Source organism: Dasypus novemcinctus, chromosome 7, assembly GCF_030445035.2.
Source record: "Dasypus novemcinctus isolate mDasNov1 chromosome 7, mDasNov1.1.hap2, whole genome shotgun sequence".
Taxonomy (NCBI): domain Eukaryota; kingdom Metazoa; phylum Chordata; class Mammalia; order Cingulata; family Dasypodidae; genus Dasypus; species Dasypus novemcinctus.
This window is the reverse complement of record NC_080679.1, coordinates 121,875,629-121,947,717: the sequence shown is the minus strand read 5'-3', so window position 1 is coordinate 121,947,717 and position 72,089 is coordinate 121,875,629.

Genomic DNA, 72,089 nt, shown 5'->3' with positions numbered 1-72,089 from the left:
AGGTCCATCAACAATTGTAAGATAAACAATGTGGTACATCAATACAATGAATACTGCTTATCAACAAAAAGGGGGAAAAACCCTACTGATACATGCTATATCATGGATGAACTTCAAAAACCTTTTGCTGAGTTGATGAAGGTTGTTACAAAAGACCACATATTGCTTAATTCCATTTATATGAACTATCCAGAAAAGGCAAATCTATAAAGATATAAAATAGTGGTATCCAGGGGCTTTGGAGGTGCACATGAGGGATCTTTTTGAAGGTAGTAAAAAGATCACTGTATTGTACTAAAGGTTGCACAACTCTGCAAATACAATAAAGGTCATTGAATTCTATGCTTAAAATGAGTGAATTTTATGGTATGTAAACTAAATCTCAATTAAACTTAAAAAAAAAAAAAAAAACCCAAACAATCTAAGAAGCAATAAAAGAAGGCCCTTGGACAAAAGCAAAAACAAAGAAATAAATAAATGAAGTCTTTAACAAAAGGGTGGGGAGTAAGCATTAAATATTTAACTGTAGGAATAAGACATAAATGTGATTAGAGAACATGATGTAAATAGTACAAATCCTGACTGTATGGAAGTGGGAGAGAAAACTGGAGAGAAATGGGAGGAATGCAGGAACACTGATTTCCTTATCTAAGTGAAAGCATGTAAACGTGTTTATTAATTCAAAGACAAAACCCTAAGGTATTATAACCAAATGAAAATAAAAATGGGTAATCAAATAGAAGGGAAGACAGGAAGAGAAAGAAGAAATACACTAATTTCATTATTCTTAATAGTAGGCATTTGATAGACACTGTCTAAAGAGATAGAATAAGTATTACATAAAGGATTAGTGACAAATTTGTTCTTTTGGGATATAAGGTCATCTTTGTTTAACAGTCAACTAACAGTGGCTTTAATAGGATAGAAGAAAAGAGAACCCAGTAGCACATTTAAAATAATTCTTCTATAAACCAATACAGCTTAGTTTGTTTATTTCATATCAGAGAGATCATGTAGTATTTGTCCTTCAATGCCTGGCTTGCTTCACTCAACATAAGGTCCTCAAGATTCATCCATCTTATCTCATGTGCAGCAGAGCTGCAACTGCTACTCTCCAGTTTGTTGGACTTACCCAGGTCAGCTAACAGGGAGGTGAAGATGGTCAACCATCACAACAGGGAACTGAGAGTACCTACAACTCCAAGCAGGAGAATTGCATCTATCAACCATGTGGGATCTAAGACCCCTCTCGATATAGAGGTGGAGTGTACATCACCATCCTAGAGTCCACAGGATGGAAGAATAAAATATGGATTAGAGTGGACTACTGGTATTCTACTATAGAACTAAGTTGTAACATTGATGTGGAGAAAGGGGCCACAGCAGTTGCTGAGGGCAGCGAGAGGGAAGAAGAGATGTGATGTGGGGCATTTTTGGGACTTGGAGTTGTCCTAAATGATATTGCAGGGACAGATGCAGGACATTATATATCCTGCCATAACCCACTGAATATACTGGGGGAGAGTGTAAACTAAAATGTGAACTATAATCCATGTGGTGCAGCAGTGCTCCAAGATACATTCACCAAATGCAATGGGTGGTTGCAATGATGAAGGAGGCTGTTGATGTGGGAGGAGTGTGTGTGTGTGTGTGTGTGTGTGCGGGGAACCTCTTATATTTTTAAATGTAACATTTTTTATGATCTATGTATCATCAAAAAATACAATTAAAAATGCTCATTAAAAAAATGAATATATATGGAAGCAGACATGGCTCAAGCAGCTGGGTACCATCCTACCACTCAGGAGGTCCTGGGTGTGGTTTCCCATGCCTCCTAAAGAAGACGAGCAAGACGTGCTGATGTGACAGGATGACGCAGCAAGATGATGCAACAAGATGATGCAGTGAGATGATGCAATGAAGAGATCAGAGAAGATACACAATGAAAGACACAACAAGCAGGGAGTGGAGCTGGTTTCAAGTGATTGGGTGCCTCCCTCCCAAATGAGAGGTCCAGGGTTTGGTTCCCAGTGTCCCCTAAAATGAAGACAAACAAGAGAGCACACAGCGAGGGCAGACAACGGGGGTGGGGGGGTAGGGTGGGGGGGGTGGAGAGAAATAAATGAATAAATGTAAATCTTAAAAAGGAAATATTTGAATTAACTGTCTATTCATAGATGATGCCTTGGAGAATACAAAAGAGTCTGAGAGCTTTGCTTGTCTTCAGGGTAGAGAACTGCCTGACTGGGGACAGTGAGGAAGAGAAAAGATCTTTCACTCTGTTTCCTTTTCTACCTTTTAGATTTTGAGCTCTGTGAATATATTTCTTATTCAAATAATAAATACAAATGTAAATAAGAATAAAACAAATAACGTACATTGTATCTTCTCATGCCAAATTAAAAGAAAGTGTTAAAAATGGTATTTAATCCTCTGCAGCATGATTTGGGTTTTCCATTATAAAAATCGCATACAATTTTGTGCAGTAATGCAGAATGGTCTTTAGGATTTTAAGCCAATTTTATTCTCTAAATTGCTCTAGGATATCACGTTTTCGACAGTTCCTTTTGATTTAGGTTTTAGCTCTCCTCTCATTTTCATACTGACTATTGTAATTTCTTGTTGATTTCAATGTATCACTTTCTTTTATACTCTCTCACACATTTTCTAATTTGCTATTGTTCCATACTCAGTTTAAAAAAAAAGCTAAATGTAACTTTCAGGTAATAAGTAAAAATCTTTTAACACTGGCTTTAGGCCCTAGCTGGTTAATTGCGGTTGCCTGCAAGTTGATACACAGTGTTTGAATCAGCAAAGGCCTTTTCAGGAATCTATTTTCCTTGAGGTGAGGTCCTCCTAGATTGCAGAAATATTATGAAAACTGATCTCTTGCAAAGAGATCTGTTTCACTATTGTTTTCATTAATAAAAATTGTGTGTATTCTAGACACAGTTTTTCTTTGTTGTTCTATTTGTTTTTTTGTTTTTTTTTTTAGTGAAGTACACAGTCTGACTCTGAGACCATTAGGATGGATGAAATGAATTGAATGAGTAAATTTTTAGGGAAACAAAGTAATTTGCTGACTCGGAAATACAACTTGGAGCAGGGCTGGACAACACTGGGACTGCGTATGAGAGTTTGAAAGCCACAATGTCTGGAGTTAAGTTCTGCTTCTACTGTTTGACTACTTATTAGCTAGAGACTTTGGGTGATTAATTATCTTAGGTTTCTTCAACTGCGAAAGGGTCCCTCTCAGAGGCCTGGTTATGGCCACTTACAGGCTGATGCATGTTTCACATTTAGTAGCTTCCACTGCCTGTTATTGTAAATGTGCACTAAATGCCAGGCCAAATTATCCTAACTATTACTGTTCAATTAAATTCCATATTACTAGTGTGAAATAATCTTTAAGAAATAAAGCTGTGTTTTGGAAGGGTTATAAATAGCTTCAAAGCTTGCTTTCAGAAGAGCTCACTGTTAGAAAGTTAGAATAGTAAAACTAAAGGGAAGAAAGGTTTAGTAAAAATTTCAATTCATTACTGGGTCCTAGAATATGATTACTGTGCAGCAAGCAAAAAATCACCAGGAAGAGATGAGTGCTGGGTGATTCAGGACCGTGAGCAGGGAGCAGATGTGGCTCAGGTGGCTGAGTGCCTGCTTCCCATATACAAGGTCCTGGGTTCAATCTCTTGTCTCCTAAAACAAAAAGAAAATGAACAAAAAACCCAAAAAGAACTGTGGGATTTCTTATTTAAGAGCAGCCCCCCCCCCCCTTTTTTTTTTTAAATCTGTTTTCCTCTTAACAGATGGAAGACATGAAGGGAATAGAGCCAAAATGAGTCACAATAATATTTTGGAGAGAATGCAACTTAATACCAAGTCAGTCTAATGCAGGAACTGGAGCAAAGGAAAGGGGAAAGAAGAGCCGTCTCAGCGTGATAGCTCTATGACTTTGTCTCACAAGATAAGGAGAGAGGAGAGAGCTTGTACATGTGTTTTGCTTTAGTCTTTCAACAGGCAGCTGAGCTGTGCTGCTGTGGCCCCATGGAATAGCTGACCAGATTTAGGGGGCTGGGCTTGGTGGGTCAGCGACCACCTTGCGGTGAAAGTTCTGAATTGAAAATCCTCTGACTTGGGTTTCAGTACCAACTTCTGATATTAATATACTGTGTCATCAGGGGCTCTTCCTTCTACTTCCAGACCTCAGTTTCCCCATCGCTACTGTGAAGGGGTTGAAATGTTGGTCTGAAGGCTAAGGCCTATCCATCTGGAAAATTCCGTAATATATCATGGGTGTCAAAAGAGTCAATCCATAACCCCCATAATTTGTTCCTTCTCTTTCTGTACTGCGTTTTACTGGCCACCTTCCTTCTACTGTTCTTTAATTCTTAGCCCCATTGTTACAGTCAAACAGTGTACTTCTTTTCTGCTATCTGCTTTTGCCTAATCTGTGATCTTTAGTTTCACTGCTTTTGCTTTCCCACCTAAATACACCTGTCTTTGGGACTCAGTTAAAATATTTTTATTTTCCTCCCCAAGAGAAGTGATCTCCATCTCGAGGCTCCATCATATTCTGCATGACATTGCACTCATTAGCTCATACATTGCCTTCTGTATTAGCAAGTGACAAACTCTCCAGTGGTTGGGACATCTGGGGATACAAATACATTAGTTTTCACAGTGTTGAAAAATGTCCATAACATTTGGTAAACAGCCACTGCTCTGAGCCCCTCACAGAAAGCTCTGCCCCAGCTTTGTCACCTCTTCCCCCAGGGCATCTCCATTCAAACAACTAAAAGGCTGACAAGTGGCACACCAGGGTGTGCAGGATGCTAGCCCAGTCCAGCTCTGGCTTTGTCCTTTCAGATAGGTGAAAGCCCATGGTGTGCAAATTAGTAAATATTTTGAATGTATCCCTGCTCTGTCCACCCCACTGCCTGCTGCTTTGTGTTTTCCACATAATAAATGACAAATACGTGTTTGCTACATGAAAGAACTCAGGCTTGTTCCAAGGCTGCAAAATATATGGTAAAATAGTTGGGGGGTGAGAAAGGGTCAGAGAATGAGGTGTTGTTGTTCCATGAATCAATGTGTAAGGCTTATCCCCCGGCCTCAAAAGGTATCTAGCATTTTGGAGAGGGAGGTAAGTAGTGGAGATAAAATGAAAAGATATTAAACAAAACTGGAATGGAATAAAAGTATGATTGAGTGATGGACTGTGTAATTGATTCTGAGCTTTTCAAGAGTTTGGTCAAAGACTGTTTGTCAAAACCTATAAAATCGTGCAGGGCAGAGTGCAAACTATAATGTAAACTATATTCCATGGTTAGTAACAATGCTTCAATGTGTTCATCAACTGTAACAAATGTACCACACTAATGAAAGATGCTGTTAATGTGGAAGAGGATGGGAGGGGGAGAGGGAAGGGGTAAGGCATATGCGAATCCCTACATTTTGATGTAACATTTATGTGATCTAAATCTTCTTTAAAAGTAAAAACACAAACATAAAACCAAAAAACCTGTTTGAGTTAGAGGGATGTATTTCTACCTCCCGCTAATTACCCTCTATCTCAGATTCTTTGCTGTCTCTCTGAGAGGGCACTCATTTTCTCCTGTCTCCAAGTGAGAACCCTTCCCAACCTCTGGCCCATTGCCTTCTCCTTATAAATTCTTCTCTTATAAGGAATAAATGAGTTTAACAAAGATAAGACTATAGGTCAATATGCAAAAATCAGTTGGAAGTCTATATACTAACAATGAACAATAGAAAATTGAAAGTAGAAAAAATAAAAACAAGTGTGATTAAAAATAACACCAAAGTAAATGAATATTTAGGTATAAATCTAATAAAATCTGTGCAGGATCTCCATGCAGAAAACCTCAAAAGTCAGATGAAAGTTTTCAAAGGTGATATAAATAAATTGAGAGAGGTACTGGGCTCATGGATTGGAAGATGCAATATGTTTAAGATGTCATATCTTCCAGATTGGTCTACAGATTCAATGCAGTCTCAATCAAAATCCCATCAGAATTTTTTTGTAGATATTGACAAGCTAACAAAAAATTTTTATGAAATGGCAAAGAGCACAGAATAGCCAAAACAACTTTGGAAAAGAAGAATAAAGTTGGAGAACTTCCATTACCTGATTTCAAGACTTACCATAAAGCTATAATAATCAAGACAGTGTAGTGTTGAAGAAAGAATAGACATACAGATCAATGGAGCAACAATAGAGAGTCCAGAAATAGACACACAGAAATATGGCCAATTGATTTTTGACAACAGTGCAAAGGCAATTCAATGCAAAAGGTTCAACAAATGATGCTGAAACAATTGAATATCCGTGTTGAAGAAAATGGACTTCACGCCTTCTACAAAAGTTAATTCAACGTGAATGATAGACCTAAAAATAAAACATAAAACCATATTTAAATAAAATATGAGAAAAATATTTGTGGCTTTGGCTCAAAGAGTTTTTAGATAAAACACCAATAATATGACCCATAAAACAGAAAACTTGATAAACTTGTCTTCAACAAAATAGAACAGTTATGCTCTGCAAATGATACTTAAGAGAGTAGAAGGCAAGCCACAGATTAGGAGAAAATATTTGCAAATCACTGATAAGGAATTCTTAAAACTCAACAGTAATACAACTTGATAATGATTGGGTGAAAAATTTAAAGACACATCACCAAAGAAGGTATGTGGATAGAAAATAAGCACATGAAAAATGACAACATCTTTAATCACTTGGGAAATGAAAATTAAAATCACAATGAGATACCTCTAAGAATGGCTAAAACAGGGAAACAGACTTTGGCCCAGTGGTTAGGGCGTCCGTCTACCACATGGGAGGTCCACGATTCAAGCCCCGGGCCTCCTTGACCCGTGTGGAGCTGGCCCATGCGCAGTGCTGATGCGCGCAAGGAGTGCAGTGCCACACAGGGGTGTCCCCCACGTAGGGGAGCCCCACGCGCAAGGAGTGCACCCATAAGGAGAGCTGCCCAGCGCGAAGAAGGGAGCAGCCTGCCGAGGAATGGTGCCGCCCACACTTCCCGTGCCGCTGACGACAACAGAAGCGGACAAAGAAACAAGACGCAGCAAAAAGACACAGAAAACAGACAACTGGGGGAGGGGAGGGGAATTAAATAAATAAAAATAAATCTTTAAAAAAAAAAAAAAAAAAAGAATGGCTAAAACAAACACCTGACAACATCCAGTGGTGACAAGGAGGCTGAGCAAGTGGAACTCTATCACAGATTGCTGACTTCCACGCAAAATGAAGTAGGCACTATGGAACAAGGCCAGTTACTTACAAAATTAAACATATACTTCCTATATGGCCCAGAAATCCTACTCTTATATATATACTCTAGAGAAATGAAAACATTTGTCCACATTAAGATGTGATTTGAATATTTATAGCAGCATAAAACTATCAGATTTACCTCCAACTGGAAACAACCAAATGTTCCTCAATATTCTCTGATAAACTGTGGCATATAAAACAAAGTACACTCTTTTTATAATACAATTTTAGAAGTTTTGAGAAATGTGTAGGCATGTAACCATCACCACACAAGGTACAGATGTTTTGTCACTGCCCCCAAAAGCCCCTCAGTTATTTATCCTGATTAACAAATAAAAAAAAAAAATAGGCAAAATGAACAAAAATTCCTCTAGAAATGCTTTTACCTAAAATTCTGCATTTTGGAAACAGGCTGGCAATGCCCAATAAAGCTGAAAATACATGTATAATGTATAAACCAGAAACATCAATCCTCAGTATGCACCCAAGAAAAATGCACTCATGTCCCCAAAAGGACTTGAAGAGGAATATTCACGGCAACGTCATTCTTAATAGCCATAAATTTGAAACCGTTGAAATGTCCATGAATAGTAGAACAGATATAGTAGAATACATATTATGTTAGTACAGCTGTGGTCTGGTCACTATACCATAATGAGAAAGAATAATCCACAACTACACGCAACATAATGGATGAATTTCACAAACATTACGTTGAGCGAAGCAGCCAAACAACAAAAGGGATCTATTTTATGCTTCTATTTCCATCAGGTTCAAAACCAGGAAAACTAGTCTTTGGTGTTAGATGTTGGGATAGTGGTTAGTTTCCTCAGGGGTTGTGGGCAGTGACAAAAGGAGGCATGAGAGACATCTGGGGGCTGGTCTTGTTCTCTTTCATGATCTGAGGTCCAGTGACATGGACGTGTTTAGTTTGATAAACTCATCAAGTGCTACACTAGCAATTTGTATGTATTTCTGTGTGTACTGTGATAATAAGTTTACATTAGGAAAAAAACCAGCATAATGCATTTATCCTTTTAAAGTGTGTTTAGTTTACACCAACTTTACAGGAACACAGAAATTGCTTGACAGCAAGCTAAATTGACCTTTGATGTCATCCTTTTGATGAAGGGCCATTTCTCTGAAGTTCAAGCTTCTCCTCAGTTGCAGAATTGTCTTTAATGCATGATTAACATGGATCACGGAAAGAGTTGGGTTGCTACACTCCATCAGTCTGCTTCCCCTTCTGTAAGACCTGACCTGCCTGTCAGTTCCACAGCATCAAGCCAGACGTAGTCCTGAAAGGAAGGGCTTTTCTGGAACACATCTGCTGTGTGGTGAGCACATTACTTTACCGCATATACTCCAGGCTGTGCCCCTGTCAGACTCTTGACAAAAAAGAGTTGCTCACATATTCAGCTGCTATTTCTCCCATAGTCACTGCAAAAATTTTATGATCTCTGGGAGGAGGTTATAAGATATTACAACAAAAGTTAGATAGGAAGTCCATCAACCAGGATAGTCTTTCATTAGGCAGAAAAGCATGTGAACCCAAATGCAGGGGATGGTGGAGACAGTTCTCTCCCCTTTCCGTCTGCTATCAGTCCACACTGAATTCACCGCAGAGAGGCACTGGGGAGCCCCTTTCCTTCTTTCATTTTCTCACAGGCTCTTGGTCTTCGAATCTCCTCCCCACGGTGTCCTGTTTCTTGCTTCTCAGCCACTAACCCCACTGAAGTAATTTGAATACAAACAACTTTTCCTTCAATGAGGTAGGGTGGGGGAGAAGGATGGTCAAAGATTCAGATCTTGTCCCTGGTTTTGAAGGGTTGGAAGAAAAATTTCCTGTCAGACCCAACTTCAGATGAAATAATAATAAAAAGTCTGACTGGTGATGTGGACCACCACTTGGCCAACTCCAGTGCATTACTATGCTAACAGAGTCTAAGTCATTTTTCTCAGGCTTTTCTCCCTTCTCAAAAATGTCTGTCCTGGAACGACAGAGACTGGGGACCTAGAAAAAGAGGAGATGGTATTCACTACATCCATTACCAGGACACAGAAATAGTAGAATCCATCGTTTTGATTCCTGGAGATGCAGAGTTCTCGACACGTTCCATTTTTCAAAAAACAAAAGTACTAGCATTTTTTCTTCAAAGGAGTTCTGCACTCCACCAGAATGTGCAGAGTATGTCAGGGCTTATTGCCCACACTCGTCATTAAGCCATAATGATTCAGGAGTTATTATGAAGCTTTGTTCCCACACTGAATGTCCCTAATTATTATCTGCTTACAGTGATGGTGTCTTTGTTTTACATTTCTTCTCTTCTCCTGAAATGTCAGACAATCACCTGTCAGTGAAATGGACTGAAAATGTACGTAAGTCCTAGTACATGCTGGAGTTCCGTCAATGAGTATTCATTTCCTTTGTGATATTAGTTCATCTGCTTGCATTTCCTCTTTCTATCTTATCATTTTCTACTTCTAATTTACTTTGGACTAGAAGAAAATATATTTTCCAATTCAATTGACAATTTGTTTATAACTTTGCTTATTTTCAAACTGGATCCAAAAATGCAAAAGCCAAAAGGGAAAAATCAATAAATTTGACTGCATTGACATTTAAAATCTCTGAATTCCAAAAAGCATCATAAACAAGGTTAAATATAAAAGGCCAAGGGAGCAGATGTAGCTCAGGGGTTGAGTGCCTGCTCCTCATGTGTGAGGTTCTAGGTCTGATCCCTGGTACCTCCTAAAAAACAGACAAATGAAAAAACTAACTCTCATTGGGGAGCAGATGTAGCTCAGTGGTTGAGCACCTGCTCCCGATGTATGAGGTCCTGCATTCAATCCCTGGTACCTCGAAAAAAAAAATCATTATTAAAAAATAAATTGCCGGACTGAGAAAAATACTCGTATCATATTCAATAGTAATTAATCAAAATATTTGAAGAACTACTGAACATCATTAATAAAATTATGAATAACAACAAAAAAGAAAATGGCAAAAGACATGAAGAGACAATTCAAAGAAAGGGAAATAAAAATGGCCAAGAAATATATGAAAAGTTGCTTAAAATCACTAGTAATTATGAATATGCAAATTGCAACAAAAGTGAAATATTCTTTCTCTTCCATTAGATTAGAAAATTATGAAAGGAGGATCTAAAAATATTGGCAAGAACATGAGGAACTAACTCTAGCATGCATCACTGATGATGATATAAATTAGTACTATTTCTCTGGGAGGAGATTTCACTACATCTCTTGAAATTAAAAACATGCATTGCTTATATATGTAGTTATTTATTTTTTAAGTCACTACCATTGAAAAACACTTGCATATATGCATAAGGAGGCATGGAATAATATATAGCGTTTATTGACAAAGTGCTTCCACTGTGCCAAGTGCTTTTCATGCTAAAACTCTTCAATGCTTATGAGCACCCTATGAGAAAGTTCCTATTCGATTCCCATTTTACAATTTTTTACAATTTGAACCCAGCTGCTCTTGCTTCGGGAACTGTACTCTTGCTCATTATGTCACACTGTTTATCGAGAGACTCATTCTCCTGTAAAAGAAATCTCATTGTAACATTGTAACAGAAAAATATAGCTACATAATTTGGGATGTACCACAGTCAGTTGCTTCTATGACAGTGATTCTCACCCTGGAGCAATTTTATTCCCCAGCGAACAATTGGTGGTGTATAGAGATGTTTTTGGTTGCCACAATTGGGGGAGGGGAGTGCTACTGGCATAGAGAGGGTGGAGGCTGGGGCCGCTGCTAAACATCCTACAATACACAGGACAGCCCCATCCCCCAACTACGAATTATCCAGTCCCAAGCGTCAGGAATGCGGAGGATGAGAAACCCTGATCAATGTGCATTTGGACAGTTCTCTAACTTGTTCATTTCAAAAGGTAACTTGTAGAAGATGTCATTTATTTTTAAAAAGACACACACATACATACAAGAGAGAAATGCCTAACCTGGATATGTTTAAGCCTATCTGCAAGTATATATGTGCTTAGGAAAAGGTCTGAAATAATATATACAAAATCTTAAGTGTGATTATCCCTGGAGAGAACTTTATAGATAAGAGCAATGCTTTAAAATTGCTAAGAAAATGTGTTCTTATATGTTTGTATAATTAAAATTAATTTTAAAGTACTACTGAGTACTATTTATTACCTATCAGTCTTACCAAGATTAATGAAAAGGCTGTCCTAAAATTTGACCAAGCAATGTCCCTTCTAGGAAATAGTTCCCATGAAAAATAACTTTCTAAGGCCTAAGGTATACAACCATCATAAAAAAATTCCTAGACCATCCACTATGTAGATCTGTCTGTATGAATGGGAAAAGGTCTGGAAGGAAACATACCAAAGAAAGGACTCTTCAGGGAGAGAAATGGAGTTCAGGCAGGAATGAAAGGGAAATATCTCTTTAATCTGTCTTGGTTAAAGGTTTTGGAGCAAGAATACTTTAATGTGCTATTTCAGTAATTAAAAATTGAGACCAAATCAGTTTAAAGTGTATAGAAACAAGATTATATTTGTGAGGTTATTTAAATTTAAAAAACAGTGAAACAATGTAAATTCATAAGGTTAACTAAGTTAGTTTATATTAATTTAAACAAATTCTCTGAACTCACAAAGAATACCATTCTAAAAGTATGCATTAATATGGAAATATGATCAAATTACATGATAAAATGAGTGCTGGCTTCCAAAGTATGAGGTCTCGGGTTCCATCCCTGTTACCCACCCCTCAAATAAAAAACCAAAAAAAAAAAAAAAAAAAAACCCAAAGATGCCCAAAAATCATATTCCATCATTGCAAAGAATAAGATAAGTGGTAAGTATGAGTATAGAGGGGAAAAGTCGGGAAGGATAATTATCAGAATTTTAAGAACTATATCTCTGGGTGATAGAATTAGAAGTACTTTGGTATTTTCTTAATTGTGATTTGTTCTGTATTTAAATCTTTTGTATTTAAGTTACTTCTGTAATAATGACATTTAAAGAATAGAGAAAACTATGTGATTTAGATGGCATATACAGTCCATAAAATATAGTAATCAAATATATTTAAAATAAGTAAGAAAAATAAAGGAAAGAGTAAATGAGAGTATGAAAAGTAAGATGGAATCAGAAATAAAAAGCAGAATAAATTATGGCAGCCGGCCTTGAAGCAAATTTTTCTGTTGTTTAAAGAGCTGAGTGATTGTGGGCAAGTTACTTAAGCCCCTTGACTTTCAGGTTCATGTCTATGATACGCAGTGACAATAACTATTTCTTAGGTTAGCTATGACAGGTAAATGAGACATTAAATTAACTTCCTCTGAAGTATTGTTTAGAACAGAAAACCACTCTCAAAGTCTCAGCTGAAATGGATAATGTTTACTGAGGATTTTCCAAAGAATACAGAATTGATCCATTTCTCTAGCTACTCTAAAGGTGTTGAGTAACCATGTATTAGAGATTACACTATCTGATAACTACCCTGAGCACAGCTAGTAACCTTGCTGCTCAAATTGTGGCTGGAGTATCAGTAGTGTTTCTGGGAGCTTGTTAGAGAATTTACCCCCTTCAGACTTACTGAATCAGGACCCACAGGCCAGTAGTCCCAGGCGATTCATGTGAATATTATTCAATATAATGTTCTAGGTTAAGAACAGAATCATGTACTTTAATAGTTAGCTGAGTCAGGTTGGGACTGCATTCTCTTGTGAAATTTGAGGTAGCTAATAAGAACACGTGGTTTATGAGACACATCCCACCACATATTTTGGACTCAGGGTTAACTGCAATGATAAACTATGGTTCATTATAACCACACATGGTCACAGCATCTGCCCACCAAATAAATATTGATAACCCTGTGAAATATGTCAAAAACTGGGATCACTTAAAAATCTACTGTTCAAGTTATGAGATGTGAATAGCCGTCGAACTAAGGTGCATTGCCGTGTCCTCCAGTCAAGTGAAGTTCGATCAATAATTCCTTTAAAATCCAACAAAGATACAAAGGAAATGCTCAAAGATGGTCAGAGAGACTCCCTTCAACTGACCAGTAGTTAGTCAATAGCTCTTGTCTCAGGGTTGGCAGTCTGGTATTGTGTCAAAATCCCTACCCTCTTGGCTTCTGGCTGGTAGAGTTGGATTGTATTTGGTGTATCTGTTATTAATTGAAAAACTCTAAGTTCATTTTATTCTTCAAAAACAGTCCATATGCCCTTGAAAATCTGTGTCCAAATTAGAGAGGCAATCTTTTGATTAATCAAGATTAGCAGAGGGATCGCAAAGCTGCCATGACCAAGGATGTAGCAAAGGGTCTAAATTCTAGAGAAAACCAAACACCCTTTGGATATTTTTGTGATGGTGGTGTTTGTTTTTCCACTTTTTTGTTTTTCTTTTATGAGATTATGTGTTTCTGAATTATGTCTTAGGGTCTCCTCCAAGGAAAGTGCTTTTTGAACAAATGGAGGAAAGGAGATGGAGTTAGTTTGCCATAATAAAGTGATTGAGAAATCAGAGGAAAATGTCAATATAGAGTTTGGCCTGGGAGACAGAAAGAAAGGTATTCCTGGGAAAAGTTGGAGGAGGTAAATTTATATCTCTACTTGGGTATACATCTCTGTTACTTTCCTTTGTCCTAAAATAGTGCGATGTTGAGCAAGACACATGGCTTTTGAAGTCAGAAAAATTTAGATTCTGACCCTCTTCTGGCTGAGTGTCTTTAGTTTGTTATCTCTCTGAACTTAGTTTTCTTATCTGATATTGGGATTTTTAATAACTAATGGATGGGGGTTATTGTATTAAAAAAAGTAAATTAAACTGCCTGGTTTAGTACATTTTGGGTTCTATATAAATACTTGTTATTTATTGACTTCCTTTCCCTTAAAGACCAGCTGGTGACTTTTCCCAAGTCCTCCTTTGCAGCACCCTTGGCAGCATGAGTCACTGTACCCTCATATCTCTATTGACAATTATACAACTTGCTCTTGCACATTATATTGTAATTATTTATTTAACACTTATCTCTTTCTCCTCTTGTGAGCTCTTTAAACTCTGTCTTATTCATCACTGCAACCCCAGCGATACCCACCGGACCTGGTAATAATATTCTGCAATACATGTTTTTGGAATTGATATATCATTCCAAAGATTCCAAAGACTGTGTCAGTACTACAGGATGGCTATAGTACAACTGAAGAACCCAGGCATGAAGACAGCCCAAACCAGAGAGACATCTAGGAGATCTTTACTAAGAGCTGTTGACAGGCATGGGTGCTAAGGAATAGATAGAGCTGGTTCCCAGAAGAGGAGAGTTAAAAAAGCTACAGACAGGGAAACAAGGCTTTTTACTGTATATGATCAAAGAAACCAAATTTAACATTCTCTCCAGATGGTGCTGGAACCAATTCAAATAAAGTTGGGGACAAAAGGCCTTTTTTTACAAAGTATTTTGTAGGTCTTTCAACTTGATACATTGAAACCAAACCAAAACATTGAAGGAAGAAGCTGTCTTTATTTCTGGAGCCTTCTGAGGACTCATTCTCCACTGGAATGTCATCTGAGTGCCTTTATTTGACAAAACCCAAAAATTCATTAAGCCTAGAGCAATCCCACAGTCCCAGAATGCCTCGTTCTCAGATAACAAAAACAGCTGTTGCACACCCACCAGCCCAACACGGATGAAAAATCTGGCAGGTTTCCCTCATGCCCCAGCTAAACTCAATGAAAGCCCTTGGCATCCTCACACTTTCTGCCCCATCCATGTTGAATTAACCACCAGCTACAGCTATGGCTATTTCAGTTGACCTCAAAGGAAAAGTTGCTCTGTGTTTGAAGATTCTCATCACTGTTGTGCTTACCTGACTCCCTTTCAAATTCAGAGCACTTCCTCTGTTTCCGCTGTTCTGGGCTTTTGTGTACTTTTCCTTTATTGGAACTGGCAACATGAAGCTATTTAAACACAGTTCCATCTGTCAGAGTTGAGTCCTGCAGGTAGAGTGTCGTGTTTATCATTTGTTGTGTTGTCAAGAAGGGCTTGGGGGAGGAAGAAAAAATATGCCTGCATTCAAACTGTTTTCTGGTTAAACTGCACAAAGAACTTATTTGCAACCTTGGTGTGACTCAGATTGGTGTTCCTCATGTTTCCCAGCAGTCACAGCAACAAATTGTGTGATATTCAAAAGGTGGCCTCAAAAGAATTGTCCATGGTGTAAACTTGACCCTGAACTTTGGAGACTTCTTTGGGTTTTCCTCATCCATAAAGCAGTCAAAGAGAGTAAGGCTTGTCCTTGGTGGGTCAAAGCATGGAAATAAGTAGGACCAATGAAGTCTTGTTTAACTCTAACTTGGAGAGAGTACGAATACCCTCTGATGATTATTCGTAAAGGTGGGATGGACTATTTCAAAAATTCTGCTTCCAGGGCAGCGGACTTGGCCCAGTGGTTAGGGTATCCGTCTACCACATGGGAGGTCCGCAGTTCAAACCCCGGGCCTCCTTGACCCATGTGGAGCTGGTCCATGTGCAATGCTGATGTGCACCAGGAATGCCATGCCAAGCAGGGGTGTCTGTGCGTAGGGGAGCCCCACGCGCAAGGAGTGCACCCCGTAAGGAGAGCTGCCCAGCGTGAAAGAAAGTGCAGCCTGTCCAGGAATGGTGCCGCACATACAGAGAGCTGACACAACAAAAAGAAATGGAAATTCCTGTGTCGCTGACAACAACAGAAGTGGACAAAGAAGACTCAGTAAATAGACACAGAGAACAGACAACCGGGGTGGGGGTGGGGGAGGAGAAATTAAAAAAAAATTCTGCTTCCAGATATCTGTGTCAAGAAGATGTTTCAAACACAAAATATACTTTTAGCACTGTTCTTCCCAAGATTATTTATAATTGTGAGACTTTATAAAGAAGATACACATTCATTACATAATAGCAGGACAGGAGAATGCTGATAATTTTTGAAGTACAGGGGTACTTGGTGCATTAGTGTTGTTTTCTGTTGGGAAAATTTGAAATGATCTGTAATAAAAAGTTAAAAATAGAATGTTAAGTAATCACAAAAATAATAGTTATAAAGACCATGTAATGCAAATAATGTCCTACAAAAACAATATAAAATTACAGATACAGTGTGATTAACACATAATAAAAATATAAAGAAAAATGATGGATGAATAATATGTCAAAAGGAATTGGGAGATTCCGGTTGACCAAGATGATGGCATAAGATGCTCCAGGATTTCATTCTCCCACAGAATCTTTGAATAATTAGGAACAAATGGCAGTCATCTTCTTTGAATCCTGGAAATCAATTAAAGGATTGCAGTAACTGGGAAATTGTCAAAGCAAGAAAACACAGCTTTAAAAACAATGGGACCTGGCTCAATGGGCTCATCCAGGACAACCAAAGGGGAGGAGAATATGGACAAACAACATACCATGGAACAGAGAGTGCTACAACTGCAAGCATGAGAGTCCCATCCATCAGATCTATGGGATTGAAGCCTCCCTCCATTAATGGTGGAGTGGGCATCACCATCCCAGAGTCCTCAGGATTGGGAAATAAACTATGAGCTAAAATAAACTTACTATTTTACTATTATTCTACTATAGAATTACTGTGATTCTAACAATGGAAGAGATACCATTGTTGTGGAGGCAGTGACTCATGGATGTTCTGGGGTTAGGGAGAGGGAAAAACAGGTGTAATAGGGGGGCATTTTGGGGACTTGGGAATCATCCTGAATGACTTTATAATGACACATACAGGCCTTTATATATCTGGCCATAACCTACAGAGTCAAATGGGATAGAATGTATACTACAATGAAAACCATAATCCATGTTTAGTGGCAATGCTCCAAAATGTGTTTATCAATGGCGATGAATGTACCATACTGATGAAAGATGTTGCTAATGTGGGAAAATGTGGGAGATGTGGGGAATAAGGCATATGTGGATCCCCTATATATTCTCTGTAACGTTTATATAATTGAAATATATTTAAAAAAATAAAAAAAGTGAAAAAAATAAATGCAATACATGATCCTGGGCTGGGTCTAAGAATGGAGGAGAAAAGGTCCAAAGGATGATACTGGGACAGTGGAAAGAAATGGAAAACAACAACAACAGCAGCAACAACAACAACAAAAACAGTGGGAGAAGCTCATGGTACCCTTGCTGGCCCCACTCTACCCCTTCTCTTATGTGGTGTGGAGCTAGCCTGCACTCATATTATGGGTCCCTGGCTCTGCTTTTGTGGAAGCAGAGTCACCACTATGTGCACACTGAGGTGTCTGTATTTGGGTGTTAATCTATCAGATGGCTTTCTGAAAGACTGAACCAAGAAACTTCTCTGGCTCAACATCCCAGAATTTACCTTGCAGGCAGAAGCATTTTGCAGACAGCTAAAGCAGTGTAAGAAACAATTAAGTCAAAGAAGTCTGAGGCAAAATATTACCTGATTTAAGACATACAATAGAGCAGCTATGGGGAGATCTATTTGATAGCGAGTAGAGGGGGACATTTGAATTTCTGAAAATGGGGCAATACCTAAGTTCACAAGCCCAGAACAAAGGAGCACAAACCTAGGACAAGATAAAGGCTCAGAAAAGATGGAGAGGACCCTGAATTCAGCTTTTGCCTTGGACTAATCTTCTTGTTAGGAGGCCTGAACTCTGAAGGAGAGCACCAGACAACACAGGACCAATTTGTAAAGACTATGAAAATTGCTGTGTGTGTGTGTACATTTGTTAGCTCCTGGCAATCAAGGAAATCTCTGTCACTAAGTGGATGCAAACTTAAGGAACAGGCAGTTTGGGGACTAAATCCCAGATTTAACACATTAAAATATTAAGATATACACTGTACAACAAAAGGATACAAGACAAACAAATAAGCAGAGACTGATGGCCTACCCAAGGGAGCAAGATAAAAATTCTGAAACCATCAATGAAGAAGACCATTCTTTGAACACACTGGACAAAGACTCTTGAAATAATGATCTTTGATATACTCAAGGAGATAAAGGAAAACTTGGAGAAAGAACCAAAGTGCATCAGAAAAATGATGAATGAACAAAATGAGGATCTCAATGAAGAGATAGGACTTTAAAAAGCAAACAAATAGAAATACTGGTGTTGAAGACCATAGTCACTGAAATGAAAAAATGCCATTTTCAGGAGGAGATTGGAGCTGGCAGAAGAATCAGTGAACTGAGACAAGACAGTTGAAATGATTCTATGCTGAGGGAAAGAAAGAAAAAAAGAATGAAAAGAATGAATGGAGCCAGAGAGACCTGTGGGATACCACCAAAAGTAACAATATATGCATTATGGGAGTATCAGAAAGAGAAGAACTAAAGAAAAGGGCAGAAGGAATATTTCAAGAAATAAAGGCAGAACACTTCCCAGATTTAACGAAAGACATGAATAAACATATTCATGAAGCCCTGTGAGCTCCAAACAAGATAAACTCAAAGAGAACCATACCTAGACACATAATACTGAAACTGTCTAATGCCAAAGACAAGACTTCTGAAAACAGTAAGAGGAAAACAATGTGTTGTGTAAGATAAAGTGATGATTTCTCATTAGAAACTGTGGAGGCAAGAAGGCAGCAGGATGGAATATTTGAAGTGCTGAAAGAAAACATTTGCCCACCAAGATTTTATATCCAACAGGATTACCTATCAAAAATGAGGGCGATATTAAGACATTCCCAGAAAAACAAAAGTTGAGGGAGTTTCTTACCACCAGACCTATCCTACAGGTAATACTAACAGTTTTTCAGACTGAAAATAAAGAACACCAGAGAGTGGATTGAAACAGTGTAAGAAATAAAGAACTCTGGTAAAGATATCCACAGGAGTAATTACAAATGCCAGTATCATTGTATTTTTAAAATATAATCCCACTTTTTTATCTTATATCTTCTAAAATGAAAATGCATAAAAAGTAATGATGACTCTATGGTAAATCCATGCTCTGACTCTTCCTTTCCTCAGGAAGGCCACCCTTCTCCACAGCCCTTCCTGTTCTTTTGCAGTGCTCCTGCTCCCTGTTCGCACCTTAAGCTCTCCATTTACCCTGCTGGGTTGGTCAGTCTGCATGCTAATGCCCAGATCAATTTTCTACCCTCTCTGCCCTTCTCTATGCCCCAGGAGATTGACCTTTATGCACTTTATTCCTCAGTCTCCCTTACTCTCAATTCCAGGAAGATTCAGCCCACGGAGGATACAAGCAAGAAATAAGAAGGCAAGAAGGGAGAGAAAGCAGGGAATTTATTCCTCAAGTCCTGTCCTGCACTCTCCCTGTCTTATTTCACTCTTGGCAGTTCCAGCCTTCTATAGATGTAGCTGTGGTCCTTTCTTTAAACCGTCTCAATTTAAACATTTAGAGAGCCTTCAGTTAGCCGACACTCAAGTTACATTGAAATGATCTATTCTTTCATTCAACAAATAATGCTTACAAAGTGGAACGCACTGTGATAGACCTTTTTTTTTTTAACATTTTATTTTCAAAGAAGTTTTAGATTACATAAATGTTGCATCAAAAATATAGGGGATTCCTATATATACCACCTCCTCTCCCTCCCCTTCCCAAACTTTCCCCCATTAACAAAAACTTTTATTAGTGTGATACATTTGTTATACTTGATTAACACATGGATATAGTCTATTTTATTATTTTATTCCCCCCTTCCTTGAGATGGCTCCCTTGTCTGTTTGCTCATTGTTTTTGCTCATTGTCTGCTTATTTTTTTTTGCTCATTGTCTGTTTGTTTTTCTTTAGGAGGCACCAGGAACCGAACCAGGACCTCCCATGTGGGAGGTGGAAGCCCAACTGCTTGAGTCACATCTGCTCCCTAGATAGATTTTTGAGGGAGACAGGCCTGAATCAGGCAATGCAGCAATAACCAATCTAGACTAAAGATGTGACAGAGAGGTATATGATTCTATGACAGCAATGCCTAGGTGGGGATGGGGCAGGACAGTCCTCCTCAGGGAAGTGACACTAGCCTGAGACCTCAAGTTCTGTGGGAGTTATAATCTGGTTTGTATGGAGTGGGAGCACTTTTTATATGGAGGAAGTAGCTTTGGCAGGAAGAAGTAAGACATTTTAGAAGAACTTCAAGGGGCCCAGCTGACTGGAGGAATAAAGACACAGCAGAAGGAGGGCAACATTGTGATCTTTTGAAATCCACAGGACAGATTCTGGTCCTGTGCTGGCCAGACATTTGAGCCCTTGTAGCCCCATCATGCTCACTCACTGGGCCTCATTTGGAAAGCTGGGGTGGATCCTGAAGGCACCACAGAAGAAGGCTGTTGGTTAGCTGCACTCCTGGTAGAGGGGCTTTCTTGAGGGGAGATCAGGGGCCCAACTCTGTGGTTGCCCTGCTGTGCTATTCATTGACAAGCAGTCAACAGGAAGGCAGGCAGTTTTGACTGAGTGCCAAGTACAATCTGCAGGCCAGCAGCCTCGACCTCATTTGGGAACTTGCTAGAAATGCAGCATCTCAGGGCCCACCCACCCCTATTAGCAAGGTCCCCAAGTGATTCATAGACACATGAATGTTTGCAAGTCACTGATGGGCAAGATATTTTGCTGTCTTCCTGAAGATACCAAGACTCTTTCTTGGAGAGTGATACCACTCTACCCACGGGAAATGTTCTCCTCTCATCCTCTCCCTACAACCATTTTGGTACTTTTTGTACCCCTCCCTCTTTGACCACAGTTGTATGGCCTAAGGATGGACCTAAGCTGGGATTCTCTAATTGAAGAATTTGGATATGTAGATGAGACCTTTTACTTTATGGTGCACCGTGTTATTTTGATTTGAGGTTATGTAATCTTGGGAATTATGGGGTGGTCATATTCTACCATGTGCACAGAGAAGCAGAGAAAACCAGTCTATAAAGAGATAGTGAATCATGTACCTCTCGCCTTAATTCTCCTCTTTTTCCTCATCAGTTTTTATTATTTATAACCAAGGTAGTCTAAGAAGGATAGTAAGTAATATTGGAGTTAATGTGAAGAAGATGACATCTTAGCCAAGTATTAGGAAACCTTCCCAGGTCTTTTAGGTTAAGGTCATGCACTACTGAGTCATCTAGGTTTCTGGGTCTGACAACATTTCATACACAGAACTAAACTTTCCTCCTTTTCTCCTCCCTCCCTCCCTCCCCCTTCCCTCTTTCCTTCCTTTTATATTATTCAGGTTATGATTAGGCCAAGGAATTAATATATACTGATCAATATCACAATATATTGATTGATCAGTCAAAACACTAATTTATAAGTTTCTAAAAAGAAATGTAATTGCTAAATAGATTGTCATTAAACCAGAAAAAATAAAAAAGAGTACTTTACATTGATACACATCTGACATTTGCATAGCATTTCCAAAGCCATTGTCACCTTTTGTACCTAAGATACTATATTGCTGGTCTGTTAGACAACCCTGCCTGCAGAACGCTGGTAAATTTATGCTCCATGTTTCACTTTCTTCTAGAATCCATGATGATCCCCATCCTGCATCTTTATTTACATCTGTCATTATGTACTTCAGTTTTCAACTTCACTTTCAGACTGTTGATAAATGGTGTCTTTTATGAGGAATTGTATTTGTTTTCAGGCCATTTCAAGATTCCCACTTGCTTTTATGTGAATCATTATTGTTATTATTCAATTTAGAGATAGTTGCGAAACCTGTCCTTAATTTTAGAGACTGTATTCTATCTGAGTCCTCCAATATCCCCTTTCAAAATAATTTTTTTCCCAATTTCCATGTGAGGCTTATGTTATATGGCCACATTGTATGAGATACTAGCAAAAATAATATAAATAATTTGAGCTGACTCTTTCTCTGTTGTTATCTCTGTAAGTCTCCTTCCATTCATGCGGCTTCTTCTTGTTGTTTAGTGCAGCACCATTTCCCTGCATGCAGCATTCTTCCCAGCCTGAGATTCTCACATTTTCTTTTAGTTGCAATGGTGAGAATTCTGCTCTCTACACCTTTAAAGGGCTGTGCTTGTGAGATTAACAGAGCTTTCTTCCCCATTTTGAATTTATGTTCACTTTATGGGTGGCTATTCCCTCTTAGTTCCTTTGACAGGAAGACAGAGCCATTGGGGAGGTGAGAAGTCCTGTTTTTTCTAGAGCATCCATCGACATTACACCAAAGACTCCGCAGAGCTTATCTCTGATTTCTTTGGTCTTTTTCTACATGAGTGTGACTAAAAAGGCAATTGGTTGCCTTTAACCTTCTGTGCTCAATTTAGGATTATCCCCTTTGGACACTGTGTTTCTAGATATAAGCCATGTTCTTATACTGATCTTTAGTTATGTGACCTTACTTCCTCCTTTTATGTATTCATTACCTTTTACCCTCAGCGCTCATTGGAGAATTACCTGGACACACACATTAAGTTCTGATAGCCTATTTGAAATCATTCCTCATTTGAACTAAACTAGGAATCAATTTAAATATGAACTCTCTGGGATATCTCTTATTCCACTCAAAAAGAATAGGTTTCAAGTATTTACATATGGAGGCATAGCCCATCTTCATCATCCCAATATACCATTTATATAAGACTATGTCACCCCAATGACCAGGTAATTATTATTTGTGTCTCTAGGATCACTGACTCATCATTTTTTTTTAACCATTGAGGAAATTGAGGTGTCAGAAGTTCACATAGACTAACTGGCAGGGCTGGTCTGGATCCAGTACTTCCATGTGTATTTCCCCCCCATCACCCACTGACTCTTCTCAAACAGTTCATCTCATTTTTCCCTTCAAGAAAACACTCCAACAGGTGCCTCCCTTGTGAAAGGCCAGTCAAATGACAGTTTTCAGATTTCTTAACAGAGAAAACCTTGTGAGTAAGTTGAGAAAAATACCTATTGATTCTGAACAGTACATTGCCTTATGATGCCATTTTCCTTGGAAGACTCTGACTTTTAAGCCCTCTCTGTTTTCTTACTAAAACCCCACTACCCCTTCAAATGTCTTGTTTTCATATAATTTATCCAATCTTGTGCCCCCTTCTCTGTCTTTCCAGTTGTTCAGGTTTTCAAGTTATCCCTTTGTAAGGTAGTTCCTGAAATCACTGTAAAGAAAGTCTTCTGGGACTAAGTAGGAATTCCTTTTACTAATTCCTTGTTTAGATATCTCCTCTACAGTTCTTTCCAAGCTACTAAAACATACTCACTATTTTATGTGTGAAGATGGGAATGCCGTGCATTCACTTAGTTGCTGGGGGTTGGCATTGCATTTCTATAGCAATTGTATAGTTCTTTATTATTATTCTTTATTCTTTCAGAAAATAAGGGTCAATTTGTGAGTAACCAATTAGTGATCAGTTCTACTTTCTAAATTTAGGTATCTGTTCTATAATATGAGTTTGTTGGGAAGATGCATTTTAACACTCTAATCATTATGTACTTCTTCATTTTTCTGTCTCCTTTGATAATAATCAAACACTGTCTTATAATGTCTCTTTTATAATTTTGATGAACTGTTTTTATTGAGGTATAATTTACACATAAAATTTACCCTCTTTTAAGTATGAAGTTTGAGGTGTTTTGGTAAATGTGTACAATTATGTAACTAACATCATAATAAAAATATAGAATATTCCCATTGTCCCACAAAGATCCCCTATGTCAATTTTTAGTCAATCCCTTCTCACAGCTGTAACTTTTGGCAACTACTGATCTATTCTTTGTGCCTATAGTTTTGCCTTTTCTAGAATGTCATAAAACAAAAGCGTAAAGTATATAGGGTGCTGCATCTTGTTTCTTTCAAACTAGTTGGAAAATGTTTTTGAGATATATCCATGTTGTTGCCTGTATCACTAGTTTCTTCCTTTCTCATTGCTGAATATTATTCCATTACATAGATATACTCACAATTGGTTTATCCATATACAAGGTGATGGACATTTGAGTTGTTTCCAGTTTTTGATATTATGAATAAAGCTAAAATAACCAATTATGTACAGGTCTTAGTGTAGACATATGTTTTCATTTTTCTTGGATTAAAAACCTGAAAGTAGGAATTTTGGGTTGTATGGTATATGCTTAACTTCATAAGAAACTGCCAACTGTTTTCCAAAGAGGTTGTACCATTTTATGTCCCACCAGTAATGTCTGAGTATTAAAATTTGTTCCACAGTATTGTAAACACTTGGTATTTGTCAGTATTTTGAATTTTAGGAATTCTAGTGGGCGTGTGGTGGTATCTCTTTGTGGTTTTAATATGCATTTCCCCAAATGACCAATAATATTGGCTATATTTTCATGTGCTAATTTGTCAGCCACATGTCTTTTCTTTGAAGTACCTCTTCAAATATTTTGCCCATTTAAAAAAAATCAGGTTAATTTTCTTATTATGATTGAATTGAAAGAATTCTTTATATATTCTGGTTACAAGTCTTTTCTCAGATAGGTGCTTTGCAAATATTTTCTGCCAGTTGTGGCTGTATTTTTATTTTATTCGTCTTTGTTAAAGAGAAGAAGTTTTTAATTTTGATAGGTCCTGCTTGCAAATGGGTTCACATCCACTGACCTGGGGTTGGGACTTGAGCATGTCTTTTGTGGGGGCTGTGATTCAATCCCCAACTTCAGATGAAGATTTTAAGGCTCAGGGAGATTAAATAAATTGACCCAGGTCACATTTAATTAGTAAGTAGCAGAGTCAAGATTTGTACCCGAGTCATATTTCTCCAGATACTGAACACTCATCTACTAAGTTGCATTTATACCACCTCTTACTTATCTTTTCACATTTTTTCATCTTCCATTAGACTACCAATGAGGGCAGAAGCTAAATAGATATTGTGCTTGATTAACTCTCCCATAGTATTTAGCACAGGATCCTATGCCCAGGAATAAGACCTGTGGGTTATATTGAGATGTGGTCTCCTCTCTGGTGTTTTCATGACAGCCATATTCTCAATATTCTCATACTCCTGGAATCCTTGAAGCTTCAAAGTCTGGGTTGCGATGGGAGGCTCTGGAGCAGAGCTGAAAGGGCAGCAATGAAACTCTAATGCTAATAAAGTCCTGGGCCAGGGGCGTTTTTGCCCTGGCAGAGCATGATCTATGCTTTCAGTAGCCTCCAATGCCCTTTTCACCAGCCTCTTTACAGCTCATTGGTGGGTAATAAGTCTTGACCAGTATTGGTCTTTGACATAGGTAGTAAAATACAATATAAAAAGCACCCAGTGGAGTATAAAAGTCAGCATCAGGACAGTGCAGATGATTTCCAATGTAATATCTTTCCCATCTTGGATCACCAAGTACAGGATCCAGGAGGCAGGCATTCGTTCACCAGCCTAAATCATCAGTTGGACAAAAATCACATTGTTTCTTGGGTATAAATGCTTATAATTAATCGTTTTCTAAAGTTTTTCTCTTTTTTTAGCAGTTATGCTCAAAATCAACAAAATTACCCATCTCTGGTTCACAATGTAAATTTACAGATGCTTTTGAATATAACTTAAGGAGATTGAGCCAGATGGTAAATGTTGGAGGCCTGTGAATCCTATAATTTAAAAAGATTCAGTGGTACTCAGGGTGTTCAACCTGAAGGAGAAAAGACCATGGTGGGGGCGTAATATTACTCTTCAAAATTCATTCTCACCTGGAATCTCCAAAATTCACATCCATCTGAAATCTCAGAATGTTTCCTTATTTGGAAATGGAGTCTCTGTGGATGTGATTAGTTAAGCTTCGATGAGGTAACACTGGATTAGGGTGGGCCCTAAATCCAATGACTGGTGAGCCTATAAAAAGGGGAGAGAACACACAGAAACACGCACACTCCACTTCACATGAAGGCCCTGTGAAGACAGAGGCTGCCGCTGGGGTGACGCAGCTCTATGCCAACCACAGCACGCATTGCTGGGAGCCACCAGGACCTAGGAAGAGGCAAAGAAAGATTCTGCTCTAGGGACTTCAGAGACAGCGTGGCCGTGTGGCACTTGAGCTTTGATGGAGTCACTAGAAATGTGAGAGGATAAATGTGTCTTGTTTTAAGTGTTCAAGTTTGTGATAATTTGTTACGTCAGCCCTAGGAACTAACACAGGTTGTGATACTGGGGCTTGGGGTCTGCTGCACCAAATTTCTAAAAATTTGGCAGTGACTTTTGTATTGGGTAATGAATAGAGGGTGGAAGATTTTTGAGGTGATTGATTTTAAAAAGACCTTTATTGCCTTAAAGTGGGGGTTCTTAAGCTTTTTCATTCCTCTGACCTTTTTGCCAGTCAGGTGAAAATGACATACCCCTTACTAAGTCCACACTATACTGTGTGTTATTTAATAAATATATCATACCCACACCAACATGTCCCCACAAGAACAATGTTTTCTTTTTTTAAAAATTCCAATTCAAGCTCATGGACCCCTGGTTAAGAACCTCTGCCTTAAAGAGATGGTTGGTAGAAATATGGACAATAAAGGTGACTTTGGTGAGGGCTCAGAAAGAAGAGAGGGCTATAGAAAAATTTCTATCACCTTAGAGAATACACATACCATCGCAAACAGAATGCTTCTATTAGTACGGACATTAAATGTGCTTCTGATGAGGCCATGGACGGAAGTGCTGGATGGAAGTGGTTGGACACTGGAGAAAAATGTCATCCTTACTATGAAGTGGCAGAAAACTTGACTAAATTGTGTGCTGATGTCTGGTGGAAGGCCGAATAGGAGTGATGACTTAACAATATAGTTAAGGAGATTTCTAAGCCAAGTTTGGATAGTATGGCCTGGTTTCTCTTTGCTTCTTATAGTAAAATGCCTGAGGAAAGCGTTAACATTGAGGAAGAAACTGGTAAGCAGTTTGGAACCAAATCTTTCCAAACTTAATTTGGAAAATTCTCAGCCTATCTAGATAGCAAAAAGTGAGAAAGTGTATTCTGGAGAAAACACCCTCCATGTAGTAGACAGCCATTTACTAAAGAGCTTAGGCTTGTGACTAAAGGATCCAGTCAGCCATCTTAGCAGAAGCCTGGAATAAAGAAGAGACTTTCCAGGAAAGGTCTGTGGAGGGCCTGTTTGTCCAATGGCTTTAGCCCCCTTGAACTGCACCGGAGAGTGACGTGGTTTTTAAGAAAATAATCCAGCAGAAGTACTGCCAGAAGTACTGGACAGAAAGGGACACTGATGGGACAAAATGAAGAACGGCTATTAGACTTTTAAAATTTTACGTGCAGGAAATGGACTCATAGAGATGCTCAGCTACAACCAGGCACCATTCTTCAAGAAAAAGGAGAATGATACCCTGAGGACAGAGTATGGAGCCACAGAGGATTATTCTCAGACCTTAAAACCTAATGGAAATTGCCCTGGTAGGTTTTATTCTTACTCTGGACCAGTACTCCTTTTATTTCTTCCTTTTCATCCCTTTTGGGATGGGAATGTCAATCCTATGCCTGTCCCATCATTGTATTTTGGAAACACAATTTTTTTTTCTAGTTTTACAGGTTCACCGATGGAGAGAAAATTTGCCCCAACATGGCTCATACTCAGAGTCTCACCCATACCCAATACAGATGATTTAAAGGATAAGAATTGGAGCATGTTCAGCTGATATTTAGATGAGATTTTGGATTTAGAGTTAATGATGGAATGGGTTAAAACTTTGGGGCATGTTAGGATGGGATGAATGGATATTTAGTGTGGGATGGATATAATTTGGGGACCAGAGGGCAGGCTGTAGTGAGTTGAATAGTGTTCCCCCAAATTCATGTCCACTGGAATCTCAGGAAATGACCTTACCTGGGAAAGAGTTCGTTGCAGATGGATTGGCCAAGTTAAGATGAGGGCATGCTGGATTAGGGCGGGCCGTAAATTCAAGGACTAATGTCCTTACAAGGCATGTTAAGGATACAGAGACAAACAGGAAGAGTCATGTGGAGAGAGGCAGACGTTGGAGTGAGGCAGCTATGAGCTAAGCCACACCAAAGACCTCCGGGAGCCCCAGAGGCCGGGGAGGGGCAAGAAAGGATCTTCCTAGGATCTCCTCCAGAGAAGCCTGGCCCTGCTGACTTCAGGCTTCTAGCCTCCGAAAGTGGAAGAGAATAAATTTCTCTTAAGTTTGTAGTAATTTATTATAGCAACCCAGGAAACTAATGCCGTTTTTTAAAAAGATTTATTTTATTTATTTATTCCTTTCCACCCCCTTGCTGCCTGTGCTCACTGTCTGCTCTCTGTGTCAATTCACTGTGTGTCCTTCTGTGTCTGCTTGTCTTCTCGTCTTCTCTTTAGGAGGCACCTGGAACTGATCCTGGGACCTCTGACGTGGGCGAGAGGCACTCAGTTGCTTAAGCCACCTCAGCTCCCTGGTCTGCTGCATCTCTCACCGTCTCTCCTCTGCATCTCCCCTTGTTGTGGCATCTTGCTGTGCCAGTTCTCCGTGGTGGAAGCTGTCAGCTCTCTGTAGCTCAAGCCATCAGCTCTCTGCAGCACGGGCCAGCTCGCCTTCACCATGAGGCCCTGAGAACGAACCTGGGACCTTCCATATGGCAGACGGGAGCCCAGTCATTTAAGCCACATCCACTTCCTAAAACTAATGCAGTTTTGCAATACAATTAGCAGAACTTTCTCCTGGTTTCAAGAATTAGGTGTTGTGGGGATTAAGATGTTAAATTAATTTTGCCAGCTAGATCATGATGCAATGGAATGAACTCCCTCCTGAAGATATGACCATCACACCACTAAAAGTATAGTGTAGAATGTGTTTATCTGTAAGAAATGCAGCAGAAAAATAATTCCTAGACTTGGTTGGATTTTGGAATAGATAGGATCACAGAATACTTCTGCTTTACAATTCTTTGCAATAAATAAACACACTATTCCCAAATTTATTTTAAAAATATAAATCACACATTTCCAAAAGTATTTATAAATATCCAGAAACCCTTGATTATATCCCATTATTGGTCTAAAGTTCCCTGAACTAAACCATGAAGCAATTTTCTTTTCTTATAGGAAGAACATAAAACTTGTCAGCTGTGAACCATAGGTTTTCTTGCAAAAAAGAAAAAAAAAAAAGATGTTTCATGCATCCTTTCAAAGAAACTTCTTTGTTTAGAAATTATGCTATTTTATTTTTAAATGTTCCTATTATATGATATATTAAAAATGATCTTTCATGCCTTAAACAGAAAATGAATCTTGTGATTAGATATTTTCACTGAACATGCTTAAGGTAGATTTGATTGTTGGCCTAAATTCTTTACCCCACACTGTACCTATACCATTTTCTATGTGTCTGTAGAATTTTTCTCTAAGGAAGTGGCATGCGTTTGGGCTCAACTATGTGATTTGTTCTTGTCAGTGTGACATTAGCAGATGTGATACTGGCAGTGGCTTGTGATTGCATGGCTGGTTATACTAGTCCAAGGAGGATGACAGGCATATGGAACAGACAGGGACCTTGCAACCTGGAGCCAAGACTTACTGAGTCCAACCTATATTATCTAAGTCCCAGGCAACCCACAGAGGTAGGAGAATAAATGATGGTTGTTTTATGCCACTGAGTTTTGTTATACAGCACTACTCTGATAATAAATAACTGCTTCAAATTGTGAGAGAATAAACTAAATGTTATCATGACTCCATATTTTCCCCAGAGTATGTAGAAAAGGATGATCAGATCATCTTTTTCCACCATACCTTTCTTGAACTCCAGTGTCCCACAGGACTTGGCTGTAGTCCATAAGACAAACTCTCTTGATCTACTTCATCATTCAAATGGTTATGCCTGCTTAGGGATATTAATAAATATCTGTATCAGATATTTATTAAAATATCTCTTCCCCCTTCTTACTTACTAAGAGAATCTCAACATTGGTGGCAGGGTATATGGGAATCTCATATTTTTTGAATGTAATATTAAAAAAATAAATAAAGACTCAGTTCTATAAAGGAGCCAACTTTTAATTAAGGATGAAAGCCACCTGCTGAAGATGACTCAGCAGAATAATGGTACCCTGGTTCTCTGATGGTATTAAGACTGTGTTATTTGATCCCTTTCTTATGAGAAATATAAGAATTTTGTTTAAATCACTCTTGTGATTTCTGTTATATGCAAATATATGCAATTTTAACTAATCTAGAATTTGATGTCAGGGGTCCATGGGGGATTGATTCATGTACCCCAATAGACATGTTCTTGGTCTGGATCTGCATTCCTGTGGCGTGAATCCATTGTAAATAGGATCTCTAGAAGATGTTGTTTTAGTTGTTAGATGTTTAGATGTCAGATGTTTAGTGGCCCAACTGAATTAGGGTGGGTTTTAGTCCAGATTATTGGAGGCCTTTATGAGATGAGGAAATTCAGACATAGTGGGGAGAAGCCAGAAGCCAGTCAACAGAACCCAGACAAGAAAGAAGAGGACATTGCCATGTGACACAAGGCAGGGATACAAGCCAAGGAACCTCAAGGATCTCAGCAGCCAGCCCCAGAATGTTATAGACCTTGGGGAGAAGGTGTGGCCATGCTAATGCTTTGAATTTGGATTTCTAGCTTCAAAACTGTAAGCCAATAAATTCTCATTTTTTAAGCCCATCCATTATGTGGTATTGGTCATAGCAGCCTCCCAGACTAAGAGAGTGTTCAATAGGTACATGGGATGCAGATCACATGTTGACCAAAGATGTAGACTTGAATGATATTGAAGAAACGTTCAGATTGTTGGCCTGTGCTGCTTACTTATTTTCCATTTTGATGAGATTCTTCAATAATGGAATGAATTCAGGCAGGAACTAACCTGTCTGCAAACAAATATGAAAGAAAGTATAGGTTTTCTGAGGGAGGTGATTTCTACCTGTGGTCTGCTATAAAAAAGAATCAAAAGTACCATAATATGAAGACTTATGTTGAAAATTTTACTCCTTTGCATCAAACGTAAGTACTTACAAGCACTGATTGGAGGTAGTGGAGATTAGATTTCTCAAATGCCTTTCATTAAACCTGTTCTGGGAGAAGGTAAGTTACAAGGCAAAGGGATTGTTTTCAGCATTGAGCCTACTTTGCATTATCTTAAGTTAATGGCCATTACCTCAAGGACTAGGGGGATGGGCAGAGTTAATAAGTCAATTGGTAAAAAATACCAGTCTTCAGGTTGAATGAGAGTGTTTAGGCAGTATTTTATCTGTGGTTACCTGCACATAGTATGTAGGTCACTATACTTTAGATAGAATCAAAGAAAAAAATCCAGGCTTGACTACATATGTTTCTTGTGGCCATACCCAAGCCTCTGAACTCAACCTGTAGAAAGAAGGCACAAAATCTCTGAAGCTCCTCCTGGGACTATTTTCTCTAATTTCTGTCTTAGATGTTGCCTTGGAGTTTAAAATAATAAAGGATCCCCACCCAGAGATCAGAAGCAAGACTGCAGTAGACAATGAATGAAGGAGATTTGCCCAGACTGCAGAATGGAGTCAGTCAGATTGACTGAACAGGGAACACATCCCACCTCCTGGAGTCCTCCTTATTATTCCCATCCAAGAGAAATGTTTGTTTCTCATTTGCCCTTTTCCAAATGAGAATATTTGTGGTTGTTATTCAGTTCCTTTTCCACCAATATACATGGACTGTGTTGGGAGCAGATAACTTGTCTTTTAATTCTCATCCTCAAGAGACCAAAAGCACCATTAAGAGTCCAGGCAGAGAGGGTTACAGGTCATCCTGATAGCTGTACTTTGAGCAGGATTCAGAAACTGGATGAGACTTTGGGCTTGTCTCCTCTTGGGAGGGGGTGTATTTTATGTATGAGAATAAGGGAATAAGTAGATACTGCTTCTTGCTTACCCAACATTTAAACTCTTATTTCTTACCAAAATTCCCCTGGGCACATAACACTGTGCCTAGTTTCACGCTAAAAACCTACCTCTTCTTCGATGCAGATGTGGCTCAAATGATTGGGCTCCTGTCTACCATACAGGAGGTCCTAAGTTCGCTTCCCAGGGCCTCCTGGTGAAAGTAAGCTGGTCTGTGCGGTGAGCTGACCCACAAGAAGACCTGGCCTGCACAGAGAGCTGGCCTGCATGTAGAGCTGGCGTGACAAGACGCAACAAAGGAGACACAGAGGAGGGACAATGAGAGATGCAGCGAACCAGGGAGCTGACGTGGCCCAAGTGATTGAGTGGCACTCTCCCACATCAAAGTTCCTGGATCAATTCCTGGTGCCTCCTAAAAAAGAAGACAAGAAGATAAGCACACACAGAGAGTGCATGATGAATAGACACAGAGCAGACAGTGAGGGCAAAGTTGCAATGGGGAATGGAGGGGAAGAATAAATAAATAAAAAATAAATCTTAAAAAACAAAAGGAAAATAAAATTAAAACCTACCTCTTCTGACTCTCTTGCAGCTGGGGATGGCTCTATGGCTATGGCCTAGTTCTAGCATGTAAGGTGGATTGGCTGAGTTGGAGATTCCAGGAAAGTTATTATTTTCCTGATTAAAAAGGATGGCACGGCTGTCACACGCATTTCATCTTTGACCTTTATCCCCAAGTTCCTTCTTAGAACCCAAATGCATGTGTATTAGCATATTGTTTCTACAGGATAAGAGGCATACTAAAAACTGCCGTACAGAAAGACAGAAGGACATTGGTTTCTTGATAGCATCATGGAACTACTACAACTATATGGACTACTTACCCCTCACTGCTTGTCCAGCAAGAAATAGCAACCCCCTAACTGATGGACTTTTTGAATACTCAAAGGAATATCCCTTCTAGACACAATGAAGATGAAATTTAAGTACTACTTAGCAATGTAATTTATAGGGAATAATGGGACAATATAAAGTAAATAAATAAATAATAAAATTCCAGGTTTTAACTAATATTTTTCTCATGATGTTCTGAAATACCCATCAAATTACATTTAAAAGAATCTGAGTAAGATTTATTTTGATAGACATGAGATGGCCTCATTTTGTTGGGTCCTACCAAATTATATGCCTTTTAAATACAGAATAAGGAACTGCTCTTGAGGTCTGAACAATTCTAAATTGACTAATCTTCTCCCATTACCAGTATGCACAGCAGGTCTGTTTTGGATATACAAACTAGAGGGCTACCCTCTTTCCAGAAGCATGTAAACCAGCTTTCCATATAAACCAGATAACATTGTCAGTGTAATGTTAAAAAGCATTTCTTTACATTCTTTTTTTAAATAATATATATATTTTTTATTTTTTTAAAAGATACATAAATGTTACACAGAAAATATAGGGATTCCCATATACCCCACTTTGCATACCTCCCACATCTCCCACATAAACAACATCCTTCATTAGAGTGGCACATTCATTGCAATTGATAAATAGCATCCTGGGGCATTGCCACTGAGCATGGACCATAGTTCACATTGTAGTTTACACTCTCTCCCATGCTATTCTGCATGTTATGGGAAGATATAAAAAGACCTTCATGTGTTGTTGCAGTGTCATTCAGGATGATTCCCTAGTCCTGAACTTCCTTACATTCAGAAGTCCAGTGCTGTAAAATTTAGCCTCCATAGGCCTCCATTTCCAGATTTCTTCCTAATCTCTATAGGCCTTCTCTAGGATCCCATGAAAGATAGTTAAATTGTGACAACTGATTTTCTGGTATGGGCTAAACTTTCACAATACTACCTTTATTAGAAAATCTCCAAAGGACTTTCTATGGGGCAATCTATAAACAAATTTTAATACTTGCTTATTAAAAACTAAAATCAACCACTAACATATACGACAAATGATAGAATTAGCACTCTCCAGGTAGATCCTCTCTCATGAAATGTGACTAATACAAAATTTGGAAGTGCTAAATAAGCCAGTGAAACTGGTTAGGTTTGTTGCTGGGAATTTTTCCTTCTTCATAGGGTTCTCTAGAAAATAGATAAAAACCAACGAGATTTAACAGGTGAAGATGGCTATGGATGGCTATCAGTGAGTCATTGCTGCTTCACTTGATGGGAGGGCTGCCCAGAGGCAGAATGTGCTGTCACAACCCCTTGTGTTATTTTTTGACCTCTGATTGCAGTGTAAGCAAAAATAGTGGTACGCTACAGCTTTTTCTTACCTTCATTCAATACTTTAATGAAGGGTATTGGATAATCTTGGACCTAAAGTCCATGCAAATAAATTTGGCAGCACTTATAAAGATAAAATGCTAGAGTTAAAAGTTTTACGCCTCATATTCAGGACTGACACCAAAACCTGGAGGGGTGGTAAAGGCCAAAATCAAAAATCCTGCATAGACTTCCAGATGTTACAATGCCAAGAGGATTTTAACAGTATACAGCTCATTCTGGAACTAATGACTCATGGAGATCAATTAATCTTGATTGGTTTGCAAATCTATCCCGTCTACTAAACAATGGGAGATAAAGGAAAAGTATTCCATTTACAAAATGAAACATATAAGTTACGTTAATGCAGCAAAACTGCTCTGGTTCAAAGGGAGCACCTGAGACATAAGCAGGTGAGGATGTTGGATCCTTGTGTACTAGAACACACTTAGACTCCTGAAGCAGCTGCGAGGCAGTGCAGGGAATGCTAGTGTTCTAAGACCACAATTTACAAACCACTGATTTAAGCAAAGCATCCCGCTTTACTGAGACATAGAGATGCCCAACTTTTGCGTTGTGCTTCTGACCATTTCATGTGCCTATATGTTTCAGAACCAAGACTAGAACTTTCCAGGCACTCCCAAGAACCACCCCTCATCATCATCCATGCACCATTTAGGCAGTTGATACTCACCATCAGGAATAAGGAGAATCAGGTGTTAGAAATGACTCAATCCAAGAAGGGAGACATGGACGTTTCCTGGGACTGGGAAGGGGACTGGGGATCGAGGGTTTCTGAGAGGAAATGGGATGACTGCATGGTGGATTTGGGACTTAAAAGAGCAGCATGGACCTCTGAGCATCCTAATCTGTGGTCAGGTGGAAAAACCACTGTGAGGTCATTTCTAAGTCAGACCAAGACTTCAGGGCCAACAGAAAGTGGAACATACCAGGAGCAGGATCCGTCAGGGGGCAGAGGGAGCAGTGATGGTGCTACAGCCACCAAGGCTTAAGAGCTAGACCTCTTCCCATCCTATTGAAACTCCCTGGGTATTTATTACATAAAAGCGTAGGAGTGAGGACCCACAAATAACAGGGATTGAAGTTTTTTCCTGCCTTAAAAAGAGTGGGATCAACGTTGGATTGATTTGAAGAATGTTGTGGGACAAGTTCATACACCATTACAATGTATGTGATGGTAGAAATGTCTCAACCTGTTAATCATTCTGATGCGAACTTTGCCATTAGGGACTTGAGACCTTGCATCTAAGCATTAGTTTCCTCAGGAAAGCCCTGCTGATTCTGCTTTTCTAACTTGTTTTATTCAGTGGGTGTTTTATGAGAGCTCTTGAGGATAATGCTACACATTGCATTCTGGTCTGTCTCAGGGGGCCTGGTCTGGACTGTCTTATACCCCCCTGAAAAAGCATTTTGCATATAAGAGTTTACTCAGTAAAGACTGTGGGAAGGTAACTTTTTGTCTCCATGATAGATCACCTTAAAGACAAAATGAATTGGTCAGCAGCGTTTCTATTAAACAACGGGAGATAAAGGATATGTACTACATCTTCTCCAAATATTCAGAAACTCACAATGCTCAATGACAAGACAAGTTCTGGGGACAGCAGGAATGACAATGTGAAACTAGAGAAGAGGAGAACGTTTAGGGAAAGTCATTTATTTTCTAAGCAATGAAATCATTTGTCTCCATCCAGAAATGTATCTATTGATCTGTTGTTTTCCTCTCGGGACACAAGACTAGCAATAATCCATGGCCAAAGGAGAAAGAGACCCCAGATGCACAACAGATCTTACCTGCTCTGGCAGGTGTGCTGGCTTGCAGGCATCTCTAGCAGCTCTGGCAGATGAATTACTGGCAAAGGTGGGGGCACCTCTGTGCTTTGTGTCATTTCCCACAGCTGCAGATTGCCCTTATCTGGAAAGAGAGACAAAGATCCTTCATTCTAGCAGGAATTTGCAATATGTCCACCTGTGTTGAGAGGTTAATGCCCTTAAAAATTTGTCAGCATATATTTGCCCTTATAGTGCTACTCTGCTTTCTCTTGGCAGTGAAAACCTTTGGAAATATTACAAATATGTGAGAAGTCTAGAGATGAATAAAATGAAACCAGTTTTATCCTCATCTATATTTACAAACCTTAGCATTTTGTCATATTTGCTTCATTTTTCAAACATTTTCTAGAAACCTGTGCTCCCTGCATTCCCTCCCTGTGCTATTTCCTTCATCTCTTCCTTTCTTGTGAGTTATCACTTGCTTGATTTCTTGGCCATCATATCCATGGATGCTTTTATATTTTTAATTACTTATGTATATATCCCCAAATAAAGTACATATTTTTAAATGTTTAGAAATAGTGGACTATTATGTGTGTCACCTTGTAAATTAAAGTTTTATTTAATATTATATTTTTGATACTTGGATAGTATAAATTATATATAATTGAATATATTTAATTAGTATTGGTATAGAAGGATATTATTGGTTTATGCATCCAGCAACTGTGTTAAATTGTTATTAACATCAATAGTTTAATCTGTATATCCCCTTGGATTTGTTATAGCAATAATCATAAATTTGCAAATATTGACACTTTTGTTCTTCCTTTTAAATTTTTGTGTCTCATTTTCTCTTTCTTTTGACTCGTTGCATTGGTCAGGACCACTGATGTAGTACTGATTCTAAGTGGAGCAGAGTACATATTTATTTCTTCACTAACTTTAATGGCGATGTTTTGAAGTTTCACTATTAAGTAGAGTATCTACTAAAGGATTTTGATATCCTTTATCAGGATACAGAATGACTGTTCCACTCTGAATTTGCTTAGAATTTTACCATGAACGACTGTTGCTTTTTATCAAATGCTTTTACCTGTGTCTGTTGAGAAGATTATGTGATTTTCCCCATTTACTCTCTTAATGCAGGCTAATAGATTTTTCTGATGTTGAATCATCATTGTGTTTTTGAGGTAAACTCTACAGGGCAATGAGTTTTACTTTTACTATGCTGCATTATATGCAATAGTATTTTACTTAGGATTTTAATCTTTAAAAGTGTCATTCAAAATCTCAACAAAAATATATAGTTTTTCAGAAAAAAATCTTTCAAATTTGTATAAGCCATCTATGAAGGAAATGAAGAACATTCTTGAAGGGCATCAAAGAATATCTGAATATATATAATGAAAGCTAAGATTATAAGTAATGATTATATTTACATGATACTAGTTTATACAATTTCCTTGTTTTTACTATTTTTTTGTAGATAACATATTTTTAATGATTATAAATCAAGCTCACAAATGTTTACATAAGATATGTTCTATCCTCTTACCTTGAACACATATAACTTCATAATATCCTGGAAGACCACTTTCTAAATTTAGAATTCTGGGATTTATGATGATTCTGAGCTGCAATCTGCCATTTTTCTCTTCATACCCGGTTCCTTTACATGCAAAGATGGATATTCCAGCTTGATAGCCACTCTCCATCTATTACACTTGAAGGACTTCCCCTAGCTACTTCTCTGGTGTACTAGCTCTCGGGTGTTTGAAAATAAGGCTCAGGGCCATTTGTGCAGGGAATAAATGCCCGTTGTTCAAGATGAACCATGTCATGGTATTTGTTTTTTTTTTCAATCTTCATTTAAAAAATTAAAAAAAAAAGATGTTTAGATTACACAAATGTCTCATAAAAAATATAGGGATTTCCCATAGGCCCCTTTCCCCACATCTCCCACATGTGCTCACATTAACAACATCCTTCATGAGTGAAGTACATTCATTGTAATGTACATTTTGGAGCATTGCCACTAAGTGTGGATTAAAGTTTACATTGTAGTCCATACCCTCTCCCATATAATTCTGTAGATTATGAGAAGATTTATAATGGCCTATATCTGTCATTACAATGTCATTCAGGACAATTCCCAAGTCCAAAAAATGCCCCTGTGTTACACCTGTTTTTCCCCTCCTATCCTCAGAACCTCCAGTGGCCACTGCCTCCACATCAGTGGTATAATTTCTTCCATTGCCAGAGTCACAATAAGTCTATAGTAGAATACCAGTAAGCCTACTTTAGTCCATAGTTCATTCCCCAATTCTGAGGATTCTGGGATGGTGATGTCTACTCCACCTCTAATTGAGAGGGGGACTATGGATGGTACTCTCTTGCTTGCAGTTGTAGACTCCCTTGGTTCTTTGGTATGGTAGTTGTACATCACCATATCCTTGTTAGTTGTCCTGGGTGCGACCAAAGAACTGGAGAGTAGGTGTTGCAACTCAGATGAGATTCAGGGCCCAGCTGGCACATGGGCAGACCAAAGATTTAAGTCTTTTGACATACACATACTAACTCTCATACTAATTACAGGCTCAAATAGAAAGACAGAAGAGCCATGTGTAGGGATATAACAACTGAGTCCAACACTGTTACTCTGGGCAGTATAAATTCCAAAGTAGGGCCCACTGGCAAGGCACCAAACTCCTAAATTAAATGCGCTGACTATAGTGTCTGGATGTCTCCAGAACCCTCAGGGGCCTCACTGTTTGGGTAGTATCTACTATGACAGTCAAAGAGATCTTGCTGAGATGTGCACAAGCATAACTTCTGGAATGACCTCCCCACTAAATTTGAAGTCACTTAGTCATATAAACTCATTTGTCTTTACCTTTTCCCCATTTTGGCCAAGGTCTTTTTCCAGTTGGTGCTTGGTAGTAACCCCTCAGTGCCAGGAAGGCTCATCCTTGGGAGTTATGTCCCATGCTGGAGGAAAGGTAATGTATTTATATGCTGAGTTGGGCTTACAGAGAGGCCACATTTGAGCAAGAAGGAGGCTCCCAGGAGGCAACTCTTAGGCACCCTATAATACTAGGCTGTTTCCATTTCAAGAGTAAATGTTCATATACACAGTCATCAGTATCAAGGGCCATCCTGCTTCATTAGTTATTGTCCCTGTACTCGGGGGATTCTTCCTGATCTATTAGAGAATGTGGCAGAGCTCCCCAGGATGGGAATATGCCTTATACATATGCCCAGGTGAGCTTCCTCCCTTGTATCCCCTGTCACAGACATCCCGCACTAATGATCCTCCCCTGCCACAATTGTAACCCTTCTGTGATCCAAAACTTCTTAAAAAATGAAGCCAATAAAATAACCAAATACATTTAATAAGAAAATGAATAATAATCATAGTTTTAAAAATAAGAAATAAAATACAAAATTTTTTTTAAGAAAGTAAAATTGAAAAATAAAGATTTGAGACAATAAAAATAAAGAAAAAATACTAAAAAAAATAAAAAAACATTTTCTCTTTTATCACTATAAGATCTGTTGTCCTACATGTACAATGACATTGTCTTCCATTTAATCCTCCAGCATCTTAATTTTTTTTTTATCCTCAAAGAAGTTTTAGATTACAGAAAAGTTACATACCAAATACAGAGGGCTCCCATACCCAACATCCTCCCCCTTCCTCCCCTTCCCCTATTAATGGCATTTTATATGTGGATGGTATGTTTTTTACAACTGATGTACAAATATTGAAACACAGCTACAACCGTGGCAAATGGTTTTTATTATGGTTTACATTTTGGACCACACACTTTTATAAAATTTGATGTAATTCAATATGGCCTGTATCTGTAATAGCAAGATCATGTAGAACTCTTCCATCTTCCCCCAAATGCCCCTTGTTCCATCTATTCTATTCCTCCTCCCCCCATCCCCCCCCCCCCCCAGCCTCGGGACCCATGGCAACTATCAGGATTCACTCCTTGAAGGAAAAAATTCATAGTTACTTGCAACAACACTTAGGGCTTGACACACTGGTCTGCCCTCCGCTACCAGGCACTGCTCATGCTCTGGAGAAACTCTTGGCCCTCTATTTGAGAGCATAGGGGGCCTTCCCAGAATGGGAGTCCACCATCTTGCTGCTTATTCTGTGGGTCTCCACCTGCTGACCCAATACACTACAGCACGATGAACACTTGTTCTACTTCATTGAAGAACATTCTTAAATTTGTGCTATTAATCACATTCATCAACAGCAACAGGGTTCACTCTGCTCTCCAGTCCCATGTTTCATCCTTTAGTTTTTCTTCTAGTGAAATACACAACCCTAAATTTTCCCTTTCAACCACAATCATTTCCCTATATTGGTGCTGTTAATCACATACACTCTCAAGTTTTATTGTCACATCTATCCAATTCCAAGCATTTACAATCAAACTTATCACCAATTCTGCACAAATTAAGACATTGCTTCCTATTCTCTATTCTCACTCTATCTACTGGTGACCAACATTAAACTATCAACTCCATGACTTTGCTCCTATTAGTGAGATCATGTGAAATGTGTCCTTTGTGCCTGCCTTGTTTCACTCAACATAATGTCCTCAAAGTTTATTCATGTTGTTATGTGAATCACAATTTGACTCACATGAATAATATTCTGTCATATGCATATATCACGTTCTGCTTATCCATTCATCTCTTGATGGACACCTGGGTTGTTTCTATCTTTTGTCAATTGCGAATAAGTGAATAATGCCACTATGAATATTGGCATGCAAATGTCTGTTCATGTCCCTGTTTTCAGTTCCTTTGGATATATTGCAAGAAGAGGAGTTGCTGCATCTACATATGACAGCTCTATGTTTAGCAGCCTATGGAACCACCAAACTGACTTCTACAGTAGCTGCACCATTCTACTATCCCACCAACAGTGAATAAGTGTTCTTCTCCATATCCTCTCCAATACTTGTAGTTTTCTGCTCTTTTAATAGCTGCCATTCTAATAGGTATGAACTGATATTTCATAGTTTTGGTTTGCATTTCCCTAATAACTAGTGATGTTGAACATCTTTTTTATATGCATTTTAGCCATTTGCATTTTCTCTTTGGAAAAATGCCTATTCATGTCTTTTGTCTATTTTTAAATTGGGTCATTTTTCTTTTTGTCATTAAGTTGTAGGCTCTCTTCATATATCATGGATATTAAACCATTACTGGATATGTGGTTTCTGAAAATTTTCTTCCTCTGAATAGGCTGCCTTTTCACCTTCTTGACCAAGTCCTTTGAAGTACAAAAGCATTTAATTCTGAAAAAGTCCCATTTATCTATTTTTTCTTTCATTGTTTGTGCTTTGGGTGTAAGAAACCACCTCCTACCACAAAATCTTGAAGATTCTGAAATAGTTTTTAACATGAGAGACCATTTTGTCCTTTTATGGTTTGATAAAAATTTACTAATAATAGTGCCTTATTCTAGTGCTCTTGATCTTTCCCCTAAGTATTTTGAAAAATTCTGTCTCTCAGTTTAAATGCATGAAAATGGATAGGGCTTTTATTGTTCTGTTTCTATGTTATGCCTGACCATTTCAGGAAAATAAATGTATGTTCCAGAGTTCAATATGTAAAATAAATGATAATTGATATTTTGATAAAAGAGAGGCATCAACTTGGGTTAGAGTGTATCTATTACCTTAAAACCTTGGGTTTCTCTGTCTTAACAAACTAAACTCATGTTGATTGGAGTTCTATTTTTCTAAATTGGATTTCCTTTTTTTTTGACATATATAATCAACAATTAAAACATTGTAGGACATTCTGCTTATAGTGTATATATACATACACACTAAATGTGTAATAAACTATGCTTATTTAGGAATTGTAATATGAAAGATAGAATAATAGTATGAGATAAAGATATAAAACATGGAGGGAAACTCTTGACATGAAATCATGAGAACTGGTTCATAATGCAGATTGCGAGTAATTAGCTATTAATATATGATCCTGGATATATAACTGTTGCTCTCTTTGCCTCGTTACTTCATCTGTAAATAAGACTATTGAAAACAACATTATATGATTGTGCTTTGTGGAGCCTTAAATTGTTCTGTTAAGTCTGTTCAGGAATTGCTTTTGTTTAGGATTCTGGACATAGCCAACTTTATTTCAAAAATAAGAAATAACATTTATTGGATGTTTAGTATGCGCCAAGATCAGCTCTGCCTATTGTGTTGGAATTAATTTAATTTAATCTTAATTCAATTTAATCGTCACAGCTCTATATTTAGATAGTATTGTTGTCCACAATTTGAATATGAGGAAAATAAGGCATAACGACATTAAGTCACTTGCTCAAGGTCACATAGCAAACACATGGTGGACCTAGGTGGGCTGGCTCTAAGGCCTATGATCTCAAGTGCTATTCTGTTGTTACAAATTGATTGCTTTTAAAATTTGATGCAAGTGGAAGTCAGGTGTGACACAATGATAGAGCATTAGAAAATATAGTGTGTTATTCACAGGTCCCAGAGAGAGAGGGGTGCCACGAGGAGTCAACGGGAAGTGCACCAGGTGGAGGAATCCACCCACAGGTGGGGAGCACACAGCAGAGCAAGAGGGACCCATGGGCTTGTGCCTTTATTTTGGTCCAGGGATGGAGATTAGTAGACTTCCTGTAGGAATCTATGGTTAAAGCAAAAAACACGTGTGAAAAGGAAAGGGACTGGGGGTCCGAGGGTGGAGGAGATGGTGAGCTGATCATTTGTGACCAGCTGTGGGTTTGGGTGAGGTGTGGGCTGATGTGGGTGATGGCTACAGGTGCGGGTTTGGGCACTGGGAGAGTTTATACCCCAGATTTGGAAAGGTGCTTATTAACCAGGTCAAAGGTCAGTGTTGAGGCAAGTGGCTTGGCCTAAGAAAGGTAGATGCTGAGGCAGCACACAAAAAACTTGGTCGTTAGCACAGCTGTACTATGTATTTTGCCTGTGAGAGTTACCTCGAGCAAAGGACCTCACAGCTAAGAGGATGGAAAATATGGGAATATTAAAATCTCTAGGTTCTCCAGTTTAAATTGTGCTGGCTCAGCTGTCGATACACAAACCTTAGAAAATTGCGCTCTGGCTCTGCTATGATGGAAGGGCTCACGATTCACAAAAAGTTGCTGTGGCCTTCTTATTCTCTGGTCCATCCTTGTTCTAACCTCCTAATTTTATGGGCTTATTCATCTCCTTGGAAGTGAGGGGCAGTGAAAGGAGTGAGGGCATTTTTTCAGGCAGAACAGAGGATAAGTCTTGGTTTTGCCAACAGGTATAGGCTATGTTAATCACTCTGTGCGCCTCAGTGTCCTCATGTAGAAAATGGGAATAATAGAGTTTACTTCATAGAGCTTTAGCGAGCATCAGGAAATTAAATGCATATGAAAACCCCAGCACCAACACAGTACCTGAAACACCATAGATGCTTAATAAATTAATATTTCCTCTCCCTGCAGCAAGAAGATTGTATACCAGACACTTCGTCTCCACAAAGGCTAGGATCTGTAGTCAATGGAATAACTAGTCTCTCTAATTTTTGTGGCTATTCTGCCAGATGTCTGAGTAAGCCAGTATTACTGTTTCTTTAGCTTTCTTTTCAATTTGGATCTAATAGAAAAGTCATATTTTTGTGTGCCATACTCTCTTTTTCTGGAACTTCCTCCTGACCTACTAGTGTTATTCCTTAGCACTTGCTTCCAAGCATCTTGTTCCTTTTGTGCAATACTCAAGTTCCCTGGAAAACACTTTCCGAACACTGTGGCTGGGAACTGAGTATTGATTTATTATTTGGTGAGAAACAAAAATCCAGATGGCATGGGGTGAGAAACATTTCTTTTGTGGATTTATTCTATGCCATCTCATTTCTTTTCCTTGAAGGAGAGAATTGCTAAAACAGAAAACCCAACCTTTTTGTAGATGGTAGATAGCTACGAATTGATCAAGGACATGTACTTCCTTAGGGCCTCTGCAAGGACAAAGCATGATGCATTATGATTCCCAATGACAATTACAGAGATGCTAGTTGCCTGGAAGGGTGCACACTTGATAGGTATATGTCCAAGAGACAAATCTTTGGGCTTTCCATGTGTTAGCTGAATGTCAACTCTCCAATCATTGGATTCACCCAGGACAACTAACAAGGAGATGATGATGGATAACGACCATCCCAAGGAACAGAGAGAGTCTGCAACTGCAAGCAAGATAGTCTCATCCATCTGCCCCATAGGATCTAAGCCCCTTCTCAATTAGAGGTGGAGTAGGCATCACCATCCCAGGATCCTCAGGATTGGGGGATAAATGATGGACTAGAGTAGATTTACTGTTTTTCTACTATAGACTTATTGTGATTCTAGCAGTAGAAGAACATTTATCATTGACGTGGAGGGAGTGGCTACGGGAGATTCTGAGAAGGAGAGGGAAAAACAGGTGTAATATGGGGGCATTTTCAGGACATTGGAATTGTCCTGAATGACATTGCATGACAGATACAGGCCATTATATATTTTGTCATAACTTACAAACTTTTGCCAGATGGAGTTAAACTATATTGTAAACTATAATCCATGCTTAATGGCAATGCTTCAATATGTGTTCATCAATTGTAACAAATACACCACAGTAATGAAGGATGTTGTTAATGTGGGAAAGTATGGGAGAGGTTGGGAGTAGGGCGTGTGGGAATCCACTCTATTTTTTAAGTAACATTTACATAATCTTAAGTATTTAAAAAAAATAAAAATTTAAAAAAGTATTGAAAAACATGCAAAAATAAATAAATACACAATTTAAAAATTGAAAAAAAACTCCAAAACTAGAAATGTCCAGTGTTCAAACTTCTGTATTCCAGGATCCTAAATATTGAAGACAATATACATTCAAAAAGATAAATTAACTGTATTATAGTTATCCATGCCATCATTCATTCTTTTATTCAGCTCATATTTGTCAATTGTTTACGTTGTGCAGGCACCCTTGTGAGGTTCTGAAAATACACAAATCAACAAAAAGACATGGGGTCTCTTCCCCCAGGGGATTATTTATGTCAAGGCTCTAGAAAAAATAGTTGTGAATCTGTAACTGTGCAGAGAGTACTAGGCTCCAGAGCTCTTATGGAGGAATATACTCTAGTACAAACTTCCTCAAACCAAGAAATAACTAGGGAACCTTCAGCAAAAGGAATGGTGGTTAGTATGAAATATATTTAATTTTAAAGGTTATCATTTAATGTTGACAAACCAAATAGTAAAAACCTAAGCAAGGGAACTGAAGGTGTCATAAAAGGTAACATATAAAAATAATCACTAGATGAAAAATACAAACCTTTCTAAGGACCAAAAGAAATAAAAAATAAAATAAAACAGATATATAAAGAAACATATTGAATATAACACTATACCCACAGTAAATATAATTTACTAACATCTGGGTTGAGACCAAACATTTCAGTCATATCAATAAATGAAGCTACCTTAACTTAACTATTAAAAAAAAAAGATTTCAAATTGCCTTGCAGAGAAAAACCCAGGTCTGTGTTGTAAAGAAAAGTCCTGCAGAAAACAAAATGATTCAGAAACACTAGAAAATAAAGGAATGGGCAAATGTGTATCAGGCAGATGCTATCAGACAAGGTAAATTCAGGCCAAAAAACATTGCATGAGGTAAAGAAAAAATAAATTATAGAGCCAAAGACCACAATTCAAAATGAAGATCTAACAGCTATGAATATAGCACATTATTTAATACAGCATTCACCTACCTAAAGCAAAAACGACAGGAGCCACATAAGTAGATATAGGCAGAAGCATACATGTAATAGATTTTTAGAAACTATTTTTAGTTCAATATTGGACAAATGAACTAAAAAATAAGGCCCAAACAACATGGTTACTAAGGTACAAGTGCTTTGCTTGAGCTAGTTTTTCGCAGGTACTACAGAGCCAATTCTATACATGTCTCCTCAACTCCATGTTCACAAGCAGCATGTGGTAACCTGAAATTGGCCATGGTGGGAGGATTTACACAGTAGAAATTGGCAAATGTTATGAATCAGGGCTTTTTTTTTCCTCCTCGAGGGTGGATTTACCAGCATGCCCAGGATATATATCAAATCTACACCCCGTCGTAGAGAATACATCTTCTTTTCAGGTATGTATAGAACAGTTAAAAAAAAAAAAGACCATATAGTCAGGCACACAGGAAACCAGAAATAAATAACAAAATAATTGTTTGCTTGTCTGTTTTTGGTTTATTGTTATTATTATTGAAATAATGAAAATGCTCTAATAACGATTGAAATGATGAATGCACAACTTAAAAAATTAAGCAACTCTCTAAAAAAGAGTCTGGAGGTTGTCAGAAGGAATACCCCTATGTACAACTGAACAGAGTCTAAGAGACAGATAAGGTAGATACAACCCCAGGTATTGGTTCTTTTGAGGGATAAAGAGACCCACGGGTTCTATGGTCATGGCAGAAGGGGTTCACTGCCATGACAGATGGCCCTTCTTTGGAGCTGGTGTTTCTGCGTGATGGAAATGGACTCAGAGGGGATCTCTTTTCACAAGACTTGCATGCTACTTTATTGGAATTGTAGTTGGTGCTGGGTTTAAGATATATGTAGGGGATTTGAATCTCTGGACTGATAATATGACACCCAGGCCCAGAGCCTCAACAGACTTCAGCTCCTACACTTTGACTTATTGGACTTACTCCACTCAGCTAACATGGAGTTGAAGAAGGTCAACCACCACAACATGGAGCCTAGAGTGTCTACAACTAGAAGCGGGAAGAGTGCATCCAGTACCCATGTGGAATCTAAGCCCTCACTTGACATAGGTGTGCAATGGACACAACCAATCCAATGTCCACAGAGAAAATGTGGAATGGGTGTGGGAACGGTAGCCATGGGGGCTGCTGGGTGTGGGGAACAGGAGGAAGAGATGAGATGTGGAGGCGTTTTCGGGACGTGGAGTTGTCCTGGATAGTGCTTCACGGACAATTACGGGACACTGTAGATCCCCCCAGGGCCCACTGGATGGAACGTGAGAGAGTCTGGGCTATGATGTGAAGCATTGACTATGGGGTGCAGTGATGCTCAGAGATGAACTTACCAGGTGCAATGGATGTATCACGATGATGGGAGAGAGTGTTGCTGTGGGGGGAGTGGGGGGCGGGGGCGGTGGGGTTGAATGGGACCTCATATATTTTTTTTAATGTAATTAAAAATAATAATAATAATTTTAAAAAAAGATATAAAAAAATAAATAAATAAACACATAAATAAGTTAAAAAAAAAATGAAGCAAAAGCAAAAACAAAATTAAAGGACAATACCACCCCTCTAGTAAATAATATTTGGATAATAAGTCAAATAGAAAATAAAATTTCAATTTTTAAAAACATAATGAAAATTAAAACAACATATTCAAATTTGTTGGGTACAATTAAAGCTGTAATCTAAAAAATTCATAGCCTGATATACTTATATAAATGAGTAATTTCTTTTACAAAAATGAAAAAATAATAAAAATGAATTAAAATCCTGATTCATTAAGCTAGTAAAAGAAATACAAATTAAACCAAAAGGAAGTATAAAGAAAAATAATTAAAATATGGAAATGTTGTGAAAACAGTTTGAACAAAATAGACACTAGCTAATTTAATATTGAATAAAAGGAGAAAACACAAATACAGAAAATACAAAGTGATAAAGGAGAAATATATTCAACCAGAGGAAATTAAAAATAATGAGTGTTTTGTATAACTCCATGCAAATAAAACTGAAAGCCTAGATGAAAAGAACAATTTCCTATGTGTACACAACTTACTAAAACTGATCCCAGTACAGGTTGAAAGGGTAAATATACAACTTCCATGAAAGGAGAGATTGTTATCAAACAATGGCAAAAAACCCACAAAACTACTCACCCAAAAATGTACTGACCCAGATTATTTCGCAGGGGGATTTTAAACAAAATTTTAAAATTAAAGGGGGAAATGATAAAGACAAATGAGTTTATATGGCTAGGAAACTTCAAAACAAGTTGGGAAGTCATCAGAGCACATCTCAGCAGGATCTCAGAGACAGCCAAAGTGGATACAACCCCAGGTAGTTGTGCTCCTGAGGACTATGGAGAAAACCAGGTCCTACGGTCGTGGCAGAAGGTTCTGGAGTTCAGTGCCTTGCCAGTGGGCCCTACTTTGGAAGTTGTGCTCCTGAGTGTGATGGAGTTGCACTCAGATGTGATCTATCTACACACGCCTCTTCTGCCATTTTTACTGAACCTGTGGTTGGTGTTGGGGTTCATGTATGCGCAAGAGACTTGACTCTCTGGACTGACCTTGTGCCACCTGGGTCCTGAGCCTCAGCAGAGTTGCAAAACTTACTCTCCAGTTTGTTGGATTTACTCAGGTCAGCTAACAGAGAGGTGAGGATGGTCAACCACCACCACACCAGGGAACCGAGAGAGTGTACAACCTCAAGCAGGAGAATCGCATCCATCAGCCAAGTGGGATCTAAGTCCCCTCTCACTTAGAGTTGGAGTGGACATCACCATCCTAGTGTCCTCAGGATGGAGGAATAAACTATGGATTAGAGTGGACTTACTGGTATTCTACTATAGAATTATTGTGACTCTAGCAATGAAACAAACTGTATCATTGATGTGGAGACAGTGGCCATGGGAGTTGCTGAAGGCAGGGAGAAGAAAGAAGAGGTATAATATGGGGGCATTTTGGGGACTGTGAGCTGTTCTGAATGATATTGCAGGGACAGACACAGGACATTATATATCCTGCTATAACCCACTGAATGTTCTGGGGGAGAGTGTAAACTACAAGGTAAACTATAATCCATGCTGTGCAGCAGTGCTCCAAAATGTATTCATCAAATGCAACAAATATGCCACAATGATGGCAGAGGTTGTTGTTGTGGGAGGAGTGAGGGGGTAGGGGATGGGGTATGTGGGACCCTTTTTTATTTTTTAATATAACATTTTGTGTGATCTATGTATCTTTTAAAAAAATGATCGCAAAAAATTTTCAAAGATTAGACACTCCTAATGCTATATAGAAACTTCCAAATTTCAGAAAAATAACTTACATGAAACAAGTACAACACTGACACTAAAACTTGATAAAGTAGCACAAAAAAGAAAACCAGCGAAGTGGCTGTGGCTCCATCAGTTGGGCTCCCATCTACCATATGGGAGGCTCTGGGTTCAGAACTCAGGCCTGCTTGTGAAGGCAGCAAGCGCACCGGAGAGCCGCCTGGCCTGCAAGCTTGCTTGCTGACTCAGCAAGATGATGCAACAAAAAGGGAAACAAGCAAAAAAAAAAAATACAGAAGAGCGTCAGCAAATGGACACAGAGAGCAGACAACAAGCAAGCCACGGGGCGGGGGGAGGGGGGATAAATACAGACACAGAATGCGCAGTGAATGAACACAGAGAGCAGACAGTGAGCAAAAAAAATCTGTGAGAGGGGGAGAAAACAAGTCTGATTATAATTAAAAATTGCAATGGAAAGTTATAAATAAAATATTGTATAATGTATAGTAGAATAATTCCATTTATATTGTCTCCTATCCTTTATGCTACTGTTGTCCTATCATACTTCTGCATATATTATACCCCACAGGACATTGCTACTATTTTTGTATTACATAGTCAACTGAGTTTTAAAGACTTGAGAAAATAAAGGAAAAAACTTTAAAAATATTTATTCATGTTTCGCAGGGTTCTTCCTTCCGTAGGTCTGATTTCTATCTGGTATAATTTCTCTTCTGTGTGCTATAGCATTGTTATTACAATTTTATCAACTTTTTGAAAAAAGTAGCTTTCTTGTTATCCCCTTAGATATGAAATATTAGGTTGGTCTTGATTTTTTTTCTTTAAGTAAAATAATGATGTCAAAACACTGTTCTTCTGACCTCCATTATTTATGGTGAGAAATCATTCATCATTCTTTTTGCCATTCTTCTGTATAGAATGTGTCATTTATGTTTCTTTGGCACATTTAATATTTTTTTCTTTATCTTTAGTTTTATGCTATGTTTGCATGAGCCTATTTTGGATTTTCTCTTAGTCCTAAAGTCAACCCATTAATCCTTCCATACTTCATACTTGTTATCTGTGGAAGGGATAGGTGAAACAGTAATTACTTCCTCATTATTGGAATCAGAAAATGGGTTGTAACATATTGAATAAAAATAATGTCATGAGCCCTTAGGGATAAAATACATGTGCATGTGTGTACGAGACAGATGAGAGAAACAAGAAAAATAACATTTATTGACTGATTGATATTTTTGCAAAATCAATGAACAGTTGCTTAATTTTATGAAAATTGCCTCAGATCTTCAAAGCATGTTAAACCTGTGGTGAAAGGCTATTGGAGAACAGGATATACCCATGGTGTTAAAGTACCACCTGAGAGATTATGTACTCACTACAAAGGGGCTTTTATATTTGGATGTCTGGCACAACTTTAACCAATGATAAAACTTAGCACCACCAAGAGTGGGACAACCTATATCATGTGCTTCCTGATATTATGTTTAAAGGAGTAGTAAATATCAAGGAAGTAATTTTGAAAAAAAAAAAAAGAAAAAGAAAAAAGAACATGAGTTTAACCTAAATCTGATTATGGCAAAACAATCATACAAATTTCTACTGTTCATAATTTTAGAAAGTGAGGGATAACGAGAAAGGAAATGCTATTTGTAAAAGGTTAAGAATCAGAAAGAGAAGAGATTAAATACCAGAATACAATGGTTCAGCGTTTTTAAAATCAAATAGAAAATATCTGAACCTAGAATTCTATTCCAAAGAAAGTTCTCAAAAAAAATTGAGAACAAAATATAAAAATGCCTTTGGACATATAAGACTAAAGAAAAGTTTTCTGCCAGGCATCCTATACGAAAAACTATACTTTAAGGCACACACTAGGAAAGAAAAATAAAAGAATCCTGGGAGAAGAATGACATTAGATGAAGTGGCAGATAACTGTGTTCCCAAAAAGGGGAAAGAAATGAGAAGGGAAATGTAGTATCTTCTGGATATTTATACCTAAAAAATTTTCCTTCAATCAATAAATTATTGTGCTATAAAATGATAGACATCATGAAAATGTTTATTTTTTGTTTTATCAGTTTTAATTACAACCTAAATACGAAATTATCACTTCAGAAGAAAATATAAATATTACCAACATTCAAACTGTAGATAGGATGACATTGAGATGAGCAGTGCAAGGAGTAAGAGAGAGGGTGCAAAGGAAGGATAAGGAGGGAAGTTCCTCACTTTTGATGACAGGCTCTCAATAGATACTCTCATATGTTGGTAAGAACTAAGCAGGGACCAAAGTGTTGTATCTACAGTCTTAAAGGTGAGGGCTTGATTACCTGAAGACTGAAACTCTTGGCAGAGTTATCTCTGAGGAGTAGGAAAAGATGAAGAGCAAGAAAGCTTCTTTCTCTTTTAGTTTGTTTCTCCATTCAAATGATTTTTGTGAAAAAGGGTCTGCTTTATTTATCTTATTAGAAAAGGACTAGTTTCAAAAGTAAATATAGTAATTGTGGTTTCCAAATATTGAAATACTATGCAACAATTAAAGAGAATAAAGGAGATCTAGATGTACATTCATGATATGGAAAGGAGTTCACAGTATATTGTTCAGTGAAAAAGCCAAGTTACCTATGAAATACATGTTTACCTATTTCATATTAAAAAGACTTTTTGGATAATTAAAAAACTAAATTCAAAATGGAGAGATCTGAACCATGGGGCTCTCAGAAAACCCCACTATTAAAATGTTAACAGTCCTGCCACCAGGCTGATACCAACCTGGATCTAATCTCGTCCAGTTTGCAATATCAACAGCAATTCCTACAGGGATGACGCCTTCTCTACCTCTTCTAATTTTTTTTTTTAATTTTAAAAGAAGCATTAGATTACATAAATATTACATACAAAATATAGGGGATTCCCATATGCCACACACCCATCCCTTCCCACACATCCCCACATTAACAATAGCCTTCATAGCGTGGTACATTTGTTGCAATTGATGAACACATGTTGAAGCATTGCTACTAACAGTGGACCATACTTTACATTACAGTTTATACTTCGCCTTGCACAATTTTATAGGTTATGACAAAATGTATAAAGGCCTGTATTCATCATTGCAATATCATGCAGGACAATTCCAATGTCCCAAAAATGCCCCCATATTACACCTATTCTTCCCTATCCCTTCCCTCAGAACCTCTGGTGGCCACTGCCTTTATGTCTATGGTAAAAGTTCTTCCATTGTGAGAATACTAGTAGGTCTATAATAGAAATGTCTGTTTTAGTCTCTAGTTCATTCCCCAGTCTTCAGGATTTTGGCATGGTGACACCTACTCTGTTTCTAACTGAGAGAAGGTTTAGGTCTCATGGGTCAAAGGGATGGAACTATCTTGCTTGCAGTTGCAGACACACTCTGTGCCTTGAGATGGATATTGTCCATCATCATCTCCTTGTTAGTTGTCCTGGGTGAGTCCAATGAACTGGAGAGTAAGTGTTGCAACTCTGCTGAGATTCAGAGCCTTAGTTCCAAACAAGTTCCTTCTCTTTCCATTTGTTGGAGCTATGCTTGTGGTGAGGTAGGAGCTGATGACTCTGCCAACTTCATATAAATTTGAAACCTAATTTTGTCCACGGCTTCTTAAGTTCCCTCAGCCCAATTATTAAACATCAGTTTGGTTCAATTCCCCCATCTTCTTCCTGGGAAATTAAGGCCTTAGTTCAAAAGGTAATTAGGCTCTGTAAGCACACCTTGTTGGGCCTGGGTTTCCTTATCTGCAAAACAAAGTGTCTGGGCTAGAGTATCCATCTGGTCTATGACTCCAGACTCAGTTTCTTGGATATTCTAAAAGGAGTTACTTAGGGCACATTTTAGAAATGCTAGAAATGTTGGCTGAGAGTAACCTTATCTAGTGCTAAGAAATCCTACCACAAGTTTCTCTAATTTCCTACAGAAAACAAAAAGATTAGATTATAGCATGTTACAGCCGTGGAGCAGAGTAATACCATGAGAGGAAGAACTTGGCTCCCATAGCACTTGTTCAAGCCACATTAATTTGATGGCGCAGAGAAGCTGCTGACTGCCTCCTGAAGTCTTCTCCTGTCTGTGGCTCATTGAGTACACAACTGTTCTGACCAAGAGTCATTCTGTACCAGACAACTATGGAGTGAATAGGTTATTCACAGCCAGTGAAACAACTTGAAGTCTCATCAGCTGATCAGTGAGTGCCATGGAAAGAAATTAAAGTGGAAGAAGGTACATATTGAAAGAAGAAGGTGACGGAGGAAAGAAATAAGCTGATATTAACAGGTGGCAAAAGTCACCAGTCAATGTGTACATTCTAGTTAGAAACAAATAAAACACACTTGGATCCAATTGCAGAGACCAGGGTGTAAATCCAGAGAGGAAAATGAATTTGGTAAGGGAAGGAGATGAGGGGCTTCTGTAAGGTGAGAGAGAGTTAATGATGCTGTTTGAGAGTGTTTAATGAATATGCTGATCATAAAATACATGAGATGCCAGAGAAAACTGAAATCTTGGCTGGATGAATTCCACATTTAACATCCACTTACTGGTTGCTAGTTGAGATGGGAAGGAGCAAGATGGGCTCTGAAAACAGAGGTCTGGCTTATATTTTAAAAAGATTGGTAAGAATATGGGTAATATAAGAATGATAAGAATAAGAATATAAATAGTAATGTGATATAGGTGTTCTCTGTGAGGAGAGGATATTGTTAAACAGAAGGTAGTGCATTGGTGAGACACTGTGAGATAGTCACTAGTGGACATCAACTTACTGTCCTTGTTGGCATACATACTTGCTCCTCCTGGTCCATCTGAAGGCTGTACACTGCTGCCATCCCTTCCTCCTTCTTCCAGATATGGAGTCTACAAATTAGAAAATTTCTAGTCTAATCCTTTCATTTTTCAGGTTAGAAAACTAGGCTTATAAGGAATGTTCTCCAAAGCATTCAGCTAATCAGGGGTAGTCCTTGGGCTCCTTTGGGTTTCCTTTCTGTCAGTCCAGTGGTCTTTCTTATTTATGCTGCTCCTCTTTAAAACTTTGAGATATATTTCAAATAGCATCCATTTTCCTTTAAGAATCCTTCGCAATTCTTGGGAATCCACTTTTTTTTTGTTTATTAATTTCATTTTTTAAAATATATTTTTATTATCTTTTTTAAAAAAAGATACATAGATCACACAAAATGTTACATTAAAAAATATGAGAGGTTCCCATATATCCCACTCCCCACTCCCCTCACTCTTCCTACATCAACAACCTGTTTCATCATTGTAGCACATTTATTGCATTTGATGACTACATTTTGGAGCACTACTACACTGCATGGATAGTTTGCATTTCATTCATTCAGTCAGTAATGAAGTGACTAATATATGTCCTACATAGCTTATAGAATGGGAGACAGACAATGAAAGCAAAGGAATATAGACTATAATGTAAGGTAGAGATAGGGACCATGAAGAAAATTAATGCAAGTTAAGATGACATGGGGACACTGTTTTAGACAGGGTGTTGAGAGGTGGTAGATGATGGGGATGGGTGATTTATTGAGGGTTAGGTTGTGATTAGGTCGAGTTGGTTCAGAATATTTTCCTTTGTAGTAATTAGGCTACCTGGAGTCTGCAAGGGCTGGGAGAGAAGGGGAGAGAGATGAGGGAGATAAAGAAATCTTCCATTTAGAGCCTCTCAGGCTCCTGGGTAGCTGGGATGAGAGGAAGGAGGGAGGGGAGACTGGGGTGAGATTGATGTTTAGAATAGTTCTGTCTGAAGTTGTCCTCTTTTTCTTTTTTTTCTTTTTTCTTACAGATCACGTTGATTATCTTTATAGTCCCTCAACTGCAAGATTAATTTCAAGGTAGACGGGGGAAGAAAATGGTTAGAAACTTGATCAAGAGAGAGAAAAACTGTCTTGTCAATTAATTAATTCATTCAACAACCTTTATTGAGGTTGCCTCATCACTACCATGGAGTTTGACTAATAAACAATCATTTCCCTTCTCTCACTTCTTCCCTGATTACCTATATATTTACTGAATGCCTTTTGGGAGTGCCTTATTAAAAAAGAATTCACAATAAATAAGATAGCATTCTAGTCATGGAACAGTTCACGATCTAGTGGAGGAGGCAAAAATTTAACATCATTTGATAAATACTGTTCCCCAGGCAAGCAGGGCAGAAGGAACGTGCAGTAGGCAGTGGTTCATACCAATCACTGCCGTTACCAGTTTCAATCCCTGTTTCAGGTTCCATTGCTTTAAAATGTCTTCTTTTAATATTTCATTTTAGCACCATTCTAGCTGGTTTAGATGATCTAGATCCTTTGAAATCAAACAGACATTTTCATTTTCTTTCATAAATGGACTTCAAAGAAACCCTATTTCTACATCAGTGCTGTTCCCTTCCAAATTAAAGTTTCCCAGTTGTGTGCTTATGACAAGTGCGAGAGCCTTTTGGGAGCTCTGTTTTGGAATTGCCTTCAAAGGTTCTTTTGGCTTTCCATCGTGGTGGTGACTTTTCATTCTTTGTGATTTCAAAAGTGCTAGGAAGGAAAAAAAATTGGGTCCAGATAGTATGTCTATGATAGAAGAAGATACTTTTCTTGTGGGCTTTATAAAGTAGCTGTAAATCCAATTCCAGAATAGTACTATAATAAGGTTTTGTGGAATGGTAATATCATTTCTTCCTCTGCTCTGAAAGGAAAAGCAAAGGAACTCTAGGATGTTAGAACTGAGTTTAAATCTGGGCTCTCCCACTTATTACGGCATGGTTTGATATAGGCATGGACTTAACTCTTTGAATGCCAGTTCTTTCATCTATAAAAGAGAAGCAATATTGTGTATACTGTACAGTTCTTGTGAAAAATAATGCATGAGGAAATTCTTAGCTAATCCTAGTATTATCAGTTTAATTAACTTAGTTTTTATTGCTTTGATAATTAGTCACTCGTACCACTTTTAATTGGAAATCATATCTTAGGTTTAAATATTGAGTCTTTGAGCAAAGCATAAAAAATAAGACTTTAATTTTCTGTTCAGTATATATTTTTTCAGACTGGAGAGGCCATCCTCTTTCAATGGCTACTAGAGTGGGCTAAAGCTGACTACTAGCTGGCCAAAGATGGTAGAATGTCCATTAAATAGAAAGCTTGGTAGTTGTTCTCATGCTTAAGTTTGCAATAGAATTACCTGGTATGTTTGCAAAATACAAAACCCTAGTCTCCAGTTCCCCAGAGATTCTGATTTAGCAGATCTGCTAGGGAATCCCGGAATGTGTATTTTCTGTAAGTATCTCAGGAGATTCTAATGAAACAGATACACAGAGCCCATTCTAAGAGAATGAGGAGACAGAACATTGAATTTTATGGGTAAAAGGGATAATCAGAAAGCTCTTCTTATTACCTCTTATTGAAAAACATTTTGATGTATTTGAACTTGCTTTTCTGCATTAGTGAATAGAATCTAATCATTATATTTTAGAGTAAAAACATCTCACTCTTTACCATGACAATTTTATTTAGAAAAAAAGAGAGCATGTACCTCTCCTGAAGATTGTATTAATTTTGGTAATTACAGTAAAACTTTTTTCCTTTGGTATTTTCTGTCTGTACAGTGCCTGGCAGTGGATAAATATTGAATAACCAAATGTCAGCCTGAATGTAGATCTTAGAAGAGAGTAATACATGCTCTTAAGGAGACTACAATCTAACTGCAGAGAATAGAGATAACACTTGAAGGCTTGATCATGAAATTCCACCCCAGAAGTTTTCATACTGCTTTGTAATTGCATCCACACTGGTTTCCCCACTGATCCCTTGAGGGCAAGAACTTTTTTTTTTTAACTTTATATCTCTATTGCCTATCACCTAGCATAGAACAGGTTAGATTTCAATAAATATGTATTGCATAAATGAATAAATGTGGAAATCAGAAAATAATACAAGGCAATATATTCAAGCACTAAACAAAATGAGCAGAAGGAAGTTATAGAAGGAAGAGATCATTTGATTGAACAAACATTTATGAACCCTTGGTCTGCTGCGATAAATATCAGACATACTGATATGAATAAGACCAAGACCTTGTCTTCAAAGACTTTACAGTTTATTTGGGAAAATAAGCATGTGGATAGAGAATTACAATAATGACTGCTCTTCTCACTGACTAAAAGCTAACTAGGAGCCATAGACCTTGGATCAGGTTTACACAGAATATGTTCTTTGTACTTTACCAGTCACAGGATCCTTGACTGTTTGATCCCTGGTCTCTCCAGGTGATGGAACCAGAAGTTTTACTTGTGGTCCTGGTAATTTATTTATTTATTACCCTGAGTAATTTATACATTATGCCACCAATCCTTGCTGCGATTCTCAGCACCAGGTTGGCTTGAAGGGAAGGCAATGCAGAACTTTACGAAATAAAGGGAAGAGAGAGAGACACGAGAGAGGAGATAAAGATGGGACCAGGGAACTCACAGCTTCTGGAACTGAGAGCCTTGACTCTAGTTTCCACCTCGTATTTATTTAGGAAATAACAAGCAGCTGTTTGCTATTTAAACTGCAATATCATCTACAATAATCAGGAACAACATCTACAATAGAAAAGGTGAAACTCTTTTTCCCACATTTCCTCCTTTTTGTTTTTGCTAAGTCTACGCAAATGGCTTTTTTACAGGATATTTTCACTCATTAAATTTTTTCTCAATACATTCAGTCCCAGGATCAAACTTAAAGCAAGAGATTTACATGTACATTCAACAAGGTACATTTCTATATCACTTACAGTTCATCAAATCACTTAAGCATACACTGCTATATTCTCAAAGTTTTGATTAGTATTCAAGCATACACGATTCATAACTGCAACAACAAACAATACAACTTCCAACTAGCAGACATTTAATGAATAGCCTTTCATTTCTCATGAGCTTAAGATTCCCAACCAACAAGGCTATATAGGCCAGTACTCAATATTAGAGCAGGCCACATCCAATCCACAGGCTAAGTCATTACAAACTCCATTAACATGAGGAAACACTGTATTTATCAATTATAGCAGAGAATATAGTTTTGTCTTACCCAAACATTTAATAATTTGATTGAGCAGCAGGGACTTTACAGCTTGTCCCAGTTGTTTGCCTATTTCAGGCCCTTAAGATATAATTGTCTTTGATGTTTCTTAGTAGGGTCACTGCCACAGGTTTCTTCTATGAGCCAGATTCATTGCCATCAGGCCAGGCTAGCCAGGGGAGTGGATGTAGCTCAGTGGTTGAGAACCTGCCTCCCATGTATGAGGTTCCAGGTTCAATCTCCGGTACCTCCTTTAAAAAAAAAAGTACAGCTGCCTGATTGCCATCTCCAGTCAATCCAGTTGAATTTATTAAGCATGTGGTTAAAATAGAAAAAAAGCCTGGATCCTCTGAGGCTCATGCAGACACTGGGAACTGTGATAAGGTGCCCGGCAGAAGGCCTGATTAGGTTCTCGCAGAAGCCTGGTGGATGCACTGCTTTTTGTTTTGCAGTGTGATCTCAGGGACTTTGACCCAGATTTGCTAGGCATCTCTCCTATGGAAAGGCATTGATGAGTGTGGGTTTTTGTTTTGATTTTTACTTTTAGCAAGTATATATCCTCTCCTTGCAATTGAACAGATCTGTCATCTCCACAGGTTGCATCCAGAAAATCACACAGTCACCAAATGGTCAGCTTATCTATGAGGTTCCTTTTGGAATTCTGATTGAGAAACTGTACAGCTCTACATCTTAATCTCCCCTGTTGCTTTTTCACTCTTTTCTGTCCTTTCACTCTCCTTCACTTCTTTCTACTGCAGCAAGGGGACATTTTTTTAGGAATCTCTGGAGGTTGTGTTATTGAACCCTGAGGAACACAGAAGAACCAGAATAAAACCAGGGGATATTTGGAAGTGAGGACAACTGTCCTCTGGGACCAATATTTTAGGGGTAGAAGAACAGATTTCAGATGCTGTGTTATGACAAAGGCATGCTAATACTGGGTGGATTCTCTAGTTTTCAGATAAAGTGACTTTTTTTCTCTAATACTTATCATATTCAACAAGAGGAACTGGTATGGAAAATCCACAGAAAGGAAAACAGCATCATACTATAATGCTTATTACAAGCTACAATAAGGTATGTGGGGACTAGTGCCAGAGAAGAAGGCACAAAAGGGGATAGAGTTCTGTTACCATGGTATCATGGTCATTTTTCTATTTTAATAGAAGTCTTCTTTAATACTTGCTCCTTTGTTGTTTCAATAATAAAATGAAAAGAGATTGATTCTTTTACCTCAAAGAACTATCTGTTGATAGAAAGGTTATATGTCATTTGCTTCAAATTTGTACTCAGCTTAAGCCCAACACTTCAAAACCCAGGTCCATGTGATTTCGCCCCTCCTCTTTGAATGCTGCCCAGAGCTCAGTTATGTCTTCCACCCCACGGCCCTCTTCCCAGACCCTCTGCTTTACTGAACCACAGTCTTACAGCCAGAGGCAGCACCAGCAGCAGGAAAAGTGAGCAATAGCCTTGGGGAGACAACTTGCCCTGCAGAAGGTTCAGTAGGGTAGGGAGATGATGACATCTGCCCTTAAATTCTCTTCTTTCAAATCACACATGCATCTGTTTTCATCCCCTCCCAGTGGGTTGATCATTTCCCTGGGTTGTGGGAGCTATTTCAGCCCTCAGATGCTTTCAGCAGTCTCTTTGCTGTTGGTATAGTTAGGTCTGTCCACTGATTCATTTATTGGCTTCATTCTATAAACCAGGAGCTGGTGTGTGTGTGCATTGTGCACACAGGAAGGGGATTGAGTTCACCATACTTCTCACTTCATGTCATGCACACATCATTGGTATGCAAAACTCCACTTCTGCCTTTTTATTTGATGATTTTACTTATTTAGCTGTGTAGTTATTTATATATTCCATTCTCATTCTCATTCCCTATCATATATGTATAATGAATTTGAATATATTCTTGGAAATGATATTCTGTTTTCATATGTGTATTGCTAAATTACACAAATGATAAACCAAATTCTCTTTCTTAGCTCTATCAATTGGCACAATTATTTTGAACTCTTTTATTGTGCATATACACTTACAGTTTCTTTTCATTGTTGCATGTCTTCTGGTCATGTCCATCAACAACATTTCACACCCTGTGTGCTGACTTTTGAACACCTACACTGCCTCCCCCACCTTCCCACCAAAGAAAATTCTCAGCTATGAACAAACAGATTTATTGTCATATTTTGGTCCTATGTGACAGTGAATTTGGTGGTTATTGATTTTATACATATTTTTTATCAGTAAGTTTGATCTCCAAAATGGCAGCACCAGTATATACTCCTTTTAGCAGTCCATGCAGTTAACTCTTTACCCACAATATCTGACAACATTTTACCTTTCATTTCTCTGAGTACAAATTAAGTCAGGAATTTCTTAGCCATTTGGATTTCCTTCTTTCTGTATTAACTAATTATTGATATTGTTGATTTGCAAGATTTCTGTCTAGACTATCATCAGTTTTAGAGATTACATGTATTTTTTCTTAGTCACTCATATATAGGTTAGCTGTATTTAAGCTGTCCTTTGTAACCAAACCTATCAAATATTTTGTACACATGAACTATTTCCCTATCTCTCCAAAACAAAAATACTCTCTTGTATTTTCTTCTGTTAGTTTTAACTTTCACACGAGGTCATTATTTCATTTAGACTCTTCCATTGGTGTTAGATAGGAATTTGGCCTTATTTTTCTCCATATAGTGAGCCAATTGTCTTTTTTGTTTGTTTGTTAGATATGTTTTTACTACAGAAGCTGTGAACTTATAAATCAATCATGCACATGCGTAGAATTCCCATGCAACACCCCTTCATCAGTGCACCACACAGTTGTGGAACTTTTGTTACAGATTATTAGATAATATCATCAGACTATTACCACTAGCTATGGTCCATAATATGCATTTGGCATCTTTTTTCCATAGCCCCCTATTATTAACACAGTATATCTTTTCCATTGATGCAAAATATTACAGTATTGCTGTTAACTATAGTTCATAGATTACATTCATCAACCCCCCCCCCCCCATGCTTCTCTACATTCCCACCAACTGCTTTAGTATGGTACATCCGTTCTGGTTCACAGAAGGACATCCTTGCATTTGTACTATTTACCACAATTCTCATCCACCTCTGGGTTCACTGTGTTGTTCAGTCTTTAGATTATTCTTTAACTTTCTTTCAATTAACATTTACATCCCTAGACTACCTTTTTCAGCCACAATTCCATTTATAAACCAGCTGCTATTCACTATAATGTGTTACTATCAACTCTATCCATTTTCAAATTTTTACGGTCAAGTTAATTAAAACTTCTACATGCATTAAGCATCAGTACTCCTTTTGCAGTCCTCCTCTTACCTCCTAATAACCTATATTTTAGGTTTTAACTCTATGTGTTTATTCTTTTTATTTAGTTCATATTTGTGAGCCCATGTAATATTTGTCCTTTTGTTTCTGGCTTATTTCACTGAGCAGAGTATCTTCAATATTCATCCATGTTAATATATGTGTCCCAATTTCATTTCTTCTTACTGCAGCATAGTATTCCATTGTATGTTTATACCACATTTTGTTTAACCATTCATTGGTTGATGGACATTTGGGTTGTTTCCATCTTTTGGCTATTGTGAATAATGCTGCTATGAACATGCTATGTTCATGTTTCATGCTGATGTGAAAATGTCTGTTCTCATCATAGTTTTCAGTTCTTGTGGATATATTCTGGACATATTGCTGGATCATATGGCAGTTTTATATTTAGCTTTCTGAGAAACCACCAAACAGTCTTCCCCAGAGGCTGCTGCATTTTATAATCCCACCAACCATGAAAGAATGTTCCTATTTCTCCACATTCTCTCCAGCACTTATTATTTCCAGTTTTTTAAATAATGACCATTCGATGCAGTATGACATGATATCTCATTGTTGTTTTGATTTGCATTTCCTTAGTAGTTAGTGGTATGGAACATTTTTTCATGTGCGTTTTGGACATTTGTATTTCTTCTTTGGAGAAAAGTCCATTTAAATCTTTTGCCCATTTTTAAATTGGATTGCTCGCTCTTTTATTGTTGAGTTGTATGATCTCTTTATATAGAATGAAAATTGAACCGTTATCAGATATGTGGTTTCCAAATATTTTCTCCCATTAAATGGGCTGCTTTTTCACCTTCTGGATGAAGTCCTTTGAATCACCAAAAGTGTTTAAGTTTGCGGAGGCCCGTTATCTATGTTTTCTTTTGTTGCTAGTGCTTTCGGTGGTAGGCTTAAAAATGTGCCACCTATAACCAGGTCTTGAAGATATTCTCCTACATTTTCTTCAAGGAACTTTATGGTTCTTGCTTTTATATTCAGGTCTCTGATCCATTTTGAGTTAATTTTTGTATAAGGTGTGATATAAGGGTCCTCTTTCTTTCTTTTGAAGATGGATATTCATTTCTCCCAGCACCATTTGTTGAATAGACTGTTCTGTCCCAGCTGGGTGGGTTTGACAGGCTTGTCAAAAATCACTTGACCATAGATGTGTCTGTTTCTGAACCATTAATTTGGTTCCATTCATCTCTATTTATGCCAGAACCATGCTGTTTTTACCTCTGTAGCTAGGTATTAAAGTCTAAAAGTGAGAGTCCTCCAACTTTGCTTTTCCTAAGATGTTTCTGGCTATTCGGGGCTCCATACCTTTCCAAATAATTTTGGTAATTGTGTTTTCCATTTGTTTAAAAAAGACTGGTGGAATTTTTATCAAGATTGCATTGAATCTGTATATAAATTTGGGTAGAATTGATGTCTTAACAATATTGAGTCATCCAATCCATGAGCATGTAATGTTCTTCCATTGATTTAGGTCTTTTTAAAAAAAATTCTTTTAGCCAAGTATTGTAGCTTTCTGAATAAAAGCACTTTACATCCTTGGTTACATTTATTCCTAAATATTTGATTATTTTAGTTGCTATTGTAAATGGAATTTTTTTCCTGACTTCATCAGATTGTGCATTACTAATGTATAGAAAATTACAGATTTTTGCATATTGATCTTGTGCCCTGACACTCTGCTGAAATCATTTATTAGCTGTAGCAGCTTTGTTGTAGATTTTTCGAGACTTTCTATGTATAGGATCATATCATCTGTGAATAGTAAAAGTTTTACTTCTTCCTTTCTGATTTGGATGTCTTTTATTTCTTTTACTTGCCTGACTGCTCTAGATAGAACTCTTATGCTATATTGAACCACAGTGTGACATTGGACATCCTTGTCTTGTTCCTGATCTCAACGGGTAAGCTTTCAGTCTTTCACCTTTGAGTACAATGTTAGCTGTGGGTTTTTCATATATGGCCTTTATCATGTTGAGAAAGTTTTCTTCAGAACCCATCTTTTGTAGTATTTTTTTAATCAAGAAAGGATGCAGTATTTTGTCATATGCTTTTTCTGCATCAATTGATAAGATCATGTGCTTTTTCTTCTTTGATTTATTAGTGTGGTGTATTACACTGATTGATTTTCTTGTGTTGAATCACCCTTGCATGCCTGGTTTAAAACATACTTAATCATGATGAATAGTTCTTTTGATGTGCTGTTGAATTCGATCAGCAAATATTTTGTTGAGGATTTTTGCATCTGTATTCACTAGGGAAATAGATCTGTAATTTTCTTTTTTTGTAGTATCTTTATCTAACTTTGGTATTGGGGAGATATTGTCTTCATAGAATGAGTTTGGTAGCATTCCATCTTGTTCAATTTTTTGGAAGAGCTTGAGTAAGATTGGTATTAAATCTTCTTTGTGTGAAACGATCTGGTCTTGGGCTTTTCACTTGGGGAAGTTGTTTGATGACTGCTTCACAAGAAAGTGATTGGTTGTTGAAATTTTCTATTTATTCTAGGGTCAGTGTAGATTGTTTATATATTCCTAGGAATTTTCCTTTTTTGCCTACATTGTCTAGTTTTTTTGGCATACAGTTGTTCATAGTATCCTCTATTGATCTCTTTTATTTCTCTGGGGTCAGTAGTAATGTCCCCATTTTCATTTTTTATTTTATTTCTTTGCATCTTCTCTCTTCTATTCTTAATCTGTCTAGCTAAGTGTTAGTAGACTTTGTTAATCTTTTTGAAGAAACAACTCTTGGTTTTATTAGTTCTCTATATTGTTTTTTTGTTGTTGTTGTTGTTCTCAGTTTAATTTATTTCTGCACTGATCTTTGTTATTTCATTCCTTCTACTTGCTTTGGGAATAGTTTGCTGCTCTTTTTCTAGTTCCTCCAGCTTTGTAGTTAGGTCATTAAGTTCAACTCCTTCTTCTTTTTCAATGTAAGCACTGAGAGCTATAAATTTCCCTATAAACACTACCTTCAGTGCATCCTGTAGGTTCTGTTTTGTTCTTGTTTTCATTCATCTTGAGATATTTGCTCTCAAAATTTCTTCTTTGACCCACTGATTTCTCTCAAAATCTCTTCATTGACCCACAGATTGAGCATGTTGTTTAATTTCCTTATATTTGTGATTTTTCCCTTTTTCTGCCTCTTGTTGATTTCCAACTTTATTGCACTATGATCAGAGTGAGTGCTTTGTATAATTTTGATCTTGTTGAATTTATTGAGATTGCCTTGTGACCCAACGTATGGTCTATCCTGGAAAAAGATCCTGAGCACTTGAGAAGAATATATCCTGCTTTTGTGAGGTGCAATATTCTATATTATCTATTAGGTTTAATTCATTTATATTATTGAATCTTTCTGTCTCTTTATTGATCCTCTGCCCAGATATTCTATCCAATGCTGAGAGTAGTGTAGTGAAATCTCCAACTCTAACTGTAGAGATATTTATTTCTCCCTTCACTTTTGTCAATGTCTGCCTCATGAATTGGCATCATCCTTTTTAGGTGTGTATACATTATTTCTTTCTGGTCGATTGTCCCTTTTAATAATATATAATGTCCTCCCTTGTTTCTAATAAAAGTTCTGCTTTTAAAGTCTATTACATTTCATATAAATATAGCTACTCTAGCTTTTTCTTTTGGTTATTGCATCTGTGGAATATCTTTTTCCAGTCTTTCATTTCATTTTATTGCTATCCTTGGGTCTAAGGGGAGTCTTTTGTAGACAAGATGTAGATGGGTCATATTTTCTTATCCATTCTGCCAGCCTGTGTCTTTAGATTGGGGAGTTTAACCCATTAATATTCAATGTTATTATTGTAAAGGCATTTCTTATGTCACCTACTTTGATCTTTGGGTTTTATCTGTTATGTTTTATTTTCTCTCCTCTTTTTACACTTCTAGTTACTTTTACTGATATAATTTTCATTTTTACCCTCTTTTCCAAGCTTCTCTCTCCTGTCTTTTCTTTTCAGGCTGTAGCACTCCCTTTAGTATTTCCTGTAAAGCTGATCCCTTGGTTATAAATGTGCTCAGTTTCTGTTTATCTGTGAATATTCTAAATTTGCCTTCATTTTTTAAAGTCAATCTTGCTGGATACGAGATTCTTGGCTGGCAGTTTCTCTCTTGCATATCTAAAGTATATCATACCTCTGCCTTCTTGCTTGCATGGTTTTTGATGAGAAATTGGCCTTTAATCTTATTGGGTATCCCCTGTCTGTCATGCATCACTTTTCTATTGCTGCTTCCAGAATTCTCAGTCTTTGTCATTTGATATTCTGATTAGTATGTGTCTCAGATTTGGTCTATTCAGATTTATTTGATGGGAGGATGTTGTGCTTCTTGGACATGGATATCTGTGTCCTTCATTATGGCTGGGAAATTTTCTGCCATTATTTCTTCAGATATTCCTTCTGCCTCTTTTTCCTTTTCTTCTCCTTCTGGAACACCCTGACATGTATGTTTGCTGTCTCTTACCATCCTTTAGTTCCCCGAGACACTATTCAACTTTTCCCAATCTTTTCTTCTTCTCTTCTTTTGTATGTTTGTTTTCAGAGTTATGTATTCAAGATCCCTGATCATTTCTTCTGTCTCCTCAAATCTGCAGTTATATGCCACCAGTATATCTTTAATTTTGTTTAATTTCATTTAATTTCATTCCATAAGATCTACCATTTTTCTATGTATGCTTTCAAATTCTTCCCTGTGCTTACCCACTGTTTTCTTAATATCCTTAATCTCTTTAACCATCCCATTGAATTTATTAAAGAGATTTGTTTTAACCTCCAAGGTTAGTTATCTTAACTCCTTTAGGTCATCTGGAAGCTTATCTTGTTCATTTGATTGGGTCATATCTTCTTATTTTTTGGTATTGATTGTAATTTTTTGTTGTTTTCTTGGCATCTGGTCACTAGGTGCATTTATTCTGGGTGCAGTTTCTCTTTTTAGTTTATGGCTTTTTTGTCATTTGTCCCATGCTAGTTGTGTAGCTAGTAGTCAAGGATGTAGTTGTTATTGTAAGCTGTAGAGGTCGAAGCTACCCTTGTTGCCTCAGGAACCAATGGAGCTTCTTCCACGTTTTTATTCTACCAGGGGTAGGGACATAACTGCAGTTGAGTGTAGTAATCCAAGTTGTGCAGACCAAGACTGTCTGTAATTGTCCAGAGAGATTGACAAAGCTTCATGCCCCTCTCCTTCCCTGCCAGGGATAGGGATGGAACTTCAGGAGAGGGCAGCAATCGATACCATGTGGGTCCAAAGTGACTGCAGTTGCCAGGTAGACTACCATAGCACTAGCCTCCATCCTCCAATATGAGTGGTGGAAATTGACCTTCTGGATTGCCCAACAATCTAATCTGTGCTGGCCACATGCACCTGGAGTTGCCCTGAGGGGCTGAGGGAGTACTGTACCTTCTGCCCTTTAGGGGGTAGGTATGGAACCATAGGCACCCAACAGTTCAGTCCATGTAGGCTGAAAGTGTCTGCCATTAACCGGAAAGTTGAGAAATCACCAGCACCTTCCTATCCTATTTGGAGGTAGTGGTCGATCCACAGGCACCCAATAGTCCAGTCCATGCAGGCTGAAATTGCCTTCTGCTGCCTGGAAAGACTAAGGAAACACCACCCCCCTCCTATTCGGGAGTGTGAGTGGATCCACAGTTAATCACAAATCCAGTCCATGCAGGCTGAAAATACTTGCCATTGCTCAGAAAGGCTGAGGAGACACAGTTCCTCTTCTATCCTGCTTGGGGCAGTGATGGAGCTATAGGTGTCTGACTATTCAGTCTGTGGGGCCAAAAGCCCCTGCAGTTATGTAGAGAGGCTCAGGAAACAGCACTCTTCTCTTGTCCTATTGGGGATGGGGGTAGAGCCACAGGTACCAAGCAGTTGAGTACATGAAGGCCAAAAGCTGCAGTAGCCCTGGGAGGCTGAGGGAATACCATCCCCCTCCTATTATATGGGGAGGGAGTGGAGGTGGAGATGGACTTGAAGGTACTCAACAAACCAGTTCCTATGGACTGAAATTGTTTCAATTTCCCAGAGAGATCAAGGAAACATCATCCCTCTCCTATTCTATTGGGGTGCTGGGATGGAGCCCCAGGTCTCTGACTATTCAGTTTGTGCCAGCCAAAAGCACCTGTAGTTGACCAGAGAGGCTGGTTCAGGACTACCAGCTTCTTCCCTGCTGGAGGTGAAGCTGGAGCATAGGGTAGGGCTGCAATCCATTCTGGGTGGAAAGAAGCTGGTCCCTACCATCACTGATTTTCAATCAGCCCTGCTTCCTCTCACGATGGCGGCAGAGCTAAAATGGCAGCTACTGACTTCTTTCTGACTTGGACAGGGTCAAGTTTTAACTGTTCTTAGGAACATACTTCAGCCAGTCAAATTTCCTAATCAGTAGCTAAAGCAGGCAGCCAATCATCTCTTCTTCCCTCATTTTTGGGAAATGGAGCTTCCAACTCCACCATGGAATACCTCCCGAGGTGGCTTGTGCCACCAGTGGAGGATGGGTACCAGCCTCCGCAGCGAGGAGTGCTCTCCTCACGAATCGTCACTGTGGATGGGCATTCTCCTCCTTCCCTTCTTTTAAGGATGTTTCTGAATCCTCTTCTGTTCTCCTGGGCCCCCCGAACAGGTGCTTTGGATAGCTCTGTTTAGATTACTGACTGCCCTGTAGGACGAGCTGACTTTTGGAATACCTTACTCAGCCACCATCTTATCAGCCCTGAAAACAACTTTTTGAAAACAAATTACTGTAGGTTCATCTCATCCTCACACACCTATACAATATACACTTTATTAGAATGAGACAAAATGGTGGCAGTAGGCCTACTTGGCTCTGCTAAGTCAGAATTCTTTTCAGTGCAAGTGGCACAAATGAGCTCAACTAGCTTAGCCACTCTCCCCTTTCCCATTCCCCACTCCAAAAAGAGCCAATTGTCTTTTGATGACATGTTCCTGAATATACTTGGGTCTATTTCTGAGCTCTTCCTTATTTGCCATTGGACTATATATACATATTTTTCTTCTTCTATGACTACCTTACGGTTTTTATTACTTTGGCTTTAAAGTTTGACTTAATATCAAGGAGCACACATCCCTCTCTTTATTCTTCTTCTCTTAGTTGACTGAGTTTTTTGAATCTTTATTCTTCTATATAAATTATGTAGTAAGTTTGTTAATTAAAAATAGAGCTAGAGTTTTGTTTAGTGGAACTTGTATTTATAGCTCAATTTAGAGTGAATTGGAATCATCACAATTTTAAGTTGCTCCATACAAGAAATAAAAATCTCTCATTATTTATGCAGGTCTTCTTATATACTTGAATAGCATAATAAAAGTTGTTCATATAAATCTCATGCTTATATTAATTTACAACTTTTATGCTATTGTGAATGATATTTTCTACTTGATTAAAACTAGTTTAGAGAAATATAGTGATTTTCATAAGTTAGTATTACGTATAAAAACATTGTTAAAGCCTTATGAGTTGTAATAGTTATTGAAATTGTTGATTTCTCTATTCAGATCATCATATCGAATATTTTAAGCTCTCCTGTCCTATTCTTACACATCTTATTTCTTTTACTTGTCAAACTGCTGTCACTAGAACATTATGTAGATAGTGTATACTCTTTTGTTTTGCTATGAATGGAAGCTCACATAGAGTAGAACTTTAACTAAGATGTTTACTGCAGATCAGTTGTTAAATGATCTTTTCAAATAAAGGAATATAAAAGCTATTCCTAACTTGCTTTCAACTTCTAATATTATTTGAATTTAATCACATGTTATCACTATATCTATTGAATTAATGAGTTCGTTTACACTGATGAATTTTCTGCTATTGGATCACTTTGTATTCCTGGAATAAAACCTATTTCATAATAATGTATTGCTTTTTAAATCAGTTTTGTTTTTAATCTACTATTAATTGGTCCTAGTGATTTCAAAACTTTTGCGTCTATATTCACAAGTGAAATGGGTCTTCCTGTATTTTAAGTTTACTCATGTGTAGTTTCATGCAACTTTTTTATTTTTAAAATTAATCTGCTTTATATTTTAAAAATATAAACAACTCATCATTTGAATATTCCACTTTTTAACTTGAAGTCTCTTGACAGATGTCTTTTTGATGCTACTAATGTTTTCAAGTAAATCAAGTTGGCTTTGTTGATCTCATCAATTTTCTCTTTGTCACCAATATCTGTCCTTTTCTTCACCTATTTCCTTCTTTTATTTTAAGTATATTTTTTGTATTTTAACCATTTTCAATTTTAATGCCAAGCTTATATATTTTTGGTCATTTTCATTTTCAATAAACTTAGCTAAGGTCATCAATTTTCTTCTAAATACTACATTGGTTGAGTTCCATATATTTGTATTTGCATATTTGTAATGTTCTCTTAATGTGTACTTCTAAGTATTCCATAACTTATTTGAAGCCAATGATTATTTACTTATATGTTATTTAGTTTTGAGGGAGCTAGGTTATTTATCTTTTTTTCTATCTTTTATTTAATGGCATTACGAAGAGATAACATTAGGTTTGGATGTTTAATCTTTGGAATTTATTAAGCTCTCCTTTTTTTTTTTTTGCCTAGAATATGGATAGGTGCTTTGAAATTTCAATAAATACTAAATAATTGAGGATTCTGATTCTTAATAAATCTACCCGAAGTGAATCTGAATATTCTAATGTTTAAGCTGTCTAAAATTTTTCTAATTTTAATCTGTTTATCTACTAGGATCTGAGGGGAGTGTGTTAAACCAAACTAGTTATTTATGTCCTTATTTTATCCAGAGTTCTTTTGGTTATTGCTTTTTGAGACTATTTTATTTTGAGACTATATTGTTCTGTGACTTATATTCATAATGAATTTTGTTTTTTAAACAACTGGTATACCCTTGCAATGATTTTGGCACTAACCTCATGGAGTTAGTTCAACCATCACAGGTTCGCAGGTAAAGGATGCAGGCCTCCACCAGACTGCCCTCACTTCAGACACCTTCCACAAATTTGGGGGATCCCAGGCCCCCCTCACCTCTGGTCAGCTGGCCATAAATTCGGGTGTTCCCAATTTAAGAATCAAGTTCAACAGTTCACTAGAACAACTCACAAAACTCAGGAAATGATTATGATTATAGTTTTTTGTTTTTTGTTTTAATTACAAAAGGCTACCAATTGGCACTAGACAAAAGAAGAGACACATCGGACAAGGTCTGGGAGGATCTCCAAATGTGCATCTTCCATTGTCCTTTCCCTAGGAAGTTGCGGTAAGTCATGCTCCTGGCACATCAGTGCATGACAATACTCAAAGAATACCAATGCGGATGTGAGCTTCCATGTTCAGATTATTTTATTGGATTTTTCGTTATGTCTGCATGATCCATTTAATCAATGCCCAGGGGGTTGCCCTCAATCTCCACTTTCCTCTCCCCTCCCCAGAGGTCAGGTTCAAAGCCCAACCCTCTAATGCCACGGCTGGCCTTCCTGACATGGCCAGGCCTCCCCTTAAAGCTACCTATATGGCTGGCCTTTCCTTAAGTCATTGCCTTTGCGTAAACTGTAAGGTGTTGGGGGTTTTGGGAGGGCTTGCATGAATGACAAAGACTCTCCTATCATAGGAAATTCCGAAGGTTTACCCCTCAAGAGACAGGTCAGAGGCCAGACTTCTCTTAGGATAAAGTTAATACTTCACTAGTCAATGTACCTCTGCAGACACTACCATTATTTTTTTGTTTTGATTTTTTCTCATCAAATATTAAGATTGCTTCCATTTTATGATCATTCGTTTAATATAATCCAGGAATCTTTATGTTTTGATTGGTGATTATGAATCATTAAATTTTTAATTTCTTGAATATTTGACATTATTCCTGATAACAGTTCATATTTTCTACTTACTTTACTTTTGCTTATGTTTTTTAATTGGACAGACCACATTTTATTCTGCTTGTTTAAAAGTTAAGTATTATAGTTGTCTTCTGATAATTATGTCTAGTCAAAATATTCTTATGCCATCTATTTGAAGCAGAAAACAGTTGCAGTGCAGGCTAAATAGTATCCATTGTTAACATCAGGGTGATACCAAAATCAGGCTGTTGTGAAGAGATGAGGACAAGAGATGAGTGCCTGACAGGTAGGCCCTGAACCTTGGCTTCCCTCCCTCCTCCACACATTCAAGTTAGAGGATGGCTGTTTAAGGAGAAGATAACCTACCAGTGCTGCTTCTTTCAACAAGTTTTTCATAGCCAATTTTTTAGTGTAATGGCAGTAAAGAAAAATA